At 36.5% G+C, this 72,089-nt stretch overlaps 5 protein-coding genes and 1 non-coding gene across 7 annotated transcripts; 4 read left to right on the top strand and 2 right to left on the bottom strand.

The window, feature by feature from the left end:
• Positions 1-2,554: 2,554 nt before the first annotated feature.
• Positions 2,555-8,573, top strand: LOC141605534 (protein SMAX1-LIKE 8-like). Of its 2 annotated transcripts, XM_074424359.1 has the most exons (4): positions 2,555-3,954; positions 5,016-5,217; positions 5,939-7,575; positions 7,896-8,573. In XM_074424359.1, exons 1-3 carry the CDS (start codon positions 2,780-2,782, stop codon positions 7,568-7,570), a joined length of 3,009 nt encoding a protein of 1,002 aa, XP_074280460.1. In that variant the 5' UTR covers positions 2,555-2,779; the 3' UTR covers positions 7,571-7,575; positions 7,896-8,573. The 2 variants fall into 2 exon arrangements, with proteins under 2 accessions (XP_074280460.1, XP_074280454.1); XM_074424353.1 differs by lacking the exon at positions 7,896-8,573 and having other exon boundaries at positions 5,939-7,819.
• Positions 7,809-8,732, bottom strand: LOC141605547 (SKP1-like protein 1B). Its single transcript, XM_074424371.1, has 2 exons — positions 8,305-8,732; positions 7,809-8,191 (listed from the first exon to the last, which is right to left on the bottom strand). The coding sequence occupies exons 1-2, from the start codon at positions 8,647-8,649 to the stop codon at positions 8,018-8,020; spliced, it is 519 nt and encodes a 172-aa protein (XP_074280472.1). The 5' UTR covers positions 8,650-8,732; the 3' UTR covers positions 7,809-8,017.
• Positions 8,733-19,525: 10,793 nt separating this feature from the next.
• Positions 19,526-21,031, top strand: LOC141646866 (uncharacterized). Its single transcript, XM_074454848.1, has 4 exons — positions 19,526-19,681; positions 20,346-20,613; positions 20,702-20,789; positions 20,890-21,031. Exons 1-4 carry the CDS (start codon positions 19,526-19,528, stop codon positions 21,029-21,031), a joined length of 654 nt encoding a protein of 217 aa, XP_074310949.1.
• Positions 21,032-24,087: 3,056 nt separating this feature from the next.
• Positions 24,088-24,194, bottom strand: LOC141621447 (small nucleolar RNA R71). Its single transcript, XR_012532340.1, has one exon. It is a non-coding gene; the product is annotated as a small nucleolar RNA R71 (small nucleolar RNA).
• A 17,412-nt stretch (positions 24,195-41,606) lies between these two features.
• LOC141646875 (uncharacterized) lies at positions 41,607-43,268 on the top strand. The gene is made up of 3 exons (XM_074454861.1): positions 41,607-42,114; positions 42,222-43,092; positions 43,160-43,268. Exons 1-3 carry the CDS (start codon positions 41,607-41,609, stop codon positions 43,266-43,268), a joined length of 1,488 nt encoding a protein of 495 aa, XP_074310962.1.
• A 505-nt stretch (positions 43,269-43,773) lies between these two features.
• LOC141646884 (uncharacterized) lies at positions 43,774-52,465 on the top strand. The gene is made up of 3 exons (XM_074454873.1): positions 43,774-44,203; positions 51,627-51,700; positions 51,794-52,465. The coding sequence occupies exons 1-3, from the start codon at positions 43,774-43,776 to the stop codon at positions 52,463-52,465; spliced, it is 1,176 nt and encodes a 391-aa protein (XP_074310974.1).
• Positions 52,466-72,089: the final 19,624 nt, after the last annotated feature.

The raw sequence follows: 72,089 nt of genomic DNA on the forward strand, positions 1-72,089 counted from the left end.
TCTTCAACATCCATCTTTTACCCTTCTTCCCTACTTCATCTTCAACATTCATCAATTACTATATTTAAGGGGTATGAGTGAGAATAACTATGACGTTGAAGGTTATAAGTGGGCTTTCCTAAAAAGTAAAGGTACAAGTGAGATTAGCTCATACTAGAGGGATATAAGTGAGAATTTCCCTTTTTTTTTTAACATAAACAAATGTATGAGGTAGGTTAAATTAAGAGAGATCAATAATGAAAGTGATCGCGATGAAGAGTGAGTGTAAACTACGATTTAAAGAGTATTTTTGTTGTGAGTTGAAAGTTGAAGAATTGTGAGGTAGATGGGTGAGAAATGATAGAAGAGAATAAGATGGCCGGTGATGATGACTCATTTACACAAATTCTCATTTGCGACAATCGTAAGTTAAGACGAGATAAATGTAACCATTTTATAATAAAAAAATGACCATTAAAACAGTCACTTTTTAATAATAAATTAGTAGTTAATTGGTGGTTGCGTTTTATAAAAATGATCACTTTTTAACACACAATGCTTCACTTCTCGGCGTAAGTTGTTACTAGACTAGGTAAACAGATCAACCTGCCCCACCGGGTCGGGTTAGTTCGAGTCGGTCAATTTTAGGTTTGCTAGCTCGAGGCGGGTTTGGGTGGGGACGAGTTAAATTTAATTCGAGTAATTTTCGAGTCAACTATTATTAAGTTATTCATGGATAATAATCACTTTGCACCAATAAACATTCAGGTCAGGTTATATTGGGCCGGGTCAACTCGAATTTCTGATCAAGCTCAGGACTTGAGCTCAGATATTGAATCGGGTACGGATCGAGTTATTCGGGTCAGTCATCCAGAGTGGATCAATTTTACCAGGTATTGTTGCTACTTGCTACCATGTAACTATGCAAGGAACTAAAGGTAGACCAACCGGTAAATGTAAAACATTTTAGTAGAGATAGTCGATAACTAGCATAGGTCCCGCTCTAATGCGCGGTTTTTTAGATAGAGATATCAGAGATTTTAATAATTAATTCACTGGTATAACTCCATTTGGATTTAATCATAAAATTTAATATTAACAATGTTTGGTATTAAGAGGTAGAAAATAGAAGGTTTAACACTTTTACTGAATTATAGTATTAATTTTATTTTTATAAATATTGTTGTTATATCATTATCTCTGCTAAAGGCGCAATATAAACGTGAAATAATGACATTTATAATACAATCAGATACGATATGTGTTGTTATAAATATACTTATGTACTCGGTATATGTTATATAAAACATTTAAAAAATTAACCAAAATTTAATGTTCACATAATATGGAGTAGGGATAGATATTAAGTTAAAGGGAAATAAAAAAATATATATATAATTCGTAAGTTTTTACGGTTTAGAAGTAAAATATCTATGAATACTATTAATTTGTAGTACATAAGTTTGTATCAAAAGATGGAATAGTAGAATTATTTAGAAAATATTTGCTAAAAAATATTCGTGGCCACCATATTTAGTTTTACAAATAATAATAGTATAATATTTCTATCACATTATACGTTTAATTAGTGCAATTTCATTTGTGTAACAAAATCAAAATATATTAATATGTCTATGCAAAATGAAAAAAATATTATACCCTTCCTAAATGGAATAGATTTATTTATTGTTTGGAATAGTATGACCCACTTGTAGATATGATATAATGATAAAGTCTAATTATAGAATAATTCATTTAGCCGGGGAAAATTTTAGTAAGCTCTTATTCTTTTAGTATAAGGGGATGGAACGAGCCATTTACTCGTGAAGCTAGTCCATATATACTCACTCACTAGTTAGTAGTAGACTTGGTAAACGGGTCAATTAGGCCGGGTTTTGGTAGGGTCATTTCGAGTCAGGTCAGTTTGTGTCTCTCATTGTTTTCGGGTTAATTTGGGTCGAGTTGAGTCATTGGGTTTTGGGTCTGTTTTGATAAGTTGGTCGGGTCATTATTGGGTCGGGTTATTTTGGGTCGGGTCATTTTTGAGTCAATGAATGAGCGAGAAAAAAGTTTTTTAAAGTCTTTTTGGTTCAATTAGAGTTATGTTTAGCCGGGTCATTTTCATATTGGCTTATATTGAATCGGGTTAGTTATGTGTCATTTTCGGGCCGGGTTAATCCGGATTCCGAGTCACATTCAAATGATTTAATTCAGGTTAATTTCAGGTTTTGAATTTGCATTTTCAAATCGAATCAATCAGGCTAAATTGCTTTTGTCATGTCTAGTCAGTACCCAAGTACTCACTAGTCAGTACTCAGTAGGGTCACATCTACACGACCCCACTAACCTTTTACAGTAGATTTGAGAACTTTGTTGTTTACTACATCTCCATTGTACGCACATCTTCTGCAGGAGTAGAGGCTACAGACCTACAGGCTACAGTTGAATAAACAGTAAACCCAAATAAAACACAGGTGTTATAACTATTCAGCTTTCATCATCAATTCTGTCAACGTACAGTCTCAGTATTCTCACCAATCATGGATCAACAAATAATGGTGCATAAAGTTTGTTCAATCTTCAAACCCAAATCTCAGTTGATATTATACTCGAATATATACATGCCCACCATATGTTCGACAAAATGCCTCTATGAATACCCCACTTTCCTCCACTACCCTTCTCCACCTTCACCATTTCTCTCCATTAAATATTCTCTTACCCATCACACTTTACCATAAAATTTCACCAAAAACCATATAATTTTGTCACATGGTATTTTTGTAGGAGGTGTACCAGTATGCCAACACCAGTGAATGCAGCAAAGCAATGCTTGAATCCTGAAGCATCTCACGCGCTTGATGAAGCAGTGTCTGTGGCGCGACGTCGAGGTCATCCTCAAACCACCTCGCTTCATGCTGTTTCATCATTCCTTTCTTTGTCCCCTTCACAGCTTAAACAAGCATGTATCAAGGCTCGAAACGCAGCGTTTTACAACCCCAAAGTTCAGCTTAAAGCTTTGGAGTTTTGCCTCTCTGTGTCATTAGACAGGTTGCCAATTTCACAACCTCGTGTGGATGAGCCCCACGTGTCTAATTCTTTGATGGCGGCGATCAAACGGTCGCAAGCTAATCAAAGGAGGAACCCTGAGTGCATCATGACTGTTAAAAGTAATCAAGGTATGCAAATGGGTCATTGCCAAGATCAACACTTTGGTACTATTTCATCATCGTCTGGTGTTAAAGTGGATTTGCAGCATTTAATTGTGTCAATTCTTGATGACCCAATTGTTAGTAGAGTGTTTAATGATGCAGGGTTTAGTAGTTTTGATGTTAAATTGGCTGTATTAAGGCCATTCCAGGGTTTGTATAAGTACCCGGATCCGTATCTTAGCCGGGTTCGGTTTCCTTTTTCTGGGTCGTGGGATGAGGAGGGAGAGTATAGGAGGGTTGTGGAGTTGTTAAGGAGGAAGAAGGGGAGGAATCCGTTGCTTGTCGGTGTTTGTGCAAATGAGGTGCTCAAGGGTTTTGTGGAGGTTTTAGAAAAGAGAAAAGGTGTTGTTTTGCCTGTTGATATATGTGGGATAGATGTGGTATCTATTGAGGAAGAATTGGGAAAGTTTGCGACTGCGAAACTGAGTTATGATGGAGTAGAAAGGAGGTTTAAGGAGGTGAGTTTGATGGTTGAGCAATGCTTAGGACCTGGGTTGATGGTGAATGTTGGGAATGTGAGGTGTTTTCTGGGTAAGGAGGAGGAAGGGTGTAAGTTGGATGTGGTGAAATGTGTTCTTAGGAAGTTAACTCAATTGTTGGAGAGTCATGGTGAAAAAGTTTGGCTTATTGGTTCAGCTGCCAACGATCAGACATATATTGAGTTCATGAGCAGATTTCCATTGATTGATAAGGACTGGGATTTACAGCCTTTGCCAATTACCTATATCAAGTCTTCAATAGGAGAATCTTGCTTCAAGTCCACGTAAGTTATCTCCCCTGTAACTTTAGGTACTTGCACAGTTGCACTCATTGGTGAATTTTCCTAGTAGGATCTAGGATGTTGGACACCGAAAAGTTCAATTTTTCCTTTTTTTTCTGAAGTATTGATTGCTCAAAATTTTCACTTATTATGTTTATAATTTTAGTATCTTATCTTTAAAATATTTAATTGGAGACGACAATCAAATTTGTAGACCAACCGCTTGTACTTTATGATCATGCTCTTTGTCGGTATGGTTATGATCATGTATCCTATTCTTAGTTAAACATGTTGATTTAGATGATCAAATATAACTGCTACAAGTGGCAAGAGTCATAAATCTTCAGCAGCTCGTTTGTCGCTGGGAGTTGTATGTTCGAAAATATGAAGTTTGTTGAGTCTTTCTTGTGGTCTATATGATATAGAAGAATAATACGTAACTCTCTTACTTCCGATTGTTTTGTTTAAGGATGTGCAAGGCAGTATATCATTAGGTGCAATACAGTTGAGTTTTAGTTTGTTGCATGACAATTAAGTAGCCTATTGGGAAATGGGAATACGTTTTGCAATTGTTTGTAGATGTATATATCTGTGCCTGGAAAATGAAATTCCTGCCTGGCAGGTTGTTTGAAGAACTGAATAAGATGATATCTGCAGATAGGTATATGGGGTTACATGTTAATTTAGGCATACTAAAGATATCTTCGTGAAATTCAGCTTATTCAGTATTAGTAGCTAAAAAGTCCTAAATTCATAGATTTTATTGGTTAATTACTTAATATGTACTTGAATTGATCCTATGTACCTTAGTTACAATGATTAGAATAATCTTCGAGAAATCCAGGTTAGTTGGTATATGTTTGTTCTCAACTCATTCTATATTAATTTCAACGGTTCATAATCATACGTAATTTATGTTATTCATTTTCTTTTTTTGTCTGGCATGTCCAGGCTTCAAATTAATGTTTGAACTTTTGTAAGACAACAGTTGCTTATCTGCCTGGACATCTGACCTGTCGTCTTTATTGAAACTCACAGTTGCATGTCTATGATATTTATAACAGCTTGATGAGGTCTTTTGTTCCGTTTGGTGGGTTCTTTTCAACTACTCCTGAGCTTAAGAGTCCATTCATAAGCTCACCTCAATGTGATATCCGACGTAACATGTTTGATGGAAAGCTTCTGCCAGATGCACCGGCTCTTTCAAAGAGAGTAGGGGACTCAGTTTCGGATCTTGGAGCTGATATCATATTGGATCATCTGAAGGTTTGTATAATACTCTTTGAGTTTATTGAGAAGTCATTGGCAATTCAAAAGCAATTATTTTATACCCCTTTTTCTATCATACGTTTAGAATCAGGCCCATCATTTATAGATTCCCGTTTAAAATGTTCTAAGTGAAGCAATAGTCCTGCTGAAACAAATTAGGCTTTCTTCCCATATTTGAATGTCATGAGATATCAGTCATCTCGTAATAATAGTACTTTCGACTGATTTAGCAATTTAGAGTTTGAGATGAATTAACCACTATGTATTTAGAATGAGAGACCGGCAAATTAAGCTTGAAATCCCATTTGAAGAAAATATCTGATTGTGGAATTTCGGAAAGGGGAACCGGAGGACAGGAGTTATACGGCTCATAGCTAATTCACTGGTATCTTGGGAATCAGATTCTTATTGCATAATATGCATTTAATGTGTGTATCCTGGGATCTACATCAAATGCAAGGTTATCTTCTGTTTGAGCACAGTGAATCTTGTATGGGATGGTCTCACATGTGAGTTAGCAAAATATTTATAGATTCGCCAGTTAATTATAGGGTAAATGGGTTAGTCTCATACTTAAGACTGCCTCGGAGAGTTTTTGTGGTTAGAGTAAGTTGTCCACATGTAAGGCTATCTCACATGTAAAGCTAAATCTGTGTATAGTCAACAGTTCGGATTTTATATTACTCTATGGAAACCATTTTCTATCGCTTCAGTGCAGGCTGGATACAGTTGTACAGTGAAAGATATGCCGAGTAATTCCTTCGATGTTTTCCAGAATCAAAAACAGAATCTTCCTAATTTCTGTGGTAAGAAAGCCGAGTTTGGAGCGTTCAACCTGTGTGCATCCATGGATGCACATCAACAGTCGATATCTCAGTTGAACAAACAAGCCTGTTTAGGACCACTGACTAATGGCAACTTTATTGCCAAGTTATCCGGAGGTCCCTCAAAAAGTCAACATCTTTGCTCAGATGGGTCTTGCTCCCCTTCCAGTTTGTGCGTTTCAGATGTGGATGATGGTCAAACACCTCCCTCATCTGGAGTTTCTGTAGATCTGGGGCTGGATTTATTTTCTCAAGTTAGTAAGCAAGAAAATAGTTGTCATTTGTCTAATAAGGGCTCAAACCATCTGAATTTCAAGACGATCTTCAAGGATCTTTTAGGAAGAGTTGGTAGGCAAAGTGAAGCTCTGAGAATCGTCAGCCAAAAAGTGGCAGAGTCTTGGCTAAGTAATGGAAGTCACCAAAGATCAGATTTAAGACGAGATATTTGGCTAAATTTCATCGGACCCGACATAGTTGGTAAGAGGAGAACTGCTCTAGCCCTGGCTGAAATTTTGTTTGGAAATGAGAAGTACTTCAGTCATGTGAATTTGGGCTCTGAAGATGTGGTAGTTCATCACAAAAAGGTCTTTGGCTACCACATAACAAATTGTTTTGATGCGAAATCTCGAGGAAAAACTGTTGTCGATCACATTGCTGAGGAGTTGCGAAAAACACCATTCTCGGTTGTTTTCCTTGAAAATGCCCATTTTGCGGACCCAGTAGCTCAACACAGTTTGTTGCAGGCCATAAAAAATGGCAAATTTTTAGACTCATATGGAAGGGAAGTTTCACTTACCAACAGAGTTTTTGTGTTAACCTCAAGGCTAGTAGAGGATAGTTCAACATCTTCTTTTCTTGAGGCAAGAATGGAAAAGACAAGAGGCGGGCCGCTGAAAATCATGGTCAAAGGTACCGGAGACCATAAAACCTATCAAAATTCGTCCATACTTGGGCCAGAAAAGATCATCCCTAATCAATTTTTCTTGTGTAAGAGGAAGCTCAATAATACTGCTGAAACTATTTGGCCACACAAGGGGCCAAGCCTAAGCATGCCTATGGATTTGAACCTGCCCGCCCAAATTCTTGAAGATGATTATATTGAAGATAATGATAATGCCTCTAAATGCAAAAATGGGTTATCGTGGTTAGATGAGATCTCAGATGAGGAGATAAATAAGACTTTGGTCCAGGTGGGTTTTGACCCATTTGATTATGACGCATTGGCTGCAAACATACTAAAATGGATCCATTCCAGTTTCTGCGAAGTGACCAACTCCAAGTGCTTTTTAGAAATCGAACCAAGAGCCTTCAACCAGATATTGGCAGCCGCTTGCTTATCCATGGCCGATCAAGAGGTCAAAGATTGGATTGAGCGGGTTCTTAGCATAGGGTTTGCCGAAGTTGTAAAGATGTATCAGTTAACCTCTCAGTCCATTGTAATGCTCGCGACCTGTGATGGTGAAGCACTGCAAATGGTGGATCAGGTTGCAGGAGTCTTCCTGCCTTTTAAAGTCAATGTGACTTGACCAAGGTTTGAGAATAGTTTCTATTTGTATGCGAATTGTACATAATGTAGCTGATGCATATAGCTTTAGAACATTTTATATGTGCTCTCAGTAGCTGTGCCTGTGTTTGGTTTTCCATGAGTTTGTGCATGATGTTTGATATTGCAATAAAGCTTGAGTATTCCATGTGTTTGTAAATATCTTGTGAATATTTTTGTCTACGCGAGGGGACTATGTTCTGCGCGTTTATAGAAATTACTGAGTATAAAACTGTATTCCCCTTTTATTTATTCCGTCACTACTCACTAACTAAATAAATTTCTGATTTAACAAATATTTTATCTAGGCATTAAATTCTAGGACGAAGCCAACAATGTGGTTGATTTTCAAAAGCAAAATTTGGTATCAACAAGTAATCTTGGACAACATAAACAATAAACATGGCAGCAGCAAAACGAGAGACGATGATCATTCAAAGGCCCACTGGTTCTCCCTTCTAATTTCTTCTTCTTCTTCCGGAGTGAAGTCGTTTTTAATGTTGAATGTCTTTCTGATTTCCTCTGGTGTCTTCCCTTTGATCATGTCCGCCACTGTTTGACAGGTCAAGTCCAGCAACTTCTTGATATTCAGATAATTAGCAGCCTGAAATAAACAACAAATCACACTATAAGACGGTGTCACGCTACAAATAACTCAACAAATCACGTGTGCTGTGTGCAATCCACAAAACCAAAAAAGATGAAACGTCAACATACCAAGATGAGATCAAAAAGGGTATTTTGGTCAACTTTGACAAAATCCTCATCCCACTTCTTAAGCTCGTCATCACCAACAGTTGTTGTTGTTGTTGTTGTTGTTGTTGCCGCTGCTGTTGTTGTATCAGCGTTCTTCGCATTATCGACATGTTTCTTACAATACTCGATAACCTTAGACAAGATTTTAGCAGTAACATTAGGAAGAGGAATAGCATTGTCTGCACAATCATCTTCAATCATATGTTTTATTGTTTGAGATTCCAACGCCACAACCTCGTCCACTTCGAAATCCTCCCCGTCTGATGATTTTAACATGATCTTCTTTGATGTTGTTGTTTCCGCCATTGTTGTTTAAGCTTAATTTTTTTTTCTTTCAGAGAGTACCTCTTGTGATGAAAGAAAAGTGTGAGGTGAGGGGGGTTTATATAGTGGAAGGGATTCTTCGACGGAGTTTATGATTATGGAAATTTTAATTTTAATCGGTTTGGGTTTTTTATTTTTTAAACAAAGACCTAATGGAGCTAGGAAACTTGGAAAGTTACCAAAATAGTGTACGGTTGCTTCTTTGTTAGATCAGTTTTCTAACGGGAGTTTTAAAAGTTAGTGGAACTCATATCGCGGGTAAAGAAGAACTAGTTTTCCAAAAGAAAAAAAAGCGAAGAAGAGGAGGTAGTTGTCTTATAGTTAAGACTTGGTTTTGCTGTCTCGACCCGATTTATACGAAAGTGGATTCGATAGAATCTGAAAATTCATTGAACCGAAACCGATTTGAACCGATTCGAAGGTTAACCGATGAACAGATGGAACCCGAAATGATATGACCACCCGAAACCCGATTCACCACAAACCCGACCTGAACTAAAACCGACTTACACCGACCTGGAGGTCAACTGATGAACCAATAGAACCCGAAATGATATGTTGTTCAGTTGTGAGAAAAGGTAGATAGATAGCCCATTGTATTGATTATAACTGTTTTTATCCGACTTTTACTGATTAGTTATCTTATTTTTTTTTTTTTCAAGCTTTTAAAAATTCTGACTTTCCTTTGAGAGTATTCTTTTTGCCCTTAGTTCTATTGATTTTTCTTCGATAATTTGAGAGTATCCTTCGAGAATGTTATAGGTTAATTTCGGTTAACCTAGTTTTCTTTCTTTATTACAAAAAATCAGGGGTTGCGAAACGTCGTCGACGTTTAAAAAAAAAGACACTCACTACCCTTATTCACTCTCTCTCTACTCTACTCTCTCCCAAATCCTCTCAAACAACCAACACAAAAAAAAAAAAAAAATTCAAGACTGTTAATCGGATTCAATGTCAAACAACGAACAATCTAAATCAACGGCTAACGACGAATCATCGGTAAGTTAACTAATTTATTAATCAATCGAATTGTAATTTTTTTTTCGTTTGAATCAGACATTGCTTAGTATTACTTGTTGCCTAGTATGAATCGATTATGAAAGTTGACGTAGAAATGTAGTGGGATGTTGAATGTACACGTCTGGGATGGGCTGGGATGAAGACTGTTCACGTCTGGGGTGGGCTGGGACGTTGAATTTTGTCGTCTGGACTGGGCCAAGACATGGGGATGTTTCGCCTGGACTGGGACATGACGTGGGCTTTCAACATCCGGGCTGCATTAGACGTTGAATCCCTTCGTCCCTTTTGGGCCTGGACGTGGGGATTCTTCGTCTCCTATGGGCCTAGACAATGGATATCATTGCCTAGGCTGGTGCTGGACGTTGATATCCAATGTCGCTTCATGGATCAGTTTTTTAATTTTTGTTTTCGTCTTTTATTTACTTTTTATCGTATATTTAGTTCATTTTACGTATTTTAGCACCTAATCATTGTTAAATTTGCGTGTTAACAGGATTCACGTGAGGAATTTGGTGGTGACGGTGTTAATTACAACCATTCATTTGTAACAGATACAAGCTTTGCAAGTCGAGATGACGCGTTTGACTGGGCTCAGAAGATAGCTTTTGATAACGGGTTTGATTTCGTGAAAGTATCAAATGGGTCCAAGAATCGTAAACAATCCGAGTTGTTGGGGCCATACTTTAGTTATTCAAGGTACGGGCGAACCAGAAAGAAGATTGATCCCGACATTCCCGACAAGCCTAAGAAGAATGAGAACCTAAGTGTGAGTGTATGTTCCGGGTTCAAGCCGTGTAGAATAGGGTTAATGATGTAGATGGTTTATAGTTGATAGTTTGGAACATATTAACTTCCGAGAGCGGTGTATATCACAACCACCGTCTATCAAACTACAAAGACGGGGAAAGGCATTTTGCGGGTTTGGATGCCGGCGATAAAGAGTACGTTAGGCAACAAGTCCTAGCATCGATTCCCCCGAGAGATATAAAAAAACGGTCTTCATCAAAGAACCCCCGATAAACCCCAACCTACAAGCATCCAAATTTATAGCGAGGCAAACAAGGTTCAGCGAGAAATCAGAGGGACACAGAATGCCGCTCAACAAATGTTGGCTCTAGTTGTAGATGCGAAGTATGTGGAATGGCACAAGACAAATTCCAAGACAAAGGAGCTCAGTCACGTTTTCATGTCTCATCCGGAAGCCGTAAAGTTGTTCCGTGCTTATCCCCATGTCGTACTCATTGATTCGACCTAGGAGACGAACGTTTACAAAGTTGCACTCATTGAGCTTGTTGGTGTCACACCGCGTGGTTCTTCTTTCTTAATTGCTAGTGTGGTGCTTCCTTCTGAGTCGGAAAAAGATTGCATGTGGATGTTGGAGAGATTAAGGGAGCTCCTCAAGTGTACGGGTGCATTTGTTTGTTGGAGTGTCCCCGACAATAATGCGATCACATTGTTGATCATATTGAGATCACATGTTAAAATATCATATTAAGAATACATGAGGGAAAGTAATACTTCTTAGTCAACTGGTCCCACACATATCGGTAATGATTGGCTGACTAGAGTTTGACATTACTGTCGTATGACGGTGGTGATCAGTTGATCCCCTAAGGTCATACCTATAGGGTAATGCTCTTAATTGATTATTTAATTAATCGTATGCCGATACGAGTTAATTAAATTGCTTAAAATTGACGGATGATTTTGTGAGTAAAATTACGTATCTTATTGTAATTCGATTAAATAAGATACGGTCTAAGTAATCGAATTGTTTTATTACTTAGATTAAATTATTGTTTACGAAACAATTGAAACAGATTGAATAATTTATTATAAATACAAGTTGTTGTAATTTATAATTTTATGAACCATTTTGGTACAAGTAATTATGAATTACTAGTTAATTTTTGTATATGACATATTTTATTAATATGTTAATTTTTAATATGTTAAAAATACATTATATTGTGACATGTCATGTAACATGTGACATATGACAAAATTGACAAATTACAAAATAAAATGGACTTTCCATTTTATGTATGTACCGAAAAATGGAGGGAGGATTAGGGTTTATATTGTGTTGTTTATTTTAAATGGAAACACAATGATTAAACTCTACTCATAGCCATGCACACCTAGTTTGTCTTGGGTAGAATGTGAAGCTCATGCATTGGCCCTCTACCCTTTCCTCCACCCGGTTTTGTGCATAAGAAAAGCCAAGGGGTTTTCTCTAATTATTCACCCATACACTACATAGTTTTCTAGTGTTAGAAAATAAAAATAATCTCTCTACATTTGTGAAATTTTTAGAGAAAGAAAACTCACTAATTATCCCCTCTCTTGACCGAAATACAAGAGAACAAAAACACCATTTTTGTGTCAAATTTTAAGCTTGTTTTAATTAATACTAGTCTCATATTAATTAAAATAATTAAGGGGTTATCTTGGTACATCTCTTAGGGAGAGATTCTACACTTGAATCTTGTTCTTCCACCTTTGGAAAGCACAAGAACTAGTAAGAAAGTGAACTTACTAGTGCCCATATTCCGAAATCATCAATGTAAGAATTGATTTTCTCCTTATACTTGTAATTGTTTTGCATGCATAAGATCCGATTTAATTTTATGACTAAATTAAACTTTCATATATTGGATAGGTAAACAAATGAGATTAATGAATCCTAACAAGTGGTATCAAAGCACAAGGTTGTTGCATGCAAAATCGGGTTTGTTTTTCCGAGTTAATTAGTTAACAAATAAAACTTGTTATTTAGGATTTATGAAGATAAATCACGAAATAATTTTGCATGCTAAGAGTTTCTGGTCCTAAATAGATTTTAGGTCATATGGGATGATTTGTGGATTTTATGTTGGAAAATGTGTCCTCAACAATAGTGCGATCACATGATTTAATATCATAATTAAATCTCATAATAAGAATACGTAAGGGATGATTCAATTATATAGTCAACTGATCAACATTAATCGGTAACGATTGGCTTGCTAGAGTTTGACGTTACTGTCGTAGGACGGTGGTGGTTAGTTGATCCCTTAAGGTCACACCTAAAGGATGATGCCCTTATCAGTAAAGTTGATTAATTGTATGACGATACAAGTTAATCAATTCCTTAAAATTGAACAATTCATTTGTGAGAGAGAATATTCATATCTTATTTTAATGGGATTAAATAAGATTTATTTTAGTAATAAAAATGCTTTATTACTAAAATTGTTTATTGTTTGAGAAACAATTGAGATAAGAATGAATGGTTGATTATAATTACAAGATGTTGTGAATTATAATTATATGACCCATTTTATTTATGTGATCAAGTATCACTAGTCAATTTGTTGTATGTAATTTAATTAATTCATAAAATGATATTTATGTGATAAATATGCATTAAGTTAATTAATAACTTGTAACATACTACATGTGACATATTGTGTGACAAATGACAAATTGACAAAAATAAAATGGTACTCCATTTTATAAGGAGAAACCGGTTTTAGGTAGTATCAAATGGCTTTTGTTTGTTTGCATTTGTTCATAGTGTATGACATATGTAATGAGTACTCTAGCCTAGTCTTACACCTATTGTTTAGAGAAGAACAAAAGCTAAAAGTGAAAGACCATATATTGGTCCTCCTCCCTCCCCAAAACCGGTACACCCTTCACATTTTGGAGGATTTTTGTTCTTATATTCATTCACTTTTATGCATACTCCTTTAACACATGCAAAATATTCTCTCTACTCTTTTATCTTTCTCTAAAATTATGAGAAGATTCAATCCAAATTGTTCAATCACATTACTAATATTATTAGTGTAATATATGAGTATTAGTAATCAATTTTAAGGTAGACTACTAAACAAATATCTAGCACATATTATTTAGTAGAGATAAGGGATAATCTTGGGTGCAATCAAGAGGAGTGACTTTTATACTTGGAGTCTTTGGAGGATCATCCTAATACTCATCATAGCTCAAGAACAAGTGAAGGTAGGAGACCTTACTTGTGCCCACAAAACCGAAATTAACAATGTAAGGGACATTGTTTTCTTATAAATCTCTTATTTTGTTATGCATGCACTAGATCTAAAGAACAAATAATTAAGAATTTAATTAGTTCATTATTAGAGGAGTCTAATAATAGGTAAACAAACCTAATAAGTGGTATCAGAGCATAAGGATGTTGCATGCATAATCGGTTATTGTTTTTCCGAGTTAAAAAGTTAACATATAAAACTAAAATTTTGTGATTTATAAGTATAAGCCACGAAAATTTATGCATGTTATATATTATGGTCCTAAAATGGTTTTAGGTCATTTTTATGATTTATGGAAATTTATTGCTCATTTTAATGATTTTTAGTGATTTTATTACATTTTTATGACTAAAATGAACTTTTGTTCACTAAAATAAGTTAACCTTCACTACTAGCCGTGGTATTTTAGTATGACCTCACATGAATATTTTATGTATTGCATGTAAAATATCATATTAATGTGATTAATATTTCATGATTTATGAATTTTTAGTGTAAAAATGGCATAAATGGAGGTTAAAATGACTAAAAATGGTTAAACTTATTCTCTGACCTTGAAAATTTTATATGACCTCACATGCATATTTTAAAAGTTGTGTGTAAAATCTAGTATTAATTGGATTAATATTGCATGATTTATGAGTTTTATGAGATAAAAACGGATTAAAAGAGGTAAAATGGTTAAAAATAGTTAAATTTCGAATTAGGCCATGAAACTTTAATATGTTGTCACATGCATGATTTACAGAGTGTATATAAATTTTGAGATTGAATTATCTCTTTTAGCATGATTTATGAATTTTTAGTGTAAAAATGGCATAAATAGTGACTATTTTAGCATAAATAGCTAAAACAATTTGCATGGCATGAGAAAATTATTTTAGGATGCATTAATATCACACTAATAAGATCTAAGGTTATAAAATTGATTGGATTAAATTTTGGATACTTTAGATGTTTTATGAGATAAAACCGATAAAATGCAACTATATTTTCTCAAAATTAATTCGAACATTTTAACCATGATTTTTGACATTATGAGTATTATGGAAATATTCCAGAATGTTCAAAAATTTAAAATTCAAAATTCAAAATTATTGTAATTTAGTTTGGATTTATTTCGTATATATATTATGTTTTTAAGGTCAAATATGAGCATAAAAATTAAATTAAGTTGAATTATTGTCAAAAATTGAGTGATGACTAATTTTTGAGTCCTAAAAAGTGTTAGGATAATTAACTTGAGCTTAGATGTGATTTAAGTGTTAATTTGTGATTTTAAGAAGTTATGATTGCGCATTTCCATAAAACCGGGTTATATATACGATATAAGTTAAATAGGGCGATTTGGCACTTAATTTAGCATGATAAGTACATATTATAATGCTGCATATTTCAATTGTTGAATGTCTTTTATTTATATAATTTTGAATTATGTAATTTTATCTTAGTATGGCCTTAGTTTTAATCGATATTACCCGTAATGAAAGAGAATATTGATTCGGTTGTAATTTAATGTGATCTCGTATCACTTTTATTTTTACTAGTTTTTCCCATTTTACAAATGTATAATAGGAATAGCTTTGTATTATTATTATTATTTGTAATTATGGAGTATCTTCAAAGACGGTGCCATTCGGAAAGGTGATCCGACGAAGACGGAGTTCTTGGAATGCGCGCCACTTGAAGATTCAAGGGACCAAAGGAGTTGGTTTCCGAATATGTAATAGATTATTTGATTTTCTATTTTAGGAAGGCCATACTAGGAATTTTATTATTGCTTTGCATTTCTTTTAATATGTTACATGCATTGCCAAATCGCCATAACAACACATGCATATCATATCGAGTCATCGACCGTGTCAATTATAATTATCGTAGTTCACCGCTTTAGTTCACTTAAAACGTGATTGATAATAAATTGACATGACCTCTCGCTAAATTAATAATTGAGAATTAGCCTTACCAAATAGTAGAAACCACGAAAACCAATTTCATAAGGGAGTTAATCCGGCTTCACCGTAATACAAACCTTGTTACGTTGGGTAAGTGGGTGATAAAATGTTATTACATCGAAATTTGGATTGAGCTCAACGGAAGTATTCGTGACCGTAGTCGCATGTGTTCCGGGCTAAAGATGAAAATTAGAGTAATTTTTATCGACTGAGAGTTCTAGAAGTAGAATCTATTAAGAGGTTAATCCACCGAGTTATATTAATAAGGGATGACTCGGCTCACCGTACCCGTATTAATATGAATTTGGATCTCGGAATCATTTATAATAGTTGGGTAGAGGTCACTATATAAATGTAATACTTGTTTACAAGTAATTTTAAAACGATAGATGTTAATTATTTCATTCATTTCCGTTTTTGTAGTTAAATTATATGCAATGAATTCATCTAATACTCTTACACCAATCAACATTGATTCATGGCTCAAATCATTCGATGAAAAATGCTCCGAGTATGACAATGATACGATTAGAGAATTACGCGTTGGCATTGGTCAGGATGGAAATTTTTGCTTCTTTACCACCTCCACACCACCCACTCCAATATTAATGCCCACCACTTTGGTTCTTCACCCATCTTACGTAAGAAGATCTTGTGAAGAAAATCTCGCTAAACCCAAGGTATCCTTCTTTGAAGAAACAAGGAGAAATATTAAATTCAGTGGGAGTTCTAGCAAGAGTGTCCTTGCAAATGAAAGGAGTATTGGCATTGTTAAAGAGAAGGCAAAGATGGGTGAGAAACTCAAACCTGATAATGAATTGGAAATGGATAGTGGGACTACCAAAACCAAGACCAAGAAGGGTGCCCAATCATATGAGGAATGTCATTATTTTAATGTCATGGGCCATTGGAAGCGAAATTGCCCCAATTATTTGGGAGATATCAAAGTTGGACTTGTTACTCCAAGTGGGACTTGGAAATATGGAAAATCTAAACAAGAGTGATATAAATCTCCGACAAGGAAATGGAGCTAGGGTAGCTGCCACTTCAAGAGGGACTTGTGTACTTGTTTTAGCTAATAACTTTGAGTTGTAATCAACATAATGGTGATTATGTACCCATTTTGTCTAAAACATTATTTCCATTTCTATGTTAGACATGAAAGGATTTGTATTTTGTTGAAAACAGACATGGCTGTGAGCCATGTCACTTATCTTTATGATATAAAAGTTTTAGACACTTCCAACTTAAGTAAAGATATCTACATAATACGATCCAAAATACTCAAACAAAGTAATCCAAATGATTTATACATTTGGCAATTGTCAATTAGGTCTCATAAATGAGAAACGCATTAAAGGCTAGTGTCGACTAGATGTAATGAACCATTTGATTTTCAATCATATGGAATATGCGAACCTTGTCTCCTTTGCAAAATGATTTGTACTCCTTTTAGTGGTAAAGGGACACGAGCAAGAGATTTGTTGGGACTAATACATGCCGATGTATGTGTTTCAATGAGCATCACCGTAAAGGGAATTTATGACTACTTCGTCACTTTTACCAATGATTTAAGTAGATATAGGTATATTTACTTAATCAAATATAAAGTGAAGCATTTAAGAAATTTGAGAAATTCCTAAATGACGTAGAGAACCAATTGAACAAAATACAGAAGCATTACGATTCGATCGTAGTGGCAAAAATCTACTTAATGAATTTGATTAATTAAATATGGATTATGACCAAGTGTCTCTACCCATAAGATCAAACTAAAATGAGTCGGTTTGAGTTGTTGAACTCAATTTTGGGAATTTGCAATCCAAAACAGACAAGTAATTCTAAACGGATGGTCAACCATGAGATACCTGAAATAGAGAGTCTATTTAACAAATCACATGGATCAGACACGCTTATGACATGAATCAAACTGCCATGATAGAGATGGTATTTTTATGTGCTAACATGTCAATCTAGATAAACTCCTAAATACTCCACCATATATATATTTGTATCTCACAAAGCTATCTCTCAAGAAGATAGATGTATTTCTGAGAGATAGAGTGGGAGTAGATTGGATCGTTACAAACATGTCTTATAGTGTTACTTTGTGAAAGTAATGGAACTATAGAGTGGGAGTATAGTTAAACTATAATCTATAAAGATAGATTGGGAGCATAGTTCAGTGGGAGTTTATCGCACATGTCTTATTGTTAAAATATTGCTTTGTGAAAGTAATGGTATTATGACCTTATCCCAAATCGACCTTGTTACTAATGAGCCATAGCATTTCAATCCGAAAATGGTTACTCAAGAGTAGATTTACTTTAAGGCGAGGGTCTCCTCAAAAGTAAATAGAGCTTTAGAGTAACTGAGTGCATAGATTGACATGAAGATGTTAATCAAGATAAATTATGTTAGGAATTGCCGCATTTCATTTTGATGAAGAATGGCAAATGATATTAAAAATTCGCTTTTCTAAAATGGGAATTTAGAGAAGGATGTGTTTGGAACACAAAACCTTATATAAAGATCTAAGAATCCTTATAACATATTATGCGTAGCTTTCTTAAGTGATCCTAGAATGGTCTTAAGCAAGTATTAAAGGATTATACTTTTCGTTCATGTGATAATAGTGAATGGTTTCATTCACATGATTGAAGAATCATGATTATACATGAAGTTAAGTGGGAGCCAAAATCATTTTCTCATTTCTTATATGTTGATAACATATTACTTATTGAGAATAATGTACCAATGCTCTTTTCTGTGAAAGAGTGATTGGAGACTTGGAAAAGGGTGCAAAGTATTCTAGATTTTTGAATCTATGAGAGAGAATATTGGCATTAAGTTGAGAATCTTATGAGGATGAGATCTTTCGTATCTGTTGTACATCAACAAGGTTCAATAGGCTGTTCATGTTGATGAAAGTGGAATTACTATGATGGAGTCATAGTCGTTCACTGAACCTATTAAGTTGTTGATTACATGAAATATATTTCTAATGTTTCCGCCATTGGAATGATCATGTATGCCAACAGACGCACATGGCATGATGTATCATATGCCTAGAGCATGATAAGTCAATAAAAAGATAATTCCCATGATATGGCTTATGAAAGCCTTAAAGAACATCCTTGAGATTCTTGAGAAGAATTAAGGATTCGTTCATATGTTTGGATGATAAACTAAGTTAGGTGTTGAAGGGTTGCACAAACTTTAGTTTTCAAACCGAAAGGTATTTGTTGAAATCCTAGGATGTTTTATTGATTCAGGAGTAAGATACTAGAAAAGTGTTTTAGTTTCGCGCATAGCAAATTCTACAAAAGGAATCTAAGTAAATTGTGATAAAATGGTCAACGTAGGGATTAAGGGTGAATCCCTCTACAAATGACTTTCTCCAAGTTATGTGATAACAGTGGGAGCATCTTTCAAGTTAAAGAGCCCAAGTCTAGTAAGAAGTCTAGACATATCTATTTAATATATTAAAGCAGCTGCCACTAACTGCCAAATTGTACACAAAAGCTGAGTTGTCAGCCTCCTGTTAGCCCACCGTATATACCAAGTATAAAATACAGTACAAATACCACGTACAGAGTGTAACTAGACAATACAAATCCACTAAAGAAATATTCACTACACCATGATTTAGAACTGCCGTTTAGTAACTTCCCACTCTCTCTCTTAACTGCAACAAACGTGCATACTCCATCTGACCTAAATTTGCCGTTTCTGTTTGTCAGGCACTATATATATTCCATCTTCTTATTCTGTCAGTCACAATTTTTGAAAAACTCCTCAATTTCAATAGTTCACAAAAATCTTAATATGGAACTCCAAATTACCTCAACCAAAATCTCGAAACTGGCCAAGTATGTTCGCAATGTGGAGATCGCTGTTCGTGTTGTTTGCTTATGGAAACGTGAGAATCATAGGAACAAGGGAGAGATCTATGGCATTGAGATGATATTGGTTGACGCAGAGGTATGTACATCTGAATATTAGCAATTTACAATTGATCCAAATCATTACAATTATAAGTTAACGTATTTGGTAGCGAATATCCGTAATTTGGTTGATGAAATGCTTTTTTTCTAATTAATGTTGAAATATATCATTAAGTTCTGTTTATGAATATGACGGTTATAATTTAGTGTAAAAGAATGAGAAAAACATTCCATGATTTTGATTCAATGTGAAAATCAAGTAATGTAATGCAGTATTCACGACTTTTAAGAAATATCAATTTAAGGTGAGCAACTTTCAGGTTGCAGAAGTAGCATTCATCATTAAGGGGAACAATTTAAAATATGCTTCAACAAATAGTTTATATTTAGCTACTATTATATTTCAGGATAATCTATTACGTTTGTGGGGAAGGTTTGCATTATCAAATTGTTCAACCCACATTTCCTCCAAGGCCCTCATAACATCATTGGGCCTATACCAATTCTCATCATTAGATCATTGAATTGTAACCTTCTACCCAATCAATATAATCACACGGTGATTTACAGATCCAGATTACCTATTGCAGCCCTCTTTCCCGGTTCTGCAAATAGAACATATTAGTACCAACTTTATTCAAGTCAATTTACAACACAACATACAATATTTAATTTCTGACATTTGTTATACAATAAAATAGGGTGATACCATTCAAGCAAGTATAGGCAAGTCAATGTTGTACAAGTTCAAAAGCAGAGTCACTGAAGGTCGTACCTATAGGCTGGGCAAGTTCACTGTTGCGGATAACGTTGGCTACATGACTGGCACCAAAAACCCATTGAGGATTTGGTTCGAGTATTCAACTTTTGCCATTGAGACAAATGATGAACACATTCCGAAGTATGGTTTTCAATTCACAAGCTTTGCTGACATTATTCATGAAAATGTTAAGCTAGATTTCTACTTAGGTAAAGATGACCTCTATTTATACTTATGATTTCAGTCACTTAAGTTGTGTATCATCCTATGACAACAAATGCTTTCATGTATTCACAGATATCATTGGAGAATTTGAGGCCTCACACCCGATTGCTGTATCGGAGAAAGGGAATGAGTGGACTCATATTGACTTAATCGACAAAGAGTAAATAACTGATGCTGCTATGTTTGTATTAATAATTGAAAACGAAAATTTAAAGTAAATTACCTCTGCTAATTCACTGTATTGTATTTGAAAAATGCAGAAATAACAGACTACCATTTTATGTATTTGGCGACTATGTCCAACAAGTGAAGAAGATAATTGCTGACTACGCTGGTGCAATGGAAAGACCAGTGCTCGCAGTACAATGTGTTAGTCGTGCAGAATGGAAAGGTAATTACTAATTAAAAATATTCACTCAAGCATATAAAATAGATGATTGTATTAAAACTAGACTAAATGTTTAATGATTTATTTTATGTCTATGTTTTAGGTGAGGTTCGAATTACTGCCGCATTCGATGCAACGCGTATACATGTCAACCTTAATATTCCACAAGTATCCGAGTGCAAGGAGTTATGCAGATCAAGTGGGTCAAACTCAGATAACTCACTTATAACCCATCCAAGCACTGAGGAGGCAACCATTCGCCCAAGGATAACATTCAAGACAATTACTGAACTCAACAACATTGACAAGGTGATACAAACAGTATACTTCTCTACTATTTAGTTTTCTTAATTGCAATAGTTGTGTAACTCAATTGTAATAAATTCACAAATGTAGGCTGGCGTTTATAACACACTTGCTACTATAACTGAGTTAGACGCCAACTTTAAGTGGTACTATTATTCATGCAAATTCTGCCGCGCGAAAGCAGCTTTAGATGATGACATATTATGGAGATGCACAAAAGATTATTGCAAGGGCCATCGTGAACCAATGACTGAAGCTATACCTAGGTCCCCTATCATGTCTTTCCATTTAAACACCTTTTTAAATTATTATAGAGTTAAATCATATAAGCTAAAACTTACCTTTTATTTTGTAACTATAGGTTTCAGGTTAGATATCATATCTCAGATGAAGTAGATGCCGGCAGTGTCATAGAGAATGGTGATGAAAACAGTGCTAGATTGTTGCTGTTTGAGACCCAGCTGGAGGGACATATAAAAAAGACTGCAACACAATGTCTTTCGGACCTGAAAAAGGCAAGAAATCAAACTATATATGATGCGTGTCATTTATATGATGTTTTATACCTCATTTTACACGCATTTCAGAGCTCATTTGTGTAGTTTAAGCTACCATTTCCCCTATTTCCATCTACTTTCGTGTTTTTGTACATTATTGCAGAAATGTGAAGAATTCAACGGAAATTGAGCTAAATCCGTCCCCGAGTATCCTGCATTGCATTTGACGTGAAGTATTCACTTAAGGAACGAGCTTGATGCGCATTTCTAGGCCCAAAAGACAAATCCACGAGATTATAGAAGTCAAGTACCAGCTAAAGCAGTCGATCGACCAGTACCCTTAGTCGATCGACCAACTCACGGGATCCAGAAGCTACTGTACACTGCATCCCAGTCGATCGACCGGTCCCAGTAGTCGATCGACCACACCGCTATTTCAGACGAGAATTAAAAGATCGAGGAAAAGCAAGCCCATTGTGTTTAGGGTTTGATAATAAGTGTTACGCATATTTTCTATATAACGTAACCTAGAAACATCAGAATAGGCATCGAATTATTATCTAAGTTTGACATTCAGTTTTATTAGTTTTAGAATATCAATAATTAGGGTTCGGAATATTGTTTCGGATTGGATTTTTGTTCGTGCTTTTGATCATTCCTCTGCAATTTCGGTATTCCCTTTGTCTTATTTCAACTCATCCTTATTTCGTTGATAGTATAGAAATTGGTTAGTTAGATTCCAAAGCCAATATTATTGTTTTATGTTATTTATTTATCTTTCCGTATCAATCATGAATTTAGTAGATTTAATAGTCAATCCTATTGTTGTTATCATTCTTAGTATGAGTAGCTAATTTATTCGTGCTAGGATGTAGGGGAATTATAGTGTAGGCGGCAATAGAATGAACACGGCCTGAATCGCGTGTCAGTCGATCGACTGCCATACCTGGTCGATCGACTGACCACGTGAGGTTTTACCTTCGTTTTAATTGTTTTAATTCTTTATTTGACGAATCGAGTGCACACAACTAGTTGAATGTTTAGGATGTGACTGACCCATTAGATCGAGAGATAGGGACAGTTGATTGACCACCAATTAAAATGACTAAACTATGCTGAGATCGAAAGATAGGTAATGTTTAGATTATTAGTCACTTTTCAGGACGAGAGTCAGTATTAGTGATATTAGGGACTTATAGCGAGATCGAAAGATGCTATCTGTTGAGAGTAGACCGAGAGGACCTCTTGTTTTCCCGCCTCATGTGCTTGATTTAGACCGACTTAGTTTGTCTTTGCGAAAACTATAATGAACCGACCATCCTAGTACCCTTCTTTATATTTGATTTAATATATCTCTTTAGTTTAATTTTTATTGTTATTAGCTATAGACCAAATCAAATCAACCTTCACACTTGTTACCTTAGATTAGATTTAGACAACTTTTAATTACATTCGCCTCCTTGTGGTTCGACCCTGTTACCACTAGCCTAGGTTAGTTTTAATAGGAATTATAAATCTTATTTTTGGTACTCACAACGACGGGTATCAAATTTTGGCGCCGTTGCCGGGGAGGCAATTGTTCTAATTTTTAGTTGTTTTCTTTTAGTCTGTTTCTTAGTTTAAGAGACATCCGTTCCTTAAACGTTTCTTATATTCTTTTTGTAGTTTCTTCTTATGCGCAGGTCACGGGGTGGTGAATTAGTACCTTTTAAACCTGAGATTGAGAAGACCTTGCGCGAGTTGAGACGATCATCAAGGGTGTTGCCGACAGAGGAAGAGCTGAGTACTCTGTCTAGTCACTACGAGAACGAACTGTTCGAAGAAGACCCACCTGCATCTCCTGCTTCTACTTCTTCAGCTGAGACAAGCACTTCTCCAGGAATTCCAGTCATGGCTGAAGAGGCAACTATAGTAAGTCATTCTGAGCCGACAGCTGAAAATCTTTACAAGGGGTTCGAATTACCTGGAGCTGATAGGAAATTCGAACCGAAGCCTTCCTATATCAACTTAGTTGAGAGGAACCGATTCGGGAGCTGCAAATGAAGATGCAGCCAAGCATATGGAGATATTTATCGATTCGTCGCTCTATAACCCCACCGACCGGTGTGACCCAGGACCAGATAAAGGAGACTATGTTTATATTCTCACTCCGTGATGCTGCAAGGGAGTGGTACAGAGATCTGGATCGAGCTGCTCATGGGATCACCGATTGGAATTCCTTAGCCCTGACATTTTACAAAAAATACTTCTCTGCCTCGAAGACGAATGCCATTAGAGCTCAGATCACGAGCTTTAAACAAGGGCCGGATGAGAAATTTCATGAAGCATGGGTTCGTTTCAAGAAGATGGTGCGAACCATACCGCACCATGGGTTCGAAAAATGGAGTCTTTGCAATCAGTTCTATAACGGGCTGTATGACGATCAGAGGGCTATTTTGGATGCTGCAGCCAATGGCCGATTTGCTGAGAATATGGGAGAGACTAAGGGGTGGAAGATCATTGATGACTTAGCCACCTACAAGGCTGAGTATGGGAATTCCAGGGGGAATCAAAGGAGAAGCGCTGAATCTCCTTCTGTAGCTGCACTTGAAGCTCTCACTGCGAGATTTGACAAGTATGAACTGGGAGGAGCTTCAAAAGGAGGTATTTACCAAGTAAATGCTGTGTCAGACGGTCCTTTCGTCTGCAGAAGGTGTGGAGCTGAGGGACATGTTTCAGAAAATTGTCCTAGTCCCTTTGAGTCTTGTGATGCCTTTCAACATTATAGGCAGACAAACACCTACTATGAGCCTAATGTTCATCCCAACTTGAGGTGGAGTAGCCAGAATGTCCTAAATCCAACTCCACCTCCGCAGCAAAGAATAAAGAAGCAAAGAAGCAAGCCTATGTGCCCCCTCATCATAAGCAACAACAATATCAAAAACCTCCCTATGTGCCGCAGCAGCAAAAATCTCAAAATTCTGACTTTGCTGAGTTGAAGAATATGTTGCAAAAGGAGTCCCAAGCCAGAGAGGCCGGAATGAAACTTTTAGAAAGCCAAATTGCTCAATTGGCTAGCAAGAGTACCACTCGAGCTCCGGGACACTTACCGACTCAAACTGACCAGAAAGAGACCCTAAATACCATTACTTTGAGGAGTGGGTCTACCCTGGAGAGGCCTGCCATGGTCGAGGACGCTGCTGAAAAGAATGAGGCGGAACCGAGTCAAAAGAAAGCTGTAACGAAAAATAGCAAGAACAAGGCGTCTACCAGGTATATCAGTCGATCGACTGATGTACCCGGTCGATCGACTAAAGTGCGGGATACAGGAGCTTCTGGAACTGTAGACCTCAGTCGATCGACTGAGCAAGGTGGTCGATCAACTGAGGCCGCTGCTGATATTGAGAAATTTCGTCCTCCAATGCCCAATAATTTGAGAGACCATTTGTTTCGGGGTATGACAACTCCGACAGTATTGGGGCAAGACCCGAGTGCTGATGGGTCCATCCCGATTCCGAAGTACGACCCAATGTCGATCAATGGTTCCTATTTGAGACGGTCTAAAGAGGGGTCAAGCTTCAATAAGGAGAAGGTAGTGGACTTCCAGCCTAAGTCCACGGATGCCGGCATGCGAGAATTAGAGGAGAGGGCTAAGCTACTTCTTTCAGCCCCTTATCCAAAGAGACTAGTGCCGATAAAGGAACAGGTATCTTTCAATAAATTTGAAAATGTTGTTCGTAGTCTTAACGTACAAGTACCTTTCCTTGAATTAGTGAATCAAGTGCCCGCCTATATGAAGTTCATGAAGCAATTGCTTTCTAAAAAGAGGTCCCTTGAAACAGTGCATACTGTCGCACTCACTAAAAAGTCATGTTCTTATTTGACTCACACTGCACCCCATAAGCTAGAGGACCCGGGTAGTTTTTCCGTTCCTTGTAATATAGGTACCTTCTTGATGCGAGTCCGCTTAGTGTTCACAAATTAAGATGTGGTCGTTGGGTCACGGTCGAATCAAAACACAATTTATAGCTTCACAAACAACTCTACAATTAGTAAAGAGGCAAGTAAAGGTCGGATCCCAAGGGACGGGTATTGAAATGAGATTTCTATTGCAACTAGTGGTGTCTAAGGGGTGTCACAAATTGGGTTGATGTAGAAGGTTACTAAACTAAAATAGCAATGAAAATAAACAAGCAAGATGAATTAAAGGGGTGTAAACAATTGATTAAAGGCACTAGGGTGTCATGGGATCATAGGGGAATCATGGGATATGATCATACAAACATGTTCTCAAATTATAAGCAAGCAATTATTGTTGTGATGGATTGAGTTGGGTTATATCTTACAATCCTAGAAACGTTTGGGTCCCGGAGCCGAATCGATTAGATTGTACAACACCTACAAGTCGACTTAATCTTCCCTACTCAACAACATGCATGGTCTAATGAGACTCGAGTTGGGTTATGTCTTACAAGTCTCATTGAAAAGATAGAAGATGATAGTAAATGCAAGGATTCATAGGCTTAGCATTTCATCAAATATAACATGTGCATGAGTTGAGATCAAAACAAGCAAGCAAATAAAACATGAAAGCATATTAATTTAAGCATGAATCATTCCCCATGTTGGTTTCCCCTAATCACCCATTAACCCTAGCTAAGAGACTACTCACTCATTATCATGTTGATCATGCTAGCAAGGTTGTCAATCATACCAACAATATGAAACATGATGAATAAATGAAAGTAATTAACAATAATTAAAAAAGGGATTAAGAGATTATACCTACTAATGATTCCAATAATAAAGTAAAGATAAAAGAAGTACTTGAATGCTTGATTGAGAGGTTGTCAATCTCCCAATAATAACCCAAATAATCTTCAATTACCCAAAATAAAGGATGAACAAAAGAGAGATTAAAGAACTACAACTTGGATTAAAACTTGATTAATACTTGATTACAATATTAAAGAGAGATTTGATTGATATTAACTACTCTAATTATTGATAAGAAGAACATGCTCCTCTAATTAGACTAATGGGGTATTTATAGTGGAAATTAGGGAGGATGCATTAGGGTTAACTAAGGGCTAAACTAGTAATTACACTTTTTAGATTGAGCAAGGAGGAGCCGGTATTTTTCGAGAGAAGGGCTTCTTTCTTCGTAGCTTGGAGAAGACAATTCGTGCTGGAGCCGAATCCGGGCGGAATAGGGTCAGGACGGGCGGATTCTGGCGTTGGAATCCGAGCGGATTCAAGGGAATCCGGTCGGATTGTGGAGGTGGAATCCGAGCGGAATAGGGCAAAGCCGCTCGGATTGTGCTGCTGCGGGGCGGACGGATTGTTGACAATCCGCTCGGATTGTCACTCAGCAACATATCTTCTTCTTTTCTTCCCTTTTCTTCATAAATTCTTTGGGGACTCAAGGATCCTTTCTCAACATTGCTCTTCTACTATAATATGTACAAAGGCCTTCTAATCTTGTCTCTCCTTGATGCTTGGTCATTGAATTCGATCAATTTAGTCTCGTTTTGCCATGAAAATGCAAGATTCTTACTCCTTTCCTACCAAGGGATCAAAATCTCAAAGAATATGCAAAACAAAGAACTAAAGATAAGAAATGACCCAAATATGCACTAAAAAGCATGGGAACAAGGCTAATTCGGGGGCTAAATATGTGCTAATTATGGTCACATCACTTCTCTATTGAGAAGGCATTATGTGACCTAGAAGCTAGCATTAGCGTCATGCCCTTGAGTCTAGCTAGAAAGTTGAAATTGAATAGGTTTGCAGTAACGAACATGACCGTTCAGATGGCTGACCGATCTGCGGTCCAGCCTATAGGAGTCCTAGAGGACATCCCTGTACAAATAGGGAAGTTTTTCTTCCCTGTAGACTTTGTGGTCCTAGATATGCCCGAGGATGCCCACATACCTATCATTCTAGGTAGGCCATTTCGCACACCGCCGGTGCGATTATTGATGTTGGTTACTGGGACCCGACCTTCAAAGTGGGGAAGCATTCTATTGTCTTCGCCCAGACAGCTAGGAAGAAAGACCCCATGTGGCCTGTCACCTGTAATACGGTTTCTGAAAAGAAATCATACTTTGTGCTTCCTGATATGCCTGTCTCTATTCCTATTCGTGTTATAACACCTCCGCCCCAGACTGAGAGCAAGAAGGAGGAAGATTCTGTTGTTTTAGACATTGCAGGAACTGGTTTGGGGAAGGAAGAGCCGCGGGTTGCTCCAGCTGTGAAGGAGCAACTCGTTTCGAGAGGCGGTCTTGGATGCCTGAGTTATGGCACTGATGAGGAGCTTGAAGATGAGCCATCCAAAGTGAGACAGTCCGACTTGGACTTTGATGAGCCGGAAGAGGTCATTGATTGGGGAGATGACGAAGCTGTTGATCCGTCAAGCTCTACGGATGCTGAAGTTGAGGAAGGTGCAGCTGAGAAGATGAGCACCGTTGAGGCTACCTCTTGTAGCCAGAAGCCGATGAAGTGGGCCATACCGTGGCCATTCTTGATCAACTACTAGTTGATCACGCGCTTTATCAAAAACTTTCATTTTATTGCTGTTAAACTTTTTTGTTTATTGCTTTTGTGTGCGCGAGACTTCGCATTTATTTTTGTTGCTTAGGATTTTTAAGTGCTTTAGACTTTACTTTGGGTTTTGCGCAAATTTTGGGCGCGTATTATTGTGCATTTACAGGTTTTTAGACCTCATTAGCTCAAGTAATTGAGCAAATACGAAGAAATCAGAAGTTACAGCAGTATTCCCAGTCGATCGACTGAGCTATGTGGTCGATCGACTGGTCTGCAGTTTCCAGGAGCTACTGTTCCCTTCACCTTGGTCGATCGACTGAGTGATGTGGTTGATCGACCGCCCTGCACTGCTGTACCTGTTCACGACATCCCCCCTACTGTGTTTGGTCGATTTGCGGAATTGAGGGAGTTTTCTACTCCACTTTATCTTCCGTCGTTTTATTTATTTCTTCTATTTTTCTCATTTGTGCACATTATACCGCTTCGCTATTACTTTCTCGGTTTTATGAGTGGTATTTGTTTGTCTTTCAGGTACTTATTAGTAGCATTGCTGGCTACAGAAACCTCCTAGCTCATGCTGGTTTGGGGAGGTTTCCTTTTGCTGCGCTTAAAGTCTTGTGAGTCTCCTTGTCTTCACTTTATGTCTTGTTTACTTATTTTCTCGCAAATTCCCGTTTCTATTTTATTTCATTACATGATTTTGCACAATGGGGACATTGTGTGATTTGGTTTGGGGAAGGGTTTTGCGTCGCATTTGCATAAGTTTTATTGCATTTCTGTTTCACGTTTATATTTTTGTCTTGCATTGTTTATTGCATTGTTTATTTCATTTCATCCATATATACAAAATTCAAAAAAATTTAAAAATTTCAAAATTTTCAAACAAATGCACGTTTATTTTAAGCATATAGGTCGAGTCGGAACGGTAGTATTTCAATGATGACATTGCATTTGCATCTGTTTTATCGCCTAGGCCTTGCTAATTGACATGTTATTAGTAGAATCGTATAAGTGCATATCTACGAGTTTTCGTTAATTATTTGATGAGCTTGAGACTTGACTTAGAATTTTGGCAAACTACATCATATTTATGAGTTTTAGAGCTTATAACTGGTGACATTTATGACCAGTTTATCTAGGAATGTGAGTAGTACTCCTTATGAGACATGTTTTATAAATGTGCATAAATATGAACTTGATCTTCTTAATACCTGTATGCATTCGGTTTGTGGGTTGTTGACACATGTGGTAGAGGTTTTCCCTTTATTCATTTTGCCCATAAGCTCCACACTGCCAAAAATATCCTTTTTGTCCTATTTACTACATCCTACATTTAGCCTGCCTGTGTCAAGCTAGTAGTTTAGTTTTTGGGATTGTTACTCGTTTTTGGTGGCATATGCTTTGTTGGGAAGATGAAAGGAAGGAAAGAAAAAGAAGTTGAAAGAAAAGAAAAAGAAACAAAAAGAAAAAAAATGATTCGAAAAAAGAAAAAAGAGTTTTGTACTGTTCAAAGCAGTCGATCGACTGCCAATTCTGGTCGATCGACTGAGATTCGAAAGAAAAGAAAAAATCAGTTCGCATAAATTCAAAATCCTTATCTTATGGCGATTTTTGCTCCCATGTTGCATTAGTATCTTATGGGGAGTTAGTTGATTACTTTTATACTGGAGATTGTGAGATTTGTGCTTGCTATAGCACCGTTTCGTTTGATTATGAGCAAGAAGAAGGATGTTGCCATATGGTTCCGTTTTGGTACTAGCTTGATGACCTGTACCTCCACTTTCCCATAAATGTTTTGCCCCTTCTTACCCATACCTCACATCTCCACAATTATACCTCGGCATGTGTCATGGTCTTTTGTTGGTTGGAATGCATATGTACGGTTGTAGAGATTGTTTTCATATTATATTGCAGGCATGTTCTTATAGGTCGTAGTTTGGTGAGAGTCTTTACAAAATGAATTCTTTCTATCCTCTTATATATTCACCTATGCTTATGTGTGATATGAGCGACCCGTGAGAGTCCAATTTGATAAGTCTCTATAGTTAATGGTTCAGCAGTTTTTAACGACCTTATAACTCGTGTGCATGATTCACATTACTAATTGATTGTTGGTTGCTGCATTAAAATGGTTTAGGCTTTACATGTTGTAATTCGCTCTGAGATTGAACTTGTTCCATTAGGTCATTAGATCGAGTCTAGTTCTTGCTTGGGGACAAGCAAGGGTTTGGTTTGGGGAAATTTGATGCGTGTCATTTATATGATGTTTTATACCTCATTTTACACGCATTTCAGAGCTCATTTGTGTAGTTTAAGCTACCATTTCCCCTATTTCCGTCTACTTTCGTGTTTTTGTACATTATTGCAGAAATGTGAAGAATTCAACGGAAATTGAGATAAATCCGTCCCCGAGTATCCTGCATTGCATTTGAGGTGAAGTATTCACTTAAGGAACGAGCTTAGTGCGCATTTCAAGGCCCAAAAGACAAATCCACGAGATTATAGAAGTCAAGTACTAGCTAAAGCAGTAGATCGACCAGTACCCTTAGTCGATCGACCAACTCACGGGATCCAGAAACTACTGTACACTGCATCCCAGTCGATCGACCGGTCCCAGTAGTCGATCGACCACACCGCTACTTCAGACGAGAATTAAAAGATCGAGGAAAAGCAAGCCCATTGTGTTTAGGTTTTGATAATAAGTGTTACGCATATTTTCTATATAACGTAACCTAGAAACATCAGAATAGGCATCAAATTATTATCTATGTTTGACATTCAGTTTTATTAGTTTTAGAATATCAATAATTAGGGTTCGGAATATTGTTTCGGATTGGATTTTTGTTCGTGCTTTTGATCATTCCTCTGCAATTTCGGTATTCCCTTTGTCTTATTTCAACTCATCCTTATTTCGTTGATAGTATAGAAATTGGTTAGTTAGATTCCAAAGCCAATATTATTGTTTTATGTTATTTATTTATCTTTCCGTATCAATCATGAATTCAGTAGATTTAATAGTTAATCCTATTGTTGTTATCATTCTTAGTATGAGTAGCTAATTTATTCGTGCTAGGATGTAGGGGAATTATAGTGTAGGCGGCAATAGAATGAACACGGCCTGAATCGCGTGTCAGTCGATCGACTGACCACGTGAGGTTTTACCTTCGTTTTAATTGTTTTAATTCTTTATTTGACGAATCGAGTGCACACGACTAGTTGAATGTTTAGGATGTGACTGACCCATTAGATCGAGAGATAGAGACAGTTGATTGACCACCAATTAAAATGACTAAACTATGCTGAGATCGAAAGATAGGTAATGTTTAGATTATTAGTCACTTTTCAGGACGAGAGTCAGTATTAGTGATATTAGGGACTTATAGCGAGATCGAAAGATGCTATCTGTTGAGAGTAGACCGAGAGGACCTCTTGTTTTCCCGCCTCATGTGCTTGATTTAGACCGACTTAGTTTGCTGCCGCCGAAACTATAATGAACCGACCATCCTAGTACCCTTCTTTATATTTGATTTAATATATCTCTTTAGTTTAATTTTTATTGTTATTAGCTATAGACCAAATCAAATCAACCCCCACACTTGTTACCTTAGACTAGATTTAGACAACTTTTAATTACATTCGCCTCCTTGTGGTTCGACCCTGTTACCACTAGCCTAGGTTAGTTTTAATAGGAATTATAAATCTTATTTTTGGTACTCACAACGACGGGTGTCAATATACTTACTGAATGAATATAATAAATTAAAATATTCCTTCTTAATAAATTTATTGTTGAACTGTAGGCCGGTATCAAAGATGGTATACCCGAGGAACTTGAGGTGCTAATAGGCAAGACGGTGGTGTGCAAAATTGAAGTGTCAAGGCGATACAATATCGAGCAGAAATCCAAATGGTACACAGCTCTGTCTATAACAGATGAGAAGGAATCCATTGCATGGTGGAGGGTAAAGTACAAGGAAGCTAAGGTAAAACTTCTACTAATTTTTACAACATAATAGTAAAAATCCGTTCTGTTTTTTGCCATGTAATTACTTTATTCTATGTCTAACAGGAAGCTCAATCTCAGCAAGGTGATAATGATAGAGATTGCATCACACCACAGAAGCGCAAAATTACTGAAGTTATCGATTGTGAAGCAAGTGCAAGCATTGGGAAGTCAATTACGGCAGAAGATCATTCCACAAGCAAGGCTCCAGTGAAAATCAAGATAGAGAAGAACTGAAGGAGATAATCTTCTCTCAACATGGCAATCACATCTATGCACCTACTTTAATATTTATTGATTAGGCGTGTTCTACTTAGTATTTGCTTATGCTTATTTAGAAAGACTACTGTAAGTTTATTTCCCTATTAGTTGTTTAATTTGTTTTAACGTTTGGATTGCCATGGATGTAAGGTTTTTTTTAAGACAAGTTCTGAAATTTATTAACAATCTACAAGTTATCCAAATTTCAAATTTGCACCCCAATCGTTATTTTTATCAATATTGACATTAACATTCTGATAACTAATCATGCTGTCAAGTCTCATAATATAATAGACCCGAACGAACATACAAAAATGCAACATAAAGTGGGATTTCAAAACGAACATACAAAAATACTTTGATGCCAAATTAAAATCTATTCCGTTTGATCAATCAGAATCTAAAAATTAAAACCGCTTTCGAACTGTTTTTATAAAACGCATTAATAAAGAATTTTAAAATGCATTCTTATCCACGAACCAAATAACATTACTCAAACTCCCAATGTTTTCATCTAAAAAAAATTGGAATCATTTATATTTGTCAAATTCGCCAAAAAAATCATTCATATTATGCATAAGTGATTTGGAAACGGTGTACACAATAACAAAGACCATTTTTTATTCCTATATTAGATTCCACCTCAAAAATAGGCAAAAAATAAGGCAAAGTCCTCTGATTTTGAAACAGCTATATTGTTACTGAAATGATATTCATAAGCAAACATGACAAAACCCCATGTACTCCGTATTATATTATAAAACGAAAATATAAATTTGAAATTAGAAACTTATCTTTTTTTTGTCAGCATAGTTTAACTGTGTAGGTCAAATAATTCACGCTTAATCTCCTTATTTTGTATTAACCTACATAATCCAACGAAATTAAGCATTACATAAAAAAAAAAATTATTAATATTTTTACATTAGAATTTAATATACTGTATAAATTTTTTTATACTATATTTTACGAAATTAGTTTAGAAATAAGTATATACAATATATAAATGCTGCTATTAAAACTATACTAATCAAGAAACACGTAAATTTCAGTATAACATAATATATTTATATACAGTATATCTGAAAAAGTAAATATCATTTTAAACTAACTTTGCCCATAACACCACTTTCACATCCACTACTAGGATCCACTACTAAGTTCCACATCCACTACTAGGATGCACTACTAAGATCATGGTTAAAAAAAACCACTCATCACCTTCCCATTCTTCTATAGTAGATAAAGTATAAATACAGTTATTGAGAAATCAGAACTCACAAACTTTTCAACATCAGTTTTTAAAAAATGAAAAATGGCACACAATATTACCATAACCAAAATAGCACGACTTGCAAAAAATATTTTCAATGTGGAGCTGAAAGTTCGGGTTGTTTGCTTATGGAATCGAGTTAATCACATGAACAAGGAAGAAATCTATTCAACTGAAATGATCTTGGTTGATGAACATGTATGCCTATCTACTTTTTTCTAAGTTAGTTTTTATGAATCTCATATTTTTATACACTATTTTCATATTAATGCTAAATGTACATCCTTTCATAGGGCCATCTGATTCAAGCCAGTATCAGAAAATCACTGCTGGACAAGTTTAAGGATACAATGATAGAAGGATGCATTTATAAGTTGGAAAAATTTACAGTATCGTAGAATGTTGGTTATATGACAGCTACCCAGAACTTATAGAGAATTAGGTTTGAATACTCCACGTACGCTATTCAGATAACAGATACACAGATACCAAAGTTTGGATTTAGCTTTACTAGCTTTCCCGATATAATCGATGAGCATGTTAAGCCAAATACATATCTAGGTAATACCTATATATTTTGTTATAATATTTAAATTGTCATACATATGAATATTAAGATGGGAAATAATGAAAAATTGTAAATGTGCAGATGTAATTGGGGAATTTAAGATGTTACATGAACAAGGAAATGAATGGACGCATGTTGATCTAACAGACAAACAGTGAGTATAATATTGTATGAAATGTAGTATTAATCATATTAGAAACATTATTATTTACAGTTACTGTAATTGTTGATTAACTGCAGTAACAACAGATTGTCATTCTATGTCTTTGGAGATTATGTCAAACAAATTGTTCAGATCAACAATGACTATGCCAGTGCAAAAGAAAGGCCAATTCTAGCATTGGAATGTGTCATACGAACAGAATGGAAGGGTAAGTAAAACAGTAAATGATTCACCACATAGTAATGACATAAAAGTTAAATGTGTGTACTTGCATTAACAACCCAAATTATTGTTTACGATATCTCAGGGACAGTACGTATTAAAACTTCATTTGACGCAACACGTATTTATGTCAATCCTGATATTCCAGAGGTATTGGAATTCAAGAAAAGAGATGGTGCAAGTGGATCCAATTCCATTACCTCACTTATTTCAGCTACAAAAAATCAAGAAATTTAAGACGTCCTACACTAATATTCACAAATCAATTCGAAATAACATGAATAAAGAGGTGATAATATTTCTGAATTTTATATATGAAATAACCTTCTTACTTATAATCATAATAAAACCGTCTTATTATTTCATTTATTTATGCAGGCTGGCGTTTTTAGCGTACTTGCAACGATAACAAAGATAGACTCAAGCTTCAAATGGTTTTACTATGCATGCAACTTTTGTCATGGGAAAGCAGCACTAAGACATGATAAATTATGGAGGTGTTTAAAACGTACTTGCAAGGGACATCAAGAACCAATGACTAATGCTATTCCTAGGTTTAATTACATTACATGTTATTTTATTCAGATTTGAAGTACTGAAAATAAATAAATAAATAAATATATATATATATATATATATATATATATATATATATTAATCAGTTTATTTGACCAAAGGTTTCAGATAATGTGCCATATAAAAGATGATGAGCATACCAGCAGGCACCTTGAAAATGAAGAGGATAATAGTGCTAATTTGTTGCTTTTAGAAACCCAGCTAGCAGCATATATCGATACGACTGCTGTAGAATGTCTCTCTGAAATGAAAAATGCGAGCAACTCATATTTTCCAATATTAGCATTTTAGCATTAACATGCCCAAAGAATTAGAATTGCTCATAGGGAAGCAGTGGGTGTGCAAAATTGAGAAGTCGGGAAGGTGCAACAATGACCAGAATTCGAAATATTACACAGCAGCTGTTATATCAGATGACGAGGACATAATTGTTTGGTGGAAAGCAAAATATTATGGCTCCAAGGTTTTACACAGTTTCTTTCACTTTGCTTTTCAAATCAAAGTTTTAAATTTTATGAGAAGTAATTAATATTAATTATTGCATGAATATAGATGAATCACTCAGAGTACTATGAAAGCTACAGTTCAGATATATCAGAAGTGAGAACCCCACCGAAGCGCCAAGTTTTAGAAATTGCAGTTTGTGAAGAGTTTGAAGGCAGTGGGAAATCATGTATTTCATATGAGGCATCCACAAGTAACACCGAGAAACAAAGCAAGTAAAGGAAGAAGTTGGATTGTTTAGCTATTTACTACTTTAGTGACGTATTCATATTTTCAGAGACTTTTTCTATGTTATTTGTTTTAAGTGTGTTCTGATTTACAGCTAGGTAGTTTCAATTCCTGAAATAGTAAGATGCAATGTTAATTAGCAGGTTCTTTAGACTAATTTGTTTTCCTAAGTTTAAGCACATGTTTAAGACGCAAGCTTTCAAACTAAGTTTACTTTACGTGAAATTTGTCTTTTATCTTATCAGTTAAACTTCAAATATCAGGCTGCAGCTATAATTAATGTCCAAATTTTCGCATCACAATTCATATGAAGTAAAACAGCCCATATGTAGTAAAACAGCCCATTAAAGCACTAATGCGGTAAAATAGATAGACCATCAAAGCACTTATGCGGTAAAATAGACCATCAAAACACATATGTACAAGTAATATGTAATTTATAACACGAACATTTGCATGTTTTATAAAACTAGGAAAATAACACAATTGTTTTCAATAAACTTGATCAAAGACAATGCATTAAAAACACAGAGATATTTAAGAAACAAAGAGACGAGCGGGATGAGAAACTTATCTCATATACTTGCAGACGATATACATGGTACACCCCAGTTTACAGTCGCGTTCACATCCACCCGCTGTTTAATAACCTTCATAAAAGACAGAAAAATTAATACATGCATGTTCAATATATGTGAAGTGTGTAATCGAATGTGTAATTTTTAAATAATAATATAAAAAGTTCGCCTTAACCTACATTGGCTCATAATCAATATGTGCATAGAATTCCAATATTTTAATTTCATATACATGATCACAGAAATATTTAGTGAATAATATGTCTTTGATCACCTATAAATATATTTTTTTTCAATTAATCAATATGTGCATATAATTCCAATATTTTAATTTCAGATACATGATCAATGAAATATTTAGTGAATAATATTTCTTTGATCACCTATCAATTCATTTTCAAATTACATGTAAACAATTAAGACTATAAAAAAAATAGGTAGCAGGAGTGGACAACAACAGACGTGTATTTTTTTAAAAAACAATTTACTCAATAAATTCAGTAAAAGGAGAAAAACAAAATTTCTGTGAAATACCCCCACTAACATTTATCAAGGTCCCCTTTTTTTAGGCTAGCAGTTACAAAAAACTGTCACAAAAATTAAAACTCTCTCGACATTACAATTTACAACAAATGGTCACATAATTTACAACAACTATAATACACTCCGTACATTAAATCTCAGAAATTCAAGAAACAAAAACTTCCAACTTTATTCATAGAATGGAATATCTCAGGTTATTAGGTTGAGTTTTACAGTACAATTCAAATTACCTCTTTGCACAAGTAAGTATTTTTTTCATAGCTTATTGTGTTCATATCTAAATTTCAAGGAAAACGTTCTTATCGAATTAATTTTTTTTCAAAGTCTATTTTGCAAGTTTATCATCATCTAACACATCATTTACTTTATGATGACAGTTAATTGAAGCATGGAAAGGGGGAATTCGTTAAATTCACATAAAAATAAAAGGAAGAGAAATTCTAGATACAAGTCGGGTATGTTATCTTCTTATTTGCGTTCAAATTCATCACTTTTAATTTGATGCATATACTCTGTCCATAAAGATCAGAACCTATGAAACATTTATTGTGTTGTTACTTATCTGTAATATCTTCAGATGTAATGTCTTCAGATGTTGAGAACCCCAACTGTGTTTTATGTGATTCTTGAGAGCTTGATTTAAGGATTATATCTGTCAACAACGGGAAAATATTAGAGCAAATAATAACAAATTACTACATACTATAAACATTAAAACTATATGTGCTACTAGGTAGAATATAATTTAAGTTAAGAAATAGTCAATTAGTTCTAAATTTTTTGTTTGGTACATTCAATTAGTTTTAAATTAACTCATAGAGGCACAATGACAACCTGCATAAATTTGGAAAAAAATAACAAAAAAAAAAAAATAATGATCAGATGTTAGTATTCACATAATTACATTTTATTTCACATGAACCGTTTGAATTTATTGGTAGCCAAATTAGTAGGTGAATTAAATAGAGACCGTCATACAATAAGTTTGAAAGTTTAAAAAAAATACAAAAAAAAAATACACAACAAAGAAATCGTGAAAGTGTTGTTTTCGTATTCCAAATATAACAAAAAAATTAAAAAAAAAATCCTCAGAAATATCAACAAATCCAATTCATCAGAAATCTCAGCTAACACATAGATCCAACAAAACAGTCACAAATCGTTTTTTATGCTTCACTAAATTTGGTGTACTTCTAAAATCATCATAAATTTTTGTTTTTTATAATATTTTGTTACATGCAATTACTTAATTTGGCTTATACAATCATTTTACCTTAACATATAAACAAGTACTTCACAGATCAGAATAATTTCGTAATAAAAACACAAAAAAAATTAGTAAACAATGAAAAATTCTAAGATTTTTACCTGCCATGATAGTTAAGATTTTGTTACATGCAATTACATAATTTGGCTTATACAATCATTTTACCTAAACATATAAACAAGTACTTCACAGATCTGAATAATTTCGTAATAAAAACGCAAAAAAAAAATTAGTAAACAATGAAAAATTCTAAGATTTTTACCTGACATGATAGTTAATAGAAATTCTAAGATTTATTCATGTGGTTAGATTACTTATCTTTTAAGCCTTATGGTGATTCCAGAATAAACGATTAGTCATCCGTCTTATTAATTGCATAACCAATTACACCTGCAGAAGACAAAAAACATAGCCTTTAACAATTGATCTTTTATGAACATATACAACAGTAACATAAATCCAACATCTTTATAAAAAAAAAATTAATTATACTCAACAGAAATGTCAACAAATCTCAACTAACACATAGATCCATCAAAACAAGCAAATAATGTTATTTATCCTTCACTAAAATTCGGAGTTATTCTAAAATCACCAGAAATTTGCGCTTTTTATAATATTTTGTTACATGCAATTACATAATATGGCTTCCACATTCATTTAACCTCAAAATATTGACAAGTAATACACAAATCTGCATAATTTCGTAATACAAATGCAAAATTATTTTAGTAAACAATGGAAAATAACAAGATGTTCACCTCACATCCTCTATAAAGGAAAGTTTGAGCAAAATTTCGGATTTTCTCCTTTTGATTATCAAATTAACAATGGAGTTGATTAATATACCCATTTGAAGATGTAATAGTGATGAAATTATTATAAGATTCAGAAATGCAGACAATACATTGAAGATGATCCGACGGATCTTATATTAGTATCGCAAATCATAGGTAGTATTGATGATTTGGTCGAAGAAATAAGGTGGATTATAGTATTGAAGATGAAAAAAAGATGATAAATTAATAAAAATGACGGTCTGAATTATGGATTGGTAGAGAGAGATCAGAGAGTAATATTAGGGAGGCAGTCGTAACTGCACGACTGTAGTGACTAGGGTTTGCATACATTGGTTTATATACTAATTGATAATATTGGGCCATATCATGTTTTTTTTTGTTGGTGCGATATTGGGCCATATCATGTTAATTGCAGGATGTAGAGAGTATGGTTTTTGGGCCAAATTTTTAATTATGTTTGGGCTAAATCTTCGAGTATAGTTAAGGGGGTCATTTACCACTTTCCGGATTATTTTTCATATTTGCACTATTATCTTATTCAATCAAATGCTATTTATTTTCAGTTGGTATATGATTATATATTTAGTGACATTTACTTTTAGTTGATTTGTGATTATATATTTATAAAGTTTTATGACTGTAGGCGATGGATTTCAACTAATGGGAAATTTAAGCAATCACCAATCAAATGAATTTGGGCATAATATTATCTCTCTTTTGAGTGATATAACTAACGGTATAGTTCTATTACTTAGTATGTTGTTATTATTTATATACGAATTGATGTGTAATTGTATTATGTTTAAGTAGTCTATGCAGGACCACAATCAGCAAGAGAAAGGCGAAAAGCTATTATGTCTGTAAAAAGAAGCAACGCTAGATCAGCAATACGTGAAGCTGCTAATTTATCGACATTAAATGTTAATAATTCAAATGCCATAACAGAAGGTCAGTTCATATAATCATTTAAAGACGTGTACTGCAAGTTATTGTTTTTTGTATATGATATTATATATTATTCGTGTCTATTAATAGAATTTTCATACTTTCAGGTAGTAGTAGTAGTAGCAGAATAGTCGTCTCGAATGAGAACAACCAAGAAAATATATCACCTTCTACTCTTGAGACGATAGATTTCACATGCACTGAAGATGAAATCCATATGTCTGAACCTAATGCAGATTCTGAACCAAATATTCCAGGTTTAATTTCGTATATCTATGTTATGTAAAAATATTGAACTTACTTAAACAATGAATTAAACTTAAATTTTAACTTCAAATTTTTAACAATTTTATTTCTTTAGTGCATGAACATTATTGGGATATTGGTGATCCAACTTATGAGTGTAAACATTGTGGTGCACAAATGTGGTACGGTGAAAGAGTGCGAAAAAACAGGAATTCTTTGCATCCAACGTTCACATTGTGTTGCTTAGATGGAAAAGTTGAGCTTCCTTTCTTAAAGAAGCCGCCTCAATTGCTAGACGATCTAATTTGTAATCGTCATCCTTTAAGCAAGCACTTTATTGACAATATTCGAGCATACAACATGATGTTTGCATTCACGTCGATGGGTGGAAAAATTGATCATTCTGTTAATCAAGGTCGCGGTCCTTACACGTTTAAAATGGGTGGTCAAAATGTTCCATCGTATTGGAAGTCTGTTACCCGAAGGTCAAACCCGTCCTAAATTTTGTCAACTATATATTTACGATACTGAGGAAGAGGTTCAAAATCGTAAGAATGTTTTCAGGTATGTTGTTTTTATGTAATTGTAATATTATGTACATTTTTCCAAATTGTTTATAAAATAATCTTATATTTAAATTAAACTTTGCAGTGACGGTGCTTCAAATCGATTTAATGATGATCTCATACATTCGCTTCAGCGAATGATAGACGAGAAAAACACTTTGGCAAAAATATTTAGGATGGCTAGAGATAGATTGTCTACCGATGTTGATGGAGAAGTGAGTATTAGGTTGATATCCCGAAGGCAAACAGACGGTAAACATACAATCTTCCAACTACTTCGAGGTTGCTTTGCACTTATTGAAGGAGATATTGGGCCAACAACCGAGCAAAGGGATATTATTGTTCAAAAACAAAGTGTGGCACACTACAAATGAATATCCGAGCTTCATCCTTCCTATTTGCCATTACAATATCCTCTATTATTTCCTTCGGGTGAAGATGGTTTTAGATTAGGTATATTACACAGGGAAAGTTCTCTCAAAATCAGTAAAAGAAAAAACCCAAGGAATCAATTGACAATGCGAGAGTGGCTTGCATTTTGCATTCAGGACCGTCCATTATCCCGCGAATTTCCCACGATTATGTTGTCTCGCAGATTGTTTCAACAATTTTTAGTTGACGGTTATATGATGGTTGAGTATCAAAGATTGTCCTTCCTTCGACATAATCAGAAACTTTTGCGCGCAGAAACATACAATAATCTTGCTAATGCTTTTAATCAAGGAAATGTTGGCCCATCTTCTGTTGGGAGTCGTATCATTATACCTTCAAGTTATGTAGGAGCTGATGGATACATGAGAGAAAACTATCGAGATACAATGGCTATTTGTAAGTGGAATGGTTATCCAGATTTGTTCATTACTTTTACCTGTAACCCGAAATGGCCGGAAATAACAAGATTGGTTTCTAAGAAAGGAGTAAGGGCTGAGGATAGACCAAATATTTGTTGTCGAGTTTTTGAAATTAAACTTCAAGAGTTGATGACTGACTTGAAAGATCGACACATATTTGGACGAGCAATTGGAGGTAAAATTTCAAACTATTAATTCTATTTATTTTAGGATCTTTTAATATAATGTTCTCTTTATTTTTGTTTCTTCCTAAAAAACTGTTTATTGTAAATTAATCTGCAGCTGTGTACACCATTGAGTTTCAAAAATGTGGGCTACCTCATGCTCACATTTTATTGTTTTTACATCGAGATTACAAGTTTCCAGAAGCTTCAGATATCGACAGAGTTATTAGTGCTGAAATACCTGATCCAAATGAACACCCGGAGCTATATAATGCTGTAGCAGAATTTATAATTCATGGTCCATGTGGCGAAGGATTTCCAAACTCGCCATGTATGATTGGTAATAAATGTGGTCGACATTTTCCCAAAAAACCTAATGAGAGGACAACAGTTGATGGTGAGGGGTATCCTATTTATAGAAGGAGAAAAGAAAGTGTTTTGCTTGAGAAAAATGGGGAAACTGTTGATAATGGATTCGTCGTCCCATATAATGCGCAGTTATTGTTAAAATATCGGGCTCATATCAATGTTGAATGGTGCAATCAATCAAGGTCTATTAAGTATTTGTTCAAGTACATAAACAAAGGCGTTGATCGTGTGACGATGCAATCCTCTCATAGCCGACGCAATGATGAGAACCCTGAGCAAATCGATGAAATACGAATATTTTACGACTGTAGGTATATCTCCACATGTGAATCTGTATGGAGGATATTTTCTTTTAGTATTCATTTTCGCACACCTGCTGTTGAACGATTGCAGTTCCACTTACCAGATCAACAAAGTGTTGTTTTTAATGATGACGATCCCATTGACGAAGTTCTAGACAGTCCGACAATCGGTATGTCTAAATTTTTAGATTGGATGGATTGTAATAAACGCGAGGCTAAAGCAAGAGAATTGACATTCAGTCAATTCCCTACTAAGTTTGCATGGAAGAAAGAACTTCGCAAGTGGAGTTTAAGAGAACGTGGATTTTCAATTGGCAGGTTACAACATGTTACTCCTAATTGCGGGGAGTTGTATTTCATGCGTATAATGTTGAATTTTGTGAAGGGCCCTACATGCTACGAGGATATTAGAACAGTTGATCGTGTTGTATACCCTACTTACAGGGAAGCGTCTTATGCATTGGGTTTGCTTGGTGATGATAAGGAATATATAGATGCTATTGAGGAAGTAAGTGATTGGGGTTCCGGTGTCTATCTTAGAAGGCTTTTTGCAACTTTGTTATTATCGGGTACTATATCAAGGCCGGAATTCGCATGGGAAAAAACATGGCGTCTACTTTCGGATGATATCCTGCATCGTCAGCGTCGCATTTCAAACAGACCAGGTCATTTTCTCCCCTACTTCCATACATATGTTTATTACATTTTTTTCCGTTTACTTTTAAAAACAAATTTTGATGTTCTTTTATTTTCATTATTTTAATAGTATATAATATTTCACTCACAGAATTAACCCTAACTGATGCGGAGTTGAAGAATTATGCATTGGATGACATTGAAGCATCTTTGCAAAGGAATGGGTCCACCTTACGGAGGTTTGATGGTATGCCATTTCCTGATTCCCTAGCTGTAGTAAATCATGTTAATACATTGCTTGCGGATGTGCTATCATATGACAAAGAATTGTTGCATGAAGAGCATAAGCAACTCATATCCACGATGACGAATGAGCAACGTAGTGTATACAACGAGATCATGGATGCTGTCCAAATTGGTAAAGGAGGTATATTTTTTGTTTATGGCTATGGAGGGACTGGGAAGACATTTATCCGGAGAACGTTATGCGCTGCATTACGTAGTGTTGGAGAAATTGTTCTTCCGGTTGCATCGAGTGGTATTGCTGCAATATTGCTACCCAGCGGAACAACAGCGCATTCTAGATTTGACATTCCCCTCAATGCTATTGAGAATTCTACATGTTCTCGAATTAAACCTGGAACATATTTGTCCGAGTTGTTAATTCGAACAAAATTGATAATTTGGGATGAAGCTCCAATGACTCATAAGTATTGTTTTGAAGCTCTTGACAGAAGTTTAAGGGACATCATGCAATTTTCAAATAATGTAGACTATGACCAGCCATTCGGAGGTAAAGTGTAACACCCCCATACTCCAAGTGCCTTACCAGGACCACTCAGGTATAAGGATACTACCATCTCGGTTGCCCGAGGCAATGAATATCATAAGACAATAAAGAAACGTACTTTAAAAGTAATTATAGTTTAAGTGATTACATGTTCAAAACCAAAACTGATAAAAGGAAATACAAGTTCTCAAAACTATCTACTATCAAAATACTATCAAGCGTCGGACACAAATGAAGACTTCTAAACCGCAACGTGGTGACTCATCCCAGCTATCCCATACGCATCGTCTCATACCGCTCAATAATCGCTCACCACCCCGAATGGATCACCACGCTTTTAAAACATTTAAACGGGGTCAGTACTAATCACACAATTTATATGATCCAACAACACAACAAACAACATAGCTCAAACAGTCACACACACAATCACACCCACTCCGATCAATATCCATCACCGACTGTCCACTGGACCAGCCTTGCCAGTGGGGGACCGCAGCCGTTCCCACCTAAGCCCCGCTCATCATACCGAGCGATAACCCTGTCCCATTAATGTGCACATCCCCTTCCGTGGCGGGTTCCACGAAGGGCGAAACTAGGGCGTGAAGCCACTCCCGCAAGTGACTCCACTCAGCCGAGAACGCATCTCGAGAACCATAGACAACCAACCACAATCACAACATCAACAACCGTCTGAATCTATCAACAATGTGCAATCACAATCACAGCCGTCACAATACAATTACTATATCAAACAATCAATCTCACACATCAACAATCATCCCATTATGGGACTAATACTGAGTAGGAAATCCTACCTGAAAGCATAATTATCAGACGGTCTCTACAGCTGTATCAAAATGGCTCTTCTACAAAACCTCCTCCTATCATACAAACATACAAGCACTACCGAATCACAATCTACACAAAAACCCCCAATTCCCTAAATTAGGGTTTAACCAAATTAAAGGAAAGACAATAAAAAGGGTACATAGATCTTACCCTCGACGCAAGGAACTCAACGGTATAATCAACGACAAGAATTGACCGTCTGAACTCCGGGAATTGCTAAGAATGCGATTAAGAAGATGAACTTGTTTGCTTTCTCTCTTAAACAGAAATTTAGGTTTTGTAAAAGTGATTTAGAATAATGACGACGAAGCTTAAATACCTTAATCGCATAATTGACAAAACCCGAGAAAACTCCCCGTAAAACCGGACACTCGATCGAGTACCCAAGGTACTCGATCGAGTACCCCCCTACTCGATCGAGTACCCCAGCTACTCGATCGAGTACCCAACAGGTCAGAAACTATTTTATTTCGCAACTTACCCTTACTCGACAGAGTAAGGCCTACTCGATAGAGTACACCAAGACTTATAAATACGGAGTATTACAGTCTTCCCTCCTTAAAAGAACTTCGTCCCCGAAGTTCAACCCATACATAAAAACAACCATACTGACTCGACCAAGACACAACAACTTAGCTAAGGACTCAAGAACTCGACCGAACATAGAACATGAACTCTTAACCCCCATTCTACCAACTATGTTACTTCCACAACATGACTCACTATATCGTATCTACCACATATATATCTCTCACGACACCAATTCCATACATAATCAACTACCATCCTCTAATGCTGCTAGCTCCATAATATCATCAACTATCAAACCCAATACCAAGACACTCATAGACGTCAAACGGAATGTTACATTCTACCACCCTTAAAAGGAACTTCGTCCTCGAAGTTTACTCACACTCGTAACCTCATCATCCAACTGTCAACACTAGCGAAATATTCTCACACTCCTAAACATCACGCTACTACAAGCACGGTCATGACCTTTAACACTATCAACCACAACATATACAAATCCATATCTTATGCTACACCAACACTCTACTTCCAAATATACTACCATATGAACAACCATCAAAATCTCTTTTATCGCATCCTACTCCTCTTAAGATAAATGTTACGTCCTCGTAACCTACTAATACTATATCCTTAGTTATATCTTCTCATTATTCTCATCATCATCACATGTCATAGATAACCACCTATACTCTAAACACTCGCCATGCATGCATCCAAGGCTCTCTTACTTAAACAATTCTCATACTTCAATTCACTCGTCACACCACCTAACCTATACCTCAAAATCTTTATCTTAACCCAAAACTTCAACTTTTCCACATTACCGCAACATGACATACCTCTCTATATAAACTATATGAAACTCCCATCATCAAAAGCATAACTCACGATCCACACTTGTTACGTGAACTCATTCCAGATCCTCAAGTTCTTTCCTTCATTACCGCAAAACTCATACATAACTTAATATGACACTAATTCCCCCAAAACCCTACACTCACTATCCCAACAAAATATTATGAACTACCTGCCGCTTTCGGATCATTACAACACATGTTCCACGAATCATTTTCCATTACCATGTCTACTAAAGCCTTATCTAGAACAAGATCAAAATTACTGTAACAACCTCTCACAACCGTGTCCCATCAAAAGAACATCACTATACCATGACAACAACGAAAACATATTCAACTCTGTTTCATATCATACTCTACCTCATTCTTAACTTAACCTGGTAAAGAAAACATCAATAAGCAAGACAACTGTCTACATGTTCAACCAAAACTCACAAAGAACGACAGCAAACAAAACAACAATCTATGTATAACTGGTATGCACTTTCGAAAACTCGTATCATAATCATCCCGCCTACTCCACCACAACCGGTGACGGCATCACAACACCGCCACCAATAGCCACACCGTAGTGCGAAAATACCCGTATCACAGCACTATGTACCGTGCCCGGATCACCACCCGAGGCACCGCAACCACACCGATAGATATCACAACTGCATACAGCTCCCATAAACACTGACTCAGAATAACTTTTCAGACAAGAAAAACTTACTCAAATCCACTTTACTAAATCATAACACAACATATTTTATGGATACATAGATAAGCATCTCATGAACATCATCTCTACTATTTCACGGAATACATATGTGTTATTAATACACATAAAATTATAATTAGCCATGTCAAATTAATCAAATTATTACCTTTTTGGATATCATTCAATTAAATTACCGTGTCCAACATATATATATTACAGAACATTCATAAAACAACTTTATAATTATCACACCATACCACTTCTTGTGAGGTCAGAACCTCACACAAACATTTACACGTATCATAGACCCGTAATCACATCCACCTAGTCAATCCTGATCACGTAAGTTACCACTCAACAAAGGTTACCTGTCGCCCGAGCTTAACTCATATGCCCCTCATAGCATATTCCATCATTCGCATAACCATCACCTCATGCCAAGTATAACCATACTATTAATACTCAACTACTAACAACCGCCTCATATAACCACATCTTACACTCTCTCACAACCATATATATCAATCTGTCTCTCGCAAAATCAACCGCTTGCAATTGTTACCTTTCTAATATACCATCACCCTTAACCACTAGTCACAAACCATAACACTACCACTGTCTGGACATCAAATCCTTACACTCATCTCTAAATATCACGATTTCTTTCCTATCTTTGGTTAACATCCCAAATAACGAACATAAAATCCATCAACAAAATTACTTCAACATTCTTCCCAATACCATTCTTAACTGTATCATCATCTAAATCTCCACCAAAATCTCATATCATGCAGATATTCTACCAACTTCTTACTTTCCTGAATTCTTCAAAACTCAAGACTAATCATGTTGTCCCGAAACTCCTCTATAACCATTAACTAACATCCTCATGATTGGTAGCACACATCTCGACGACTCCTTACCTCTATATCACATAACTCCGGTCAACATTTTCTTAGTTTTATTCCCCTCATTCTTTTCTTTTACACTCTACAAAATCAATTAACCATTCAACTCCTTATCACTTCTACCTCACTCTTTAGTGTTCCTAAGGTTTTTCTCACCGCTTCAAAACTCACATCTAATTATTTCATATCGATATCATCTCACTCTTTCTTACCACAAATATTCTCTTATTATGTCATCAATCACCCTTGCCACTCATCCATCCATAGAATCAACGTTCTTTGTTCAACAATTACATCTCTAGAAATCAAAATTCCTTTCATACCGCTAATTGCCCAAGGAAATCACACAAAGAGTTTCATCTCTTAATAAACCAAATCTCCCAAACTCATTCACTGTCTACAAATCCACCTCGCGACATGTCTCCACAAAGTTCACTATATACCACTCTTCTCAACCCCTTTAAAACGAACTTTCACTACATATATTCTTGTCCCACACGACTCCTAACCATCTACCTCCATAATTCTTTACACATCTCAAGTTGCCACTATCCACATCCTTACTCTCAATCCTTTTATTCTCACGTTCCTTAGACTTACATCACTCTTGCCCACATTCATTTACTTTTACATTACTCAACATACAATCATGTCACTCATCTCGTCTCACACAACATGCTCTATGCCTCAATTAAGTCTTACGAATCCCAACACATATAAATCATGTCCTCCCCACCGAACTCATACTCATCATAGGTGCCACTCTTTACACCACAAAATTGGGTAACTTACGCGTCAAGACCAACATACATGTAAAACAATGCATAAAGAAGCAAAATAACGCCTTTGAATTAAACATAATATGCAACGAAGTCAAAAGATAAGCATATGACCCAAAATAGGGGTCACTAGATCGAGTACAGGCCACTCGATCGAGTAAGGGACTTACTCGATCGAGTAGGTGAAGATCAGAAGCATGTAAAACAAATTACCAGGGACACTCGATCGAGTAACTGACGTACTCGATCGAGTACCCCCCACTCGATCGAGTACCAAGGCTACTCGATCGAGTACCCTATTTCTCAGCACTGTCCAGTTTTCGTAAAACAGCCATAACTCACTCATTTCTTGGTCTTTTTGGGCGTGTGACCTATCGTTAGAATCGTAAAAGAATAAGCTATCACCTCCAATTGGAATCACATCAAAATCATATATACATCTCAAGTTATGACAGTTTAAAGACAACATTTCTATAATCGGAAACACAACTACTTGATTTTACTTCTAAACAAGTTAAATGACAACATGGTAAACAAAAACAACTCGATGCTCATAAAACCAGTATCCCTAACCACATGTTACTAACTTCAAAAGCCAAGCAACAAATAATTCGATGCACATATATCATTCAACTTACCAATCACATATTACCCACATGTTTTAATTTTATAACTTTTCGTAACACAAAACATACTCGTATCTTACAAATCCTATTTCCATGTTACTAATGCAACAATATTACAAACCAACTTCATCACCTAAACATATTCATAATCACAAAATTCATATTCTCATGCAATTGACACCCCATCTTTTCCAATCAGTTCATCTATTTCATCCACATTCTTCATCTACAAGTGCATACGATACCACAAAGAGACAATTATATGAACTTATTATCTAACTTTACGCAAAGAGGATTATGAAAAATCATGTTACATCTTCTAACCACAAGTTACTAGTATGTACACATTATAAATCATTCATCCTACACATCATTATTCATCACATATAAACTATTTCCTTTTTCCACCACATCATTCGTCATTCTCACATACTTTTCCAACTATTCCAATCAACATGGTAAACCAAGTATCATCCAACATGCTTTCAACCAACAGCATACAAAATCACCCTTATTCATGCCACACATCACCATATTGGTACACAATTCACAAGATAAACACAAAGCGATCCCGACTCATATCCCATGGTGACCGGTTCAAAATTGTAGGGCGAGTTCGCGACTTTAGGACGTCTCCCAAGCCTTTGCATTAGCTCCTACAACTTTTACCCCGGGTTCATTTTAATTAGACTCCCTAGGTTCATTAGATTCATTGGTTACAGGTTTCAGGATCGTCGCTCTGATACCATTTGTAACACCCCCATACTCCAAGTGCCTTACCAGGACCACTCAGGTATAAGGATACTACCATCTCGGTTGCCCGAGGCAATGAATATCATAAGACAATAAAGAAACGTACTTTAAAAGTAATTATAGTTTAAGTGATTACATGTTCAAAACCAAAACTGATAAAAGGAAATACAAGTTCTCAAAACTATCTACTATCAAAATACTATCAAGCGTCAGACACAACGGAAGACTTCTAAACTGCAACGTGGTGACTCATCCCAGCTATCCCATACGCATCGTCTCATACCTGCTCAATAACTGCTCACCACCCCCGAATGGATCACCACAGTTTTTAAAACATTTAAACGGGGTCAGTACTAATCACACAATTTATATGATCCAACAACACAACAAACAACATAGCTCAAACAGTCACACACACAATCACACCCACTCCGATCAATCTCCATCACCGATCGTCCACCGGACTACCACGCCATGGGGGGACCGCAGCCGTTCCCACCTAAGCCCCGCTCATCATACCGAGCGATAACCCTGTCCCATTAATGTGCACATCCCCTTCCGTGGCGGGTTCCACGAAGGGCGAAACTAGGGCGTGAAGCCACTCCCGCAAGTGACTCCACTCAGCCGAGAACGCATCTCGAGAACCATAGACAACCAACCACAATCACAACATTAACAACCGTCTGAATCTATCAACAATGTGCAATCACAATCACAGCCGTCACAATACAATTACTATATCAAACAATCAATCTCACACATCAACAATCATCCCATTATGGGACTAATACTGAGTAGGAAATCCTACCTGGAAAGCATAATTATCAGACGGTCTCTACAGCTGTATCAAAATGGCTCTTCTACAAAACCTCCTCCTATCATACAAACATACAAGCACTACCGAATCACAATCTACACAAAAACCCCCAAATCCCTAAATTAGGGTTTAACCAAATTAAAGGAAAGACAATAAAAAGGGTACATAGATCTTACCCTCGACGCAAGGAACTCAACGGTATAATCAACGACAAGAATTGACCGTCTGAACTCCGGGAATTGCTAAGAATGCGAATAAGAAGATGAACTTGTTTGCTTTCTCTCTTAAACAGAAATTTAGGTTTTGTAAAAGTGATTTAGAATAATGACGACGAAGCTTAAATACCTTAATCGCATAATTGACAAAACCCGAGAAAACTCCCCGTAAAACCGGACACTCGATCGAGTACCCAAGGTACTCGATCGAGTACCCCAGCTACTCGATCGAGTACCCAACAGGTCAGAAACTATTTTATTTCGCAACTTACCCTTACTCGACAGAGTAAGGCCTACTCGATAGAGTACCCCAAGACTTATAAATACGGAGTATTACATAAAGTCATTGTATTCGGAGGTGATTTTCGACAATGCTTACCAGTTGTTCCTAAAGGTAGCAGGGCATATATCGTGTTTGCTTCTTTGTGTTCATCTGATATTTGGTCTTATTGCAAGGTAATTCTTTTTTCATAAGCTTCTTAATTGACTACAACTTTTTTTTCCAAAGTTTTTGTTTTCCTCATTATTTATATTTTTTTGTCATGCAAGGTACTAACATTAACGAAAAACATGCGTCTTCAATCTGGAAGTTCAAATTCTGATGTTAATGAAATCCGAGAATTTTCTGAGTGGATTTTGAAGGTCGGAGATGGTATAGCAGGAGTAGAAAATGACGGAGAAGTTGATATAGAACTCCCCGATGATATCCTTATTAAGAATGTCGACGACCCCGTTGCTGCTATTGTTCATAGTACTTATCCATCTTTTGTTACTGAATACCAAAATTCAGATTATCTTCAAGAAAGAGCAATTCTTGCGCCAACTCATGAGATTGTGGAGACTATCAACGACTATGTGTTGTCCCTGATTCCTGCTGATGAAAAAATTTATTACTGTTCGGATGAAATAAGCAAAGAAGAGAGCAATTCAGAGATACACGAAGTTTACTCTACAGATTTTCTCAACTCAATTAAATGTTCAGGTCTTCCAAACCACGAGTTGAAATTGAAGGTTGGGGCATCAATAATGCTACTAAGAAACATTGATCAAAGACAAGGCTTATGTAATGGCACAAGATTGGTCGTAACAAACTTGGGTGTTCGTGTTATTAGGGCAACAGTCTTAACTGGCAGTAATAAGGGAGATAGAGTCCATATTGCTCGGATCACGTTAACTTCTTCTGATTCAACAAAATTTCCAATTAAATTTGAGAGAAGATAGTTTCCAATAAGCGTTTGTTTTGCCATGACAATCAACAAAAGTCAAGGACAATCATTATCCCATGTTGGTCTTTATCTTCCTAGACCTGTTTTTAGTCATGGCCAACTCTATGTTGCTATCTCGAGGGTGACAAGTAAAAACGGTTTGAAAATACTTATTTGGAACAACGAAACTGGCACATGTAATTTAACTTCTAATGTTGTTTACCATGAAATATTTGAATATTTGGAATAGTATTTGTTGTAAGTATATACTATATTTTATTTTCGTAGTATGTAACCAAATATTGTATGAAATTGCCAATTTTCATAATGTTATTTATGTTGATTATACATCTAATTATTTAGTTATGTAATCATTTAAATATTTATACTAATTATTCCCATAACTTATATTTTGCCTGTGTAAGTAAACGTTTATACATAAACTCATATTATACCCGTGCATTTATGCACGGGTTACACACTAGTACTTAGATAAATTCATGTCATTAGAGATGACATTGAATGGAAGGAAATAGCAATTAATAAAGTTGGAATATATAGATATAGGGTATATCCACTTCCCAAGCTTTTATTGCATTTTAACTAGTGTTAATTATACACTAAAGATTATAGGATATGAATTAGTAATAAGTGTATCGACTATTCATATGTGATAATCGCATTTATCGTTTGAGTTTCATTAAACTCACCCGTTACATTGTCGTATCCAAATGGGTTGTAGAGACAAATTGAACCCCATTAAAGTGAACTGGATTGACATGGTATTCGCCCCTAGTTGCTTATATGAGGTGACGTCTCGAAGTGACTAGAGTGTGATGCGATTGATGGCAAGTTCAAGTGCCATAGAGTCATATGAGATGACTAGTCGATCACATAGGCAGACTGTATGGGACACTCTGTCGGGCAGTGACCGCTTATAGAGTTCTGGTAATCCATAAAGCCTGGTCGTGGCAAGAGCTACTATAGTATTCTTGTGAGTCAATTCTTTTGACTAGAGACTATTCACCCAAGTTGGCACAAATTTCTGATTAGCTTTGATTTATACTCTAAGGCTGTTGTAAATGAAGTCAAACTGGGTATATTTTGGGTTATGATGAACTGTGGCTGAACGAAGGGAGTAGTGCGATAGGAATTATCCACCCCTTATCAGGGTTCTTTGAAATCTCAAGGCCACTCGAGGAGTAGTTAACTGGAAATGCGTGGCCACGCTCGGAAAGTATCTATGGTAGATAATTCCGGTCAGACAGTTACTCTCCAGATCGAGGAAACCACTCAAGATATGATCAAGTGCAAGTACGACCTGCAAGACACCTTGCATTGAGTGGGAGATTGTAATAGGACAAGAGAATTGGTGACGCACATTTGTCTCGGACAAGTGGGAGATTGTTGGAAAATGTGTCCTCAACAATAGTGCGATCACATGATTTAATATCATAATTAAATCTCATAATAAGAATACGTAAGGGATGATTCAATTATATAGTCAACTGATCAACATTAATCAGTAACGATTGGCTTGCTAGAGTTTGACGTTACTGTCGTAGGACGGTGGTGGTCAGTTGATCCCTTAAGGTCACACCTAAAGGATGATGCCCTTATCAATAAAGTTGATTAATTGTATGACGATACAAGTTAATCAATTCCTTAAAATTGAACAATTTATTTGTGAGAGAGAATATTCATATCTTATTTTAATGGGATTAAACAAGATTTATTTTAGTAATAAAAATGCTTTATTACTAAAATTGTTTATTGTTTGAGAAACAATTGAGATAAGAATGAATGATTGATTATAATTACAAGATGTTGTGAATTATAATTATATGACCCATTTTATTTATGTCATCAAGTATCACTAGTCAATTTGTTGTATGTAATTTAATTAATTCATAAAATGATATTTATGTGATAAATATGCATTAAATTAATTAATAACATGTAACATACTACATGTGACATATTGTGTGACAAATGACAAATTGACAAAAATAAAATGGTAGTCCATTTTATAAGGAGAAACCGGTTTTGGGTAGTATCAAATGGCTTTTGTTTGTTTGCATTTGTTCATAGTGTATGGCATATGTAATGAGTACTCTAGCCTAGTCTTACACCTATTGTTTATAGAAGAACAAAAACTAAAAATGAAAGACCGTATATTGGTCCTCCTCCCTCCCCAAAACCGGTACAACCTTCACATTTTGGAGGATTTTTGTTCTTATATTCATTCACTTTTATGCATACTCCTTTAACACATGCGAAATATTCTCTCTACTCTTTTATCTTTCTCTAAAATTATGAGAAGCTTCAATCCAAATTGTTCAATCACATTACTAATATTATTAGTGTAATATATGAGTATTAGTAATCAATTTTAAGGTGGACTACTAAACAAATATCTAGCACATATTATTTAGTAGAGATAAGGGATAATCTTGGGTGCAATCAAGAGGAGTGACTTCTATACTTGGAGTCTTTGGAGGATCATCCTAATACTCATCATAGCTCAAGAACAAGTGAAGGTAGGAGACCTTACTTGTGCCCACAAAACCGAAATTAACAATGTAAGGGACATTGTTTTCTTATAAATCTCTTATTTTGTTATGCATGCACTAGATCTAAAGAACAAATAATTAAGAAGTTAATTAGTTCATTATTAGAGGAGTCTAATAATAGGCAAACAAACCTAACATTTTATTGTTCATTATATATATTATTGACATTAAAATGTGATTTTGATGATTAAAAATGTCATTTTTGGACGAAAAAAGCTAAACTTCGAATTTTTCAGTGATTTTTTGATATGATTTCACATATTTTATCTGCTGGTTGCATGTTAAATTTCGTGAAAAACTAAGCTATTTTGTATAAAATATGGATTTTATAAGTCAAAATCGAATTTAAAGGGTTTATTAGGTTAATATGAGTTAAATTTCGAATTTGGTCATGAAAATTTAATATATTGTCACATGCATTTTTACTCAGTGTGTGTAAAAATCTTAGATGGATTGAACTCCTTATGCATGATTTATGAATTTTTAAGTAAAAATTCAATAAATAGTGACTTAAATTAGCCTATAATGCTAAAACATATTTCATGACTTAAGAAAAACATCCAATGTTGCTTATTTATCCCACTTTTCATATCTAAAAGTGAAAAGTTGATTAAATTATTTATCCTTTTGCTTTAATAATTTTATTTGTCAAATTCGATAAACCGCAACAATGTTTTTCTCGAAAGATTTTTGAAAATTTTAACCTAAGTTTTGAACATTATGAATATCATGGAATTATTCCAAAATGTTCAAGAGTTTATATTTCAAATTTTGAAATTATTTTAATTTAATTTGGAGTTTTTATATATATTTTGAATCCAAATGAACAATATTAGAAATTCAAGTTGAATTATTGTCAAAAATTTCGTGAAGACTAAATTTTGAGTCCTAAAAGGTTAGGGTAATTAACTTGAACATAAATGTGATTTATGAAATATCTCATAATTTTAATAGTTAATAATCATTCAAATCCATAAAACCGAGAAAAATATACGATATTATCTCTTTAAAGGCGATTTGGCATAAAATTAAGCATGTTCATACATATTTTAATGCTGCATTTTATTTATGATTGTCATATTTTTGATTTATATAATTTTTGAATTATGTAATTTTACTTAGTATGGCCTTAGTTTTAATTGGTATTACCCGGAATGTATGGAAATATCGATTCGGTTGTAATTTTTGTGATCTCATATCACCGTTTTGTAATTTAATAGATTTAATTTTTATTACAAATGTATAATAGGAAATTATATAATTTTTAATTATTACTTGTAATTCTGGAGATCCTTGAAGACGGTGCCATTTGGAAAGGCGTTCCGACAAGACGGTGTTGCCTTGGAATGCATGCCAAGTGAAGTTCAAGGGACCAATGGAGTTGGTTTGCGGATTTGTAATAGTTAATTAAATTTTCTTTTTAGGAAGGCCATGCTAGGATTTTATATTTATGCTTTGCATTTTATTTATATGTTTGCATACATCGCTAAATCGCCATAACTAAACATGCATTTTATTTTATCGAGTCATCGACCGTGTCAATTAAATTTATCGTAGTTCACCGCTTTAGTCCACTCAAAACGTGATAGATAATAAATTGACATGACCTCTCGCTAATTAATAATTGAGATTTAGCCTTACCAAATAGTAGAACCCACGAAACCCAATTTCATAAGGGAGTTAATCCGGCTTCACCGTAATACAAACCTTGTTACGTTGGGTAAGTGGGTAGTAAAATGTTATTACATCGAAATTTGGATTGAGCTCAACGGAAGTATTCGTGACCGTAGTCGCATGTGTTCCGGGCTAAAGATAAATATTAGAGTAATTTTATCGACCGAGAGTTCTAGAAGTAGAATCGATTAAAGAGTTAATCCACCGAGTTATATTGATAAGGGATGAATCGGCTCACCGTGCCCGAGTTAATATGAATTTGGATCTCGGGATCCTTTATAATAGTTGGGTGGAGGTCACTATATAAATGTTTAAAACTTGTTTAAAAATGTTTGCAAGTTTGATCAAATGACAAATGTTAATATTTCCTTTACCTCCATGTTTGTAGTTTATATATCGCAATGGATCATACTAATGCAACAACACTTATTACCATTGAGTCTTGTCATAACTTATTTGACGATATTTGCTCCAACCACAATCTCGATACTACTAGAGAGCTTCATTTTGGGATCGGTTCCGATGGAAACCTTAATTTCATTACTTCCACCATACCTCCTACTATGACTAGATCTTTTGTGAATGTGTCTCGGGAAGACCATCTCGCCAAATCTATGAGATCCTTATCTTTGGAAGAAAAGGATGCCGAAACTAGTGGGAGTTCTAGCAAGCAAGCTCTTGCAACTAAGGGAAAGTGGTTCAAAAGGAAGGGAAAGAAAGGTAGAAGATTCAACAATGGAAATAAGATGGCTAGTGGGACTACCAAAGGAGCCAAAGTTGATAATGAATGCCATTATTGTCATGGCATGGGACATTGGATGAGGAATTGCCCCATATATTTGGGAAATATTAGGGATGGACTCGTTATTCCACTCGGTAAAATTCCTTCTGAAATTTATGTTATTGATGTAAATTTTACTTCCACCACAACGTGGGTATTAGATACCGGTTGTGGTTCTCACCTTTGTAATCATTTACAGGGGCTAAGAAACGTGGAAAAGCTAAGCAAGGGCGATGTTGATCTCCGTCTTGGGAATGGAGCTAGGGTAGCGGCTACATCCAAGGGAACTTATGTGCTTGTTTTAGCAAATGGATTTGAGTTGTATTTGCATAATTGTTTTTATGTACCTTCTCTTTCTAAGAACATTATTTCAATTGCTATGTTAGACATAGAGGGTTTTAATTTTGCCATTAAAAACAATTGTTGTATTATTTCAAGAAATGACTTGGTCATAGGCCGAGGCTCTTCTATTAATGGCATTTATGTTCTAGAAACATATAATCCAAGTAAAGACATCTATAATATACAATCGAAGAAACTCAAATCAAGTGATCCAAATGAATCATACATTTGGCTTTGTCGATTGGGTCATATCAACGAGAATCGCATCAAAAGATTAGTTTCCACTAATGTTATTAAACCATTTGATTTTCAATCATATGGTATATGCGAATCTTGCCTCCTAGGAAAAATGACTCGTACTCCTTTTAGTGGTAAAGGGACTCGAGCTAGTGAACTATTGGGACTTATACATACCGATGTATGTGGACCAATGACCATCACCGCTAGGGGAAATTATGATTACTTCATAACCTTCACCGATGATTTAAGTAGATATGGGTATATATACTTAATGAAGTATATGAGTGAAGCTTTTGAGAAATTTAAAGAATTTCAAAATGAAGTAGAAAACCAATTGAACAAAAGGATAAAGGCACTACGATCCGATCGTGGTGGAGAGTATCTTAGTAATGAATTTGATTCACACTTGAAAGGTTGTGGCATCGTGTCACAACTCACTCCACCCGGTACACCACAACTTAATGGTGTTGCCGAAAGGAGAAATCGAACCCTACTAGATATGGTTCGATCCATGATGAGTCAAACCGAGTTACCCGACTCGTTTTGGGGATTTGCAATCCAAACCGCAATCAAATAATTGAATAATAGTCCAACAAAGGCAACCGAAAAGACTCCATATGAGATGTGGAAAGGAAGGGTTCCTAATATATCCTATATGAAGATTTGGGGATGTAATTCTTACGTCAAGGCAAAGACCGATAACAAGCTTGCCCCACGATCCGAAAAATGCATCTTTGTAGGTTACCCCATTACCTCCCGAGGATATTACTTCTACAAACCTCAAGAAAACAAAGTGTTTCTGTCTAGTGAGGCCGTCTTCTTAGAAAGTGAGTTTATTTCTAAGAGACAGAGTGGGAGAAATTTTGAACTTGATGAAGTTCAAGAGCCACAAACCGAACTAGAGATGCAAGAAGACGTTCCTTCGTCGTCTAATTTTGTTGTTATTCCTCAACCGAGGAGGTCGGGTCGAGTTTCTCACCATCCTGATAGATATGTTGGACTCATCGAAGAGGATGGGACCCTCGATGTATTACTTTTAGAAAGTGACGAACCCGCCACCTACAAAGTTGCAATCTCTAGTCCCAATTCAACTTTATGGCTTGAAGCCATGAAATCCGAAATGAGTTCTATGCATGAAAATCAAGTCTGGAACTTGGTGGATTTGCCTGAAGGGGCAAGACCTCTTCAGTGCAAATAGATATTCCAAGTAAAGAATGGCATAGAAGGACATGATGATGTCTACAAGGCTAGGCTAGTGGCAAAAGGTTTTACTCAAGTTCATGGTCTTCACTATGATGAAACCTTTGCCCCCGTGGCTATGATAAGATCAATTCGGATACTGTTAGCGATCGCCGCATTTCATGACTATGAAATATGGCAAATGGATGTCAAGACCGCTTTTCTGAATGAGCATTTAGAAGAGGAGGTGTACATAATACAACCCGAAGGTTTTGTGGATCCTAAAAATCCTAACAAAGTATGCAAGCTTAAGAGATCCATTTATGGTCTTAAGCAAGCATCAAGAAGTTGAAACCATCGATTTAATCATGTCATAAAAGAAAATGGTTTTACTCGAAGTATTGAGGAACCATGTTTATACATGAAGTTCAGTGGGAGCAATGTTGTGTTCCTAATTTTGTATGTGGATGACATACTACTTATTGGAAATGACATTCCTATGTTGTCTTCCGTCAAGGAGTGGCTAGTAAATCATTTCCAAATGAAGGATTTAGGAGAAGCACAATGCATATTAGGTATCCGGATCTATAGAGATAGACCCAAAAGGATATTGGCACTAAGTCAAGAATCTTATGTTGATAAGATTCTTCGACGCTTCAGCATGGACCAATCCAAAAGAGGCTTGGTTCCTATGGTTAGTGGGACCATATTGAACAAGTCTCAATCACCCACCGAACCCAAAGATGTGGAACATATGAAGTTGATCCCTTATGCTTCCGCCATTGGATTAATCATGTATGCCATGATATGCACTCATCCAGATGTCTCGTATGCTTTGAGCATGACGAGTAAATATCAAGGAAATCTAAGTAAGAGTCACTGGATTGCCATCAAGAACATCCTTAAGTACTTGCAAAGGACTAAGGATTCTGTCTTAATGTTTGGAGGTGACTCCGAGCTCTGTGTTAAGGGTTACACGGACTCCAGTTTTCAAACAGATAGAGATGACATGAAATCACAAGCTGGATTTGTTTTTATGCTTAATGGTGGTGCCGTAAGCTGGAGAAGCTTCAAGGAAGTCTGGATCATGGATTCTACAACGAAGGCTGAGTACATAATGAAAGATCGAAGGCGCCAAGGAAGCTATGTGGATCAAGCAATTCTTGGAAGGGCTAAAAGTAGTACCTACCGCCAATGATCCCATTGCTCTCTATTGTGACAACAACGGGACAATCTTCCAAGCTAAAGAGCCCAAGTCTAGTAATAGATCTAGACATGTATTTAGAAAATTCCATGTAATTAGTGATTTCATCGAAAGGAAGGAAATTGCGATTTTTAAGGTTGGGACGGATGATAACATTGCTGATCCACTCACCAAGCTTTTATCGCAGGCTAAACATGATGGACATGTCGTGTCCATGAGACTTAAACGCATGCCAGTTTTATGTTAGATTTTGATATGAAATAAAAGAGTTGTTTTATTTGTTCATATGCATAATCACATTTGTCTTTTAATTCTTCATTACTTTGTCATATTCAAATGGATTGTAAAGACAAGATTGAACCCCATTAAAGTGAACTAAATTGACATAGTAATCGCCCATAGTCACTTGTATGAGATGACGTCTCGAAGTGACTAGAGTGTGATGCGATTGATGGCAAGTTCAAGTGCCATAGAGTCATGAGAGATGACTAGTCGATCACATAGGAAGACGGTTGGGAACACTCTGTCGGGCTTATGACCGCTTATAGAGTTCTGGCAAATTTATATAGCCTGGTCGTGGCGAGAGCTACTATAGTATTCTAATGAGTCGATTCTTTTGACTAAAGACTATTCTCTAAAGATGGCACAGTTTCAGAGTAACTTTGATTTATGTTCCTACGACCTTCGTAAATGGGTCAAATGGGCTTATTTTGGGTTATGATGAGCCGTGGCTAGTCGAAGGGAATAGTGCGATAGGAATTGTCCACCCCTTTGTCAGGGTTAAAACAATATCTCAGGGCCACTCGAGGAGTAATGAAGTGGAAATGCGTGGCCATGCTCGGAAGGTATCTATAGTAGATAATTCTGGTCAATCAGTTGTTCTCCAGATCGAGGAAACCACTCTCGATATGATCACTTGCAAGTACGACCTGAAAGACACCTTGCATTGAGTGGGAGATAGAATTAGGACAAGAGAATTGGTGACGCACACTTGTCGAGGACAAGTGGGAGATTGTTGGAGTGTCCCCGACAATAATGCGATCACATTGTTGATCATATTGAGATCACATGTTTAAATCTCATATTAAGAATACATGAGGGAAAGTAATACTTCTTAGTCAACTGGTCCACACATATCGGTAATGATTGGGCGACTAGAGTTTGACATTACGTCGCATTTACGGTGGTGATCAGTTGATCCCCTAAGGTCATACCTATAGGGCAGTGCTCCTAATTGATTATTTAATTAATCGTATGCCGATACGAGTTAATTAAATTGCTTAAAATTGACGGATGATTTTGTGAGTAAAATTACGTATCTTATTGTAATTCGATTAAATAAGATACGGTCTAAGTAATCGAATCATTTTATTACTTAGATTAAATTATTGTTTACGAAACAATTGAAACAGATTGAATAATTTATTATAAATACAAGTTGTTGTAATTTATAATTTTATGAACCATTTTGATACAAGTAATTATGAATTACTAGTTAATTTTTGTATATGACATATTTTATTAATATGTTAATTTTTAATATGTTAAAAATACATTATATTGTGACATGTCATGTAACATGTGACATATGACAAAATTGACAAATGACAAAATAAAATGGACTTTCCATTTTATGTATGTACCGAAAAATGGAGGGAGGATTAGGGTTTATATTGTGTTGTTTATTTTAAATGGAAACACAATGATTAAACTCTACTCATAGCCATGCACACCTAGTTTGTCTTGGGTAGAATGTGAAGCTCATGCATTGACCCTCTACCCTTCCCTCCACCCGGTTTTGTGCATAAGAAAAGCCAAGGGTTTTTCTCTAATTATTAACCCATACACTACATAGTTTTCTAGTGTTAGAGAATAAAAATAATCTCTCTACATTTGTGAAATTTTTAGAGAAAGAAAACTCACTAATTATCCCCTCTCTTGACCGAAATACAAGAGAACAAAAGCACCATTTTTGTGTCAAATTTTAAGTTTGTTTTAATTAATACTAGTCTCATATTAATTAAAATAATTAAGGGGTTATCTTGGTACATCTCTTAGGGAGATATTCTACACTTGAATCTTGTTCTTCCACCTTTGGAAAGCTCAAGAACTAGTAAGAAGGTGAACTTACTAGTGCCCGTATTCTGAAATTATCAATGTAAGAATTGATTTTCTCCTTATACTTGTAATTGTTTTGCATGCATAAGATCCGATTTAATTTTATGACTAAATTAAACTTTCATATATTGGATAGGTAAACAAATGAGATTAATGAATCCTAACATTGTTTCAGCCTTTGTCACTGATTGGGAGTTGGGGTTGATCGCTACTCTTGAATCCGTTTATACTCGCACTCCTCACCTTTTTTGTCGTTGGCACTTGAACCGTGCTATGGAGAAAAAAGCACTCTCAGATGGTTCTACCGTGTTGTACAAAAATATTATAATGGTCAATCCAGAAAGTGGTTGGAACCTAGTGATCGATGCAACTACCGTGGATGAGTTTCGGAGGGGTTGAGAAGCTTTTAGTAACAAGTGGGAGGAGATGGCGACTTATGCGGCGAAAACATGAGGTAAATACATGAAGAAGTGGGTCTTATGCTATACAAACCGATACTTCCATCTTGGAAACATGGCTACTGCTCGGGTTGAGTCCGCTCATTCACTTTTGAAGGCTTAGTTGAAAAGTACTAACATAAATCTTGAAACTATGTGGTCCCGTATTCATTCAATGCTTGAATCTCAACACTCCAAAATTAGATATGAGATAGAAAAATCGAGGAGTACGCCGCGAATTGGAAATCATGTCTTTTCCTTGTTGCAAGGAAAGATGTCTATCAAGGCCATTGATATCATGGAAGCCGAAATTAAGAGAGAGATTGATCTGGGGATCGGGTTGGAAGACCGATTAGGATGTGTTTTACGGGTTACTCATGGATTACCTTGTGCTTGTGGTTTGATTCAAATGCAAAGAAGGGATAAGAGGGTCCATCTTGATGGCGTTCACGAGTTCTGGAGGACCTTGGAGTACGACAATGATAATGCAATAATGCCCAAGAACAATGTTGATGAGTTGGAGGAGCTTATAGAGGAAGCGAAAGCTAGTGTCCCGACAAAGAGGAGGGTACTCATTGAGAAATTGTGCGAAGGCCTTCATCCGGAGGACGAGGATATTCATCCACCTCCTGTCAGAGAAAACCCCAAGGGGCAACCGCGAGGTTCTACTACTCGGAACAAGTCGGGTTTGAGCATGCAAAGAAGAAGTACGGGACACCTACCACAAGTGGAACGACAAATGTTCAACATACGTTCAATGATTTTGATCAAGGACCAATAGGTGCACCGTTGTAAATTGGCTACACTAAGGGATTTTTGTCGAGTTGGAGGAAAAACGGGGGTGGGGGGGTGGTGGTCTCGGAAGGGCTTTAGAGTTTTTTTTATGGTTTGGTAGATGTTGGTGATGATGGTCATTGTGGTTTTCGAGTAATCGCGCATGCTGCGCGAGGTCGGGAAAGTGAGTATTTAGTCATGAGAGAGTGGTATGCTAAGGATATTAGGGGTAACGATGTGTACAAGAATTTTTTCAGGCATACATGCATGACATATAATGGTTTGACCGTATATGAAAACACCTTGAGACGCATCGAATTTTCCGACAAAAGAGGTTATGGGAGTGACCATTGGATGTGGGGGAACATTTGTTTGTGTTTGTATCGTTGTTTAATTGGAGTATTTGCATCATTGCCCAAATTCAAGTTGGAGAAGTCCGTTCTTGGCAATGCAATACATATTTACCCCTAAGGAGGTCAACTCAAACTTCGATGCCATACGGTGTTTTATGGATTGTAAACTACCATTTCCATTGGAAGCGATTGCATTGTAGGGGACCACGGGGAGAAGTATCAATGCCTCCTATCGATCCATTTTAGGAAGGGGGAAGAGACCCTTCTGTTGCACACTTAGAAGAATTGTACAAGACAAACTTCGACAACTGGCATACAACTATGGGAACGACACCTAGAGTGCTTCGCCAAAGAGGGCGCCAAAGAAAAGATAACCCAGAAGTAGCGAGGAAATTAAACGTTGATAATGTTTTTCAACTTTGATTATGTCAAATTCAAAAATGTTAACCGTTTCAATTTTATGAATGTGACCGTTATAAATTCAAATATGTAACCATTATATATAAAAAAAGGTTACCGTTATAAATTCAAAAATGTTACTGTTGGGCCCAGAATTACCCTGCCTAATCAGACAAGAATCAGGCAATGTCCAAAGCTAAGCCTGAACGGAAGACATTCTACACAAAGCATTTAAACACCTGAGCATACACCAACCAAGAGGGAAAGACAAGCCAGACATTCGTTAAGCCAGGCCTAAAGGGACATCTCATCAAGCCACATGATAAGCACAACCTGAAGGCGTCAGGCAATATCAAAAGCTCTTAAAAGTAGTTCCTATTTGCACGGAAGACTTATTCAACAATGTCCACAACAACTATTGAAGCGGTCAAACTAGCAGAAATAAAGGCAGCCACTTCTCAAGTCAACTAAACTACTCCCGGGTAAATAGGGCACGAGGCCTATTTACCAGGAAACCCTAAAACAAGCTAAAGGGATCGTTGCAAAGCTACTATAAATAACAAAGGAGAAGAAAGGAGAAGACACTTGCTTACTTACTCATTCACTCACGTTTTTACTCTGATACTTGTATTCATAAACTACTTAGCATAATTATTAAGCAACCTTACTCAATCCCTCGCCTAACATACACATTCCCTGTCAGGATACCTAAAATCATAGTAATAATCCCTCCTGGCTTAATGCCCGTGGTTTTTTTCCCTTATTCCCAGGGTTTTTCCATGTATAAATCATTGTGTCTTAATCTAGTATTTGTTCTTTATTCCATCTGTCGTACTAGTCAGGCTATTGATTTTGAGTTAGATTGCCCTGCAAATATATCCCCGGCAGGACATTATCTTTGTGATAATTCCTGCTAAAACATTGGCGCCCACCGTGGGGCATCTAGCTCAAAAATAATCAAAACTTAAATGCAACCAACACAAAAACTTTTCCAAAAAATGACTGGAGATAACATAGAACAACAACTGGCTACTGCCAAGCAACAACTGTTAGAAATGGAACAACTGAAGCAGAAAATGGCCCAGGCATAGGCTGAAGTCATGAAACTAAAGGAATCAGAATCAAGTATGAAGCAAAGGCTGGGAGACAAAGCTTCAGGCTCAAAATTGAAGATTTAGCCTGGAACGCCGTTCTCTTCAATCATCAGGAACATTGATTTCTCCAACTTTGGTACTCCAACTCCATCAAAATCCAAAGCAGGAGACGATGACACAGACTCAGAAGATACTCCAAATGAAGAGGCTGTTCAAGATCAGACTAACGCAGCTATAATGATAGCCATGCTCCAGGAAATCCAGAAACCACATGAGAAATTTGAGAAGATCCCTGGAGTACCTACAGCTATTGAGGAAGCCAATCCAGAAAGTTATGCCGACTCTCCCTTCGTGGATGAGATAGCAAAGATAGATCTACCTAAGAAGTTTGCGGTACCATCAATGAGGATTTATGATGAAACCACAGACCCTCAGAACCATGTAGCCTACTACAAACAAAGGATGTTGGCAGCCTCCATACCTAGTGAGCTGCGACAAGTATGTATGTGGAAGGGATTTGGAACAACCCTGAATGGACCTGGCCTGCAATGGTACATAAATTTTCCAAATGGAAGCATCAAGTCCTTTGAAAATCTGATAAACACGTTCAACCATCAATTCGCCAGCAGCATGGAACTCGAAAAGAGATCCAGTGACCTATGCATAATCAAACAAAAGCCTGGCGAGACAATCAGAGCATTCCTGACCAGATTCAACATAGAGAAAGTATCAATCCCCAGATGTGATGTTGGAACAGCCATGGAAGCTTTCAGGCAGGGCCTACCATTGGACAGTGACTTCTATGACGAGCTGACTATGAAACCTTGCCTGACCTTTGAACACGTCCAGGCGTTGGCTATTGGCTACATCGGGCTAGAAGAAGACAAAATTTTCAAGGCTGATACCACTGACAATGTTTCAGGATATGACGGATCTAACAGAAAAAGCTCTAATCACAGAGGAAGTAGTTCCAGGCCATCCCCCTTTGCTAGGCCTGATAGATCAGAAGTAAACTATGCTCATGAGCAACGAGGTAACTCCTATACTTATCCCCCTATTCAGGAATATAACTTCTCTGTTAATACTGAAGGATTGATCAAAAGACTTGACAACATGAGAGACATTGTCAAGTGGCCTAAAAAGACGGACAACCCTAACTCAAGGAAGGACACAACAAGATGGTGTGAGTTTCACATGGACATAGGACACACCACGGAAGAATGCGTGGGACTACGCAGGCAAGTGGCTAACCTGTTAAAGAAAGGCTACCTGAAATATCTGATGCCATCAAAGAATATGGAAGACAACAGATTAAGAAAGGACAAGGAAAGACCACAACGTGACCTGCCTCCAGCACCACCCATCTATGAAGTCAAGTTCATCAATGGAGGATCTGAGATCTGCGGGCTGACTAGCTCAGCTGCAAAGAAAATAGCCAGGGAGTCAAAAATGAACTCTCCTTTTAAATATACAAACTTACCTCAAATTACTTTTGATGATACTGACATGCAGGGAATCTCTGATATCCATCATGATGGCCTGGTCATTACCATGCAAATTGGAACTGCACGTGTCCTAAGAATCTTAGTAGATGGTGGCACCTAAGTCAAACTAATTATGCTCGATGTTTTGAAAGCCATGAAGATTGATGAAAGCTAGATCATAAAGAAATCAAACGTCCAGGTAGGATTAAGTGGTAAAACCAAAAACACTCTGGGAGAAATCTACCTGCCAACAAACGTTGAAGGAGTCTCATCATATGAAAGATTTGGAGTCCTGGACTGCCTTTCATCTTACAATGCAATCCTAGGCAGGCCTTGGATCCACAATGTCAGAGTTATCCCTTCAACCTATCACCAATAGGGTTGGGCATCGGTCCAAAACCGGGCCGGAACCGGAATAGGCAAAATTCATGGACCGGGACCGGACCGGAAAAATTCCGGTCCAAGACCGGTTGGACCGGAATTACCCACTTTTTCAAATTCCGGTCCAAAAATTTTGGTCCGGATTGGACCGGAATAAAAATACGATTTTAACAAAAAAATGAAAATAACAATAATTCCGGGCATTCCGGTCCAAACCGGTCCGGACCGGAAAATTTCGGTTCCGGACCGGAAACCGGAATCTTGGAAAATGGTGGACCGGAGACCGGACCAGAATTTTTAATTCCGGTTCCGGTCCACTCGATTCCGGTTCGGACCGGTCCATTTTTCCGGTCCGGACCGAATTATGCCCACCCCTAATCACCAATGTGTCAAAATACCAACATAATGGGGAATAGCAACCATCAAAGGTGAACAAAAGTCTACCCAGGAATGTTATACTGAATCCTTAAAACCTTTCAAGGCAGGTAAGTCTCTCGCCTAGCAATTACAGTACCCTGTCAGGAGTACTTATGTGGCAGAAACCCAAATAGAAACAGATCAGGTAATTTTAGACCTTGAGTATCCTGACAGGCACGTACTAGTAGGATCTGATATCCCTGACAATATCAGACTAGAACTAGTAAGTTTTCTTAAGAATAAATCTCCATGTTTTGCCTGGTCCCAGTTTGATATGACTGGTATAGATGCTAATATTATTACCTATAAACTTAATATTGATACTTCATTTAAGCCTGTACAGCAGAAAAGAAGAAAGTTTGCCCCTGAACGGAACTCTATCATTAACGAAGAGGTGGACAAACTCTTAGACATGGGAATGATCAGGGAAGTAATGTACCCTGAATGGCTAGATAATGTGGTTGTGGTACAAAAGAAGAATGGCAAATGGAGAGTCTGTGTAGACTACACATACCTCAATAAAGCCTGCCCAAAAGATCCATTCCCACTTCCTCACATTGATGCAATGGTAGATGCAACAGCAGGGCATGAGCTACTAACGTTTATGGATGCTTCAAGTGGATTCAACCAGATCAAGATGCACCCAGCTGACCAGGAGAACACTGCATCCATCACGGAAAGGGGCATATATTGCTACACAGCAATGCCCTATGGCCTGAAAAACGCAGGGGCAACCTACCAACGCCTGGTCAACATGATGTTCAAAGATCAAATTGGTTACATAATGGAAGTCTACATCGATGACATGGTGGTCAAATCAAAAAAGGCAGAAGATCATCTAAAAGACCTGGAAGTAGCCTTCAAGATCCTAGAAGAATTCAATATGAAGCTCAACCCCTCCAAATGCCACTTTGGAGTCTCTTTAGGCAAATTCCTAGGATAGATGATGACAAAAAGAGGGATTGAAGCCAGCCCAGAACAGATAAAAGCCATCCTGGAGTTGGAATCTCCCAAATCAGTCAAAGATATCCAAAGGTTAACAGGAAGAGTTGCAGCCCTGAATAGGTTCATATCCAGATCATCTGAATGATGCAGATCCTTCTATAATCTCCTCAGAAAGAATAAGTCATTCAAATGGATGCCTGAACATGAAACAACTTTCCAAGATTTTAAAACCTACCTGGCTACCCCTCCATTACTGGCCAAACCTAACAAAGGAGAACCCCTAACGGTTTACTTATCAGTCACTGAGACCGCAGTAAGTGGTGTCCTGACCAAGGAGGTTGAAGGGAAATAACACCCTATTTATTATGTAAGTAAAAGTCTCCTGGATGCAGAAACAAGGTATGGATTCATGAAAAATACGTACTTGCTTTAATTATATCTTGTTCAAAACTTAGACTCTAGTTTGAGAGTCACCCAATAATTGTCAGGACCAACCTGCCTATCAAACCTGTCCTGAGAAAACCTGAACTCTCAGGCAGAATGGCAAAATGGTCAGTGCAACTAAGTACTTATGACATAACCTTTGAACCTAGGACAGCTATTAAATCTCAGGCCTTCTCATACTTTGTGGCTGAATTTAGTCCCAGCCTAGAACCGAACCTCATAAAAGAGGTCAATCATCTAGACACCCAAAAGTTAGGCCAGGAATGGACCTTACACGTATATGGAGCAACAAATATGAGAGGAACTGGCCTAGGATTAGTACTAAAATCACCACAGGGAGATCTAATAGCTCAGGCTATTAGTTGTGAGTTCAAAGCAACAAACAATGAAGCTGAATATGATGCCCTGATAGCTGGACTCAAGGTATGTATAGATCTTGGTGTGAAAAATCTCAAGGTAAAAACTAACTCTCTTTTAATTTCTAATCAAGTCAAAGGAACCTATGCTGCAAAGGATTCCAAAATGATTCTTTATTTAGATTATGTTAAAAACCTTTGCAAAGAATTTTGTTCATTTGAGATTGATCAAATACCAAGAGACTTGAACACTCAGGCTGATGCCCTGGCCAACCTGGGATCAAATTTCAGCCCAACTGTATTTGTTAAAATACCTATTGTTCATCTACTAGAACCAACCATTCCAAAGCCTGACCAAATCTCCCCCATTATTAATGAGAACACAAACTCCTGGACCAAACCATACTATGATTGGCTCTGGTAGGGCATACTGCCCAAAGATAAGCATGAAGCGAGGGCCCTTAGAATTAAAGCCTCTACCTATACTATTATAAATAACATTTTGTTCAAAAAGTCTGCCGGATCTTATCTGCGATGCCTGGAACCTAATGAGGCAGAACAGGTTATTTATGAAATACATGATGGATACTGTGGAAATCATAAGGGTGGCAGAAGCCTGGCAAGCAAAGTTCTAAGGACAGGCTACTTCTGGCCAACCCTAAGGGCTGACTGTTTAGCCTACAGCTCCAAATGCAAAGCCTGCCAACTTCACTCCCCATTCATCCATCAATCATCAGAGCTACTACACACCATCTCAGTTCCCTGGCCATTCATGAAATGGGGAATGGATATTGTAGGCAAACTACCCCAAGCTCCTGGATAAAAAGTCTTCATGTTAGCCATGACTAACTACTTCTCAAAGTGGATAGAGGCTGACTCATAAAGGCAAATCAAGGAAAAGGATGTCATATCATTCATCAAACGTAATATCATATGCATATATGGAATCCCTTCAGAAATAGTTTGTGACAATGGAACTCAGTTCGTGGGAAAAAGCACAAAGGCTTTCTGGGCAGAATGGAATATCAGTCTAGTAACCTCTACACCAGGCTATCCAAAAGCCAACGGCCAGGCAGAATCTGGCAACAAAGTGGTAATCAACTGCTTAAAGAAAAAACTGCAAAGAAGAAAAGACAAATGGGCTGAAGAACTTCCCTTGGTCCTATGGGCCGACAGAACTACACCTAAAACATCCACATGCCAGACCCCCTACTCCCTGGTCTGTGGCTGTGAAGCAGTAGTCCCAGCGTAAATCCATGTGCCAACTACTAGAAACAGCCTGAACACCGTAGAGGAGAACAAGCCATTACTACAAGATAGCCTAACCCTGGTAGAAGAATTAAGAGATGCAGCCAAGATCAGAATAACCTCCTACCAGCAAACAGTAGCCAGAAGCTACAACAAAAACGTAAACATCAGGGTATTCAGGGAAGGAGACCTGGTCCTACGAAAAGTCTTCCCAAATACCAAGGACAAGAATGCTGGCAAACTAGCTCTTGCATAGGAAGGACCTTACCTGATTGACTCAGTAGTAGGACAGAGAGCCTACAGGCTACAAACCCTGGTTGGAGAAATGATCCCCAGATCCTGGAACATCTCCCACCTAAAACTATTCCATGTATAAACTCAATATCCTATGATCTAAATCAGGTAAGGCCATTAACCTTATCTCTTACATGGCTAAGTCTTATATGAAAACCCCTGAATAAAATCATATGACCTTTTTATGCTATCAATACATGCTTTCCTGCTAACTGCCGTTTTTCTATAATACCTGCTTGCTATATTCTTATTTAAGTACAAATTCTACCATATTATTATGTTAAATCCTGAAAACTTGTTTTACGCCTTTTTTATATAATTTATCTAGACCATTATAATCACAGGCTTAAACAAATATTCAAGATTGAGGGCCACTCCACCCAACTTGAACAGCATCCCATAAATGCTTCACAAAACTTGGCATTTGCCACATCCAAATAAAACACACAAAACTGAGCTCTGTACAAAAAGAAAGGTATGATGGTGGAAAAGACCAGACCACTTGTCTTAAAGCCCTCCTGACAGGCTGAGGGCCATAAGCCCTCCTAACTGGCAACCAACCCTCTTACCCAGAAAAGCCCTCCTGATAGGCAAAAAAGCCATGATTTCCTAAAAAAGGATTGAGGGACATAAGCCCTCCTATCAGGCATTACCCTAACAAAATGGTTCAAATTGCATTATTACAGGTACCAATCAATCAAACCAAGACACACAAAGGAACAAGAAAACACCTTCAAATTTCGTCAAGGCAAAAATAGCAGATCCAAAGTTTGCCCAGGGAACATCCCTCCCGGGTAGGACAAAATACCAGCAAATCTAAAAATAGTTTGTCCAGGGAACATCCCTCCCTGGATGGGCAAAAAAAAAATAGTTACTCTAAAAATCAGGCAATTAACCTGCCTT

This window comes from Silene latifolia, chromosome 1 (genome assembly GCF_048544455.1).
Source record: "Silene latifolia isolate original U9 population chromosome 1, ASM4854445v1, whole genome shotgun sequence".
Lineage (NCBI taxonomy): Eukaryota > Viridiplantae > Streptophyta > Magnoliopsida > Caryophyllales > Caryophyllaceae > Silene > Silene latifolia.

Excerpts from the sequence above, each read along its gene's own strand:
- LOC141605534 (XM_074424359.1), top strand. The coding sequence starts at position 2,780 with ATGCCAACACCAGTGAATGCAGCAAAGCAATGCTTGAATCCTGAAGCA. Across the intron at positions 3,955-5,015 it reads GAATCTTGCTTCAAGTCCAC|CTTGATGAGGTCTTTTGTTC; the intron begins GTAAGTTATCTC and ends TATTTATAACAG. Across the intron at positions 5,218-5,938 it reads TCATATTGGATCATCTGAAG|GCTGGATACAGTTGTACAGT; the intron begins GTTTGTATAATA and ends GCTTCAGTGCAG.
- LOC141605547 (XM_074424371.1), bottom strand. The coding sequence starts at position 8,649 with ATGGCGGAAACAACAACATCAAAGAAGATCATGTTAAAATCATCAGAC. Across the intron at positions 8,192-8,304 it reads CCCTTTTTGATCTCATCTTG|GCTGCTAATTATCTGAATAT; the intron begins GTATGTTGACGT and ends TGTTTATTTCAG.
- LOC141646866 (XM_074454848.1), top strand. The coding sequence starts at position 19,526 with ATGGAACTCCAAATTACCTCAACCAAAATCTCGAAACTGGCCAAGTAT. Across the intron at positions 20,614-20,701 it reads TAAGCTAGATTTCTACTTAG|ATATCATTGGAGAATTTGAG; the intron begins GTAAAGATGACC and ends ATGTATTCACAG. Across the intron at positions 20,790-20,889 it reads ATTGACTTAATCGACAAAGA|AAATAACAGACTACCATTTT; the intron begins GTAAATAACTGA and ends TGAAAAATGCAG.
- LOC141646875 (XM_074454861.1), top strand. The coding sequence starts at position 41,607 with ATGCGAGAGTGGCTTGCATTTTGCATTCAGGACCGTCCATTATCCCGC. Across the intron at positions 42,115-42,221 it reads ATTTGGACGAGCAATTGGAG|CTGTGTACACCATTGAGTTT; the intron begins GTAAAATTTCAA and ends ATTAATCTGCAG. Across the intron at positions 43,093-43,159 it reads CGTGGATTTTCAATTGGCAG|GGCCCTACATGCTACGAGGA; the intron begins GTTACAACATGT and ends AATTTTGTGAAG.
- LOC141646884 (XM_074454873.1), top strand. The coding sequence starts at position 43,774 with ATGACGAATGAGCAACGTAGTGTATACAACGAGATCATGGATGCTGTC. Across the intron at positions 44,204-51,626 it reads CTATGACCAGCCATTCGGAG|TTGTTCCTAAAGGTAGCAGG; the intron begins GTAAAGTGTAAC and ends AATGCTTACCAG. Across the intron at positions 51,701-51,793 it reads ATATTTGGTCTTATTGCAAG|GTACTAACATTAACGAAAAA; the intron begins GTAATTCTTTTT and ends TTGTCATGCAAG.